The sequence below is a fragment of the Triticum urartu genome, chromosome 6A (assembly GCF_056163025.1).
Source record: "Triticum urartu cultivar PI428250 chromosome 6A, HENAU_Tu73, whole genome shotgun sequence".
Lineage (NCBI taxonomy): Eukaryota > Viridiplantae > Streptophyta > Magnoliopsida > Poales > Poaceae > Triticum > Triticum urartu.
The window spans coordinates 566,457,171-566,529,259 of record NC_141878.1 but is presented as its reverse complement, the minus strand read 5'-3'; positions in this window follow the sequence as shown (position 1 = coordinate 566,529,259).

Sequence of the window (72,089 nt, the reverse complement as noted above, 5' to 3'; positions counted from 1 at the left end):
GAGGCTCTAACGCCAGGAGCAAGCGTGCCCCTGAGGCCGGGCCACAGACCGGGGCTCCTGAGGCGGGTGGCTGAGGGAGCTCCTCCCTTGGTTGCGCCGTGCTCGACAGTGATGGCACCGCCGAGGGTTTGAAGAGCCGCTCCTCGAAGACGCCGGGCTCCTGAGGCAGCCGCCTAGATGCCCTCTTGGCAATGTCATCAGCTTCCTGATTGGTGTCGCGGGGCACGTGTTGCAACTCCAGCCCCCAGAACTGTTTCTCCATTTTGTGAACCTCAGCGAGGTAGGCTTCCATGTGCTCGTCCTTTGGCTCATATATCTTGTTGGAGAAGTTGACGAGGAGCTGCGAATCGCCCTTGATGATGAGGCGCTTTACCCCTAAGGCAATTGCGGCCTTCAAGCCCGCTATTAGGCCTTCGTACTTCGCTATGTTGTTGGAGACCTTTTCTCCGTGCTAGAAGCGGAGTTGTACAACGTAGTAGAGTTTGTCCTGGGTAGGGGATACGAGCACTGCGCCAGCTCCCGCACCGTGTCGGGAGAACGCCCGATCGAAGTACATGACCCAGCCGTCTGGTACTTCACTTCCCGGGGAAAGTGATCGGTCTTCGCCTACCTCGAGACCCGGCGCTTCTGCCCATTCTGCCACGAAGTCCGCAAGTGCGGCTCCCTTGATGACTCTGGTCGTACTGAATTCTAGCTGAAATGCCTGTAGTTCAATGTTCCATTAAGCAACCCTCCCAGCTGAGTTGGGGCTCCTAAGTACTCTTACCAAGGGGTATGCTGAGATGACTTTGATGGGTGGCCTTGGAAGTAGTGGCGTAGCTTGCGTGAGGCCACTAGTAGCGCGAGGAGGAGTTTTTGAGGCATGGGATACCGTGCCCTTGTGTCCCGTAGCACTATGCTGACGAAGTACACGGGATGCTCGACGAGGTTGAGGGTGCTGGCGCAGCTTGCGTCTTCCAGAGGTCGAGGCGTCTCTTGAGACGACGGAGCCCCCAGCGCTTGGTCGCCTGAAGAGGCCTCTCCTGCTCCGGGAGCGTTCTCCTGCTACGGCTGTTCCTTTCCGGCTGTGGTTGCGGCCTTCGCGAGGCCCTCCCGGCTCTGCTTTGCTTCAGTTCGGACGGTCGATGCGCCCTTGGCACAACGCTCCTCCCTGACCGCCACCAGGGCTGCGCTAGCGGAGTAGGGGGTGGCCGCAAGGTAGAGCACTAGGGGCTCCCGAGGACGTGGAGCTACCATCACTGGTGGGCTGGTAAGTTACCTCTTGAGGTCTTGGAATGCCTTGTCGGCCTCTTCGGTCCATTCGAAGGGGCCCTTTTTCTTCATTATCTTGAAGAAGGGCAGCGCTCGTTCCCCCAGCTTGGAGATGAAGCGCCCCAGCGCAGTTACATGCCCGGTGAGCTTCTGCATTTCTCTGAGGGTCCTTGGCGGGCTCATGTCTTCGACTGCCTTGACCTTCTCCAGGTTGACCTCGATGCCCCTGTGGGACACGAGGAAACCCAGGAGCTTGCCCGAGGGGACTCCAAACACGCACTTCTCCGGGTTGAGCCGTAGGTCAACTTCGTTGAGGCTCGCAAAGGTTTCTTCCAGGTCCTGTATCAAGGTTCTTGCCTCACGAGACTTCACCACAATGTCATCGATGTAAGCTTCAGCGTTCCTCCCGAGCTGCCGGCCTAAGGCGATGTGCATCAGCCGTTGAAAGGTCGCGCCTGCGTTGCGCAATCCAAACGGCATGCACGTATAGCAATACACCCCACACGGGGTCAGGAAAGCCGTCTTCTCCACGTCTTCTACCACCATCTTGATCTGGTGATAGCTCGAGAAGGCATGTAGGAAGCACAATAGGTCACACTCTGCGGTGGAGTCGACTATCTGGTCAATGCGGGGGAGCAGAAATGGATCCTGTGGGCAGGCCTTGTTGAGGTTGGTGAAGTCGACGCACATGCGCTCCTTTCCTCCCTTTTTTGGCACAACGACCGAATTAGCCAGCCAATCAGGGTAGCAGACCTCGCGGATAACTCCTGCCGCCTCTAGCTTCCAGGTCTCTTGAACGATGAAAGCATGTTTCTCAGTGGACTGCCGCCTCGCCTTCTGCTTCACGGGGCGCACATTGGGGCACACGTTGAGGTGATGCTCAATCACTTTCCTTGGGACCCCTGCTAACTGGTCAGGTTCCCACGCGAACACCTTCTTGTTCGCACGCAGGAACCTCACCAGGGCCTTCTCCTGCTCGGGCTTGAGGTTGGCCCCTATGGTGAAGGTGGCGCCAGTGGACCTGTCCTCGTCGACTGGTACCTGCTTGGTTTCTGCCTTGTCTTGGGTGAATAGCTGCTTCTTTTTAGCCGGTGCAGCCCCCTTGGGCTCAAGGGCGTCGGTGCTAGTGGGCTGTGCCACCGCGGCCGCCCTGAAAACAAGCTGGAGCACCTGCAGCGCATCCCTTGTGTCTCCTGACACGGTGAGGACGCCGCTGTTCCCAGGCATCTTCATGAGGTTGTACGCCGGGTGAGTTGCTGCCATGAACCGAGCCAAGGCCGGATAGCCAAGGATGGCGTTGTAGGGGAGGCCAATGGGGGCGATGTCGAAGTCGATCAGCTCCGTGCGGAAGTTGTCGTAGGTGTCGAAGGTCACTGGGAGGCGGATCTGTCCCAAGGAGGCGGTGGAACTGGCTCCGACGCCCGAGAAAGGCCTGCTGGGTTGGAGTCGCTCCAGCGGCACGTGGAGGAGGCTGAAGGCCTCCACCGAGAGCACGTTGAGGCCGGCACCACCGTCGATGAGGGTCCTGGTGACGGCCACTTGGCAGATGGTGGGGGTGCACAGCATTGGGAGCGCGCCCGAACCAATGGGGTTGAAGGGGTGATTGAGGGAGTCCTGGATTAGGGGGTGTCCGGATGGGCGGACTATACCTTCAGCCGGACTCTTGGACTATGAAGATACAAGATTAAAGACTTCGTCCCGTGTCCGGAAGGGACTTTCCTTGGCGTGGAAGGCAAGCTTGGCGATACGGATATGTAGATCTCCTACCATTGTAACCGACTCTGTGTAACCCTAACCCTCTCCGGTGTCTATATAAACCGGAGGGTTTTAGTCCGTAGGACAACATACAGAACAACAATCATACCATAGGCTAGCTTCTAGGGTTTAGCCTCTCCGATCTCGTGGTAGATCTACTCTTGTACTACCCATATCATCAATATTAATCAAGCAGGACGTAGGGTTTTACCTCCATCCAGAGGGCCCGAACCTGGGTAAAACTTCGTGTCCCTTGCCTCCTGTTACCATCCGGCCTAGACGCACAGTTCGGGACCCCCTACCCGAGATCCGCCGGTTTTGACACCGACATTGGTGCTTTCATTGAGAGTTCCTCTGTGTCGTCTCCGTTAGGCTTGATGGCTCCTACGATCATTAATAGAGATGCAGTCCAGGATGAGACCTTCCTCCCCGGACAGATCTTCGTCTTCGGCGGCTTCGCACTGCGGGCCAATTCACTTGGCCATCTGGAGCAGATCGAAAGCTATGCCCCTGGCCGTCAGGTCAGATTTGGAAGTTTAAACTACACGACTGACATCCGCGGGGACTTGATCCTCGACGGATTCGAGCCACTGCCGAGCGCGCCGCACTATCACGACGAGCATGATCTAGCTTTGCCGCCAAACAGTGCCTTGGAGGCCGCACCCGCATCGGCTTTGACCCTTAATTCGGAGCCAACTGCACCGATCGAGGATGGGTGGTTGGACGCTGCCTCGGGGGCTGCGATCCCAACGGCGATCGTGCCGAACACCAGCCCTGCACTCCACGAGACTCGTGACTCCAAGTAGCCGGACTCCTCTCCGGACTCCGAACCCTCCGCGCCCCTGCCGATCGAATCCAATTGGGCGCCGATCATGGATTTTACTGCCGCGGACATCTTTCAGCACTCGCCTTTAGGCGATATTCTGAAAACACTAAAGTCTCTCTCTTTATCAGGAGAGCCCTGGCCGGACTACGGTCAGCAAGGTTGGGATACGGACGATGAAGAAATTCAAAGCCCACCCACCACCCACGTTGTAGCCACTGTTGACGATTTAAACGACATGCTCGACTTCGACTTCGAAGACATCGATGGTATGGACGCCGATGCAGGAGACGATGAAGAACCAGCGCCTATTGGGCCCTGGAAAGCCACCTCGTCATACGACATATACATGGTGGACACCCCAAAAGAAGGTGATGGCGATGGAATAGCGGAGGATGACTGACGGTTTCCTGGACTAGGGGGTACTCACCACGTCGTCTCCCGATCTATTAGATTGGGCCGAGGTCCCCCATGGCCGTATACTCATGGGCCAGTTCGGATAGCTGCCGCATACAAGGAAGATTCCACAAGACTTGGCGATCAAGACAAGGACTTCTCCCCACCGGTGTATTCGGCTAGGACTCTTGTTAACCTAGGCCTCTGGTGCATTATATAAACGAGGGCCAGGCTAGTCGATAGATCATATTCATACACAACAATCATACCATAGGCTAGCTTCTAGGGTTTAGCCGCTCTGATCTCGTGGTAGATCTACTTTTGTACTACCCATATCATCAATATTAATCAAGCATGACGTAGAGTTTTACCTCCATCAAGAGGGCCTGAACCTAGGTAAAACTTCATGTCCCTTGCCTCCTGTTACCATCCGGCCTAGACGCACAGTTCGGGACCCTCTACCCGAGATCCGCCAGTTTTGACACCGACAATGACCCCTCCAAGAAACAGCCTAAGTGCCGGCGTCAGCAGCGCCGCTCAAAATCCCGCCAAAGCAAACACGGCGATTCCGGCACGGGAGATAATAATACTCCGGAGAGTGCCGAAGAAAACCCCCTCCAGCAAGATTTAGCACAGGAGGATAGAGAAGCCAGCCCTCATGAGAGAGCGGCAGACAGAGAGGTCGAGGACGATAATTATACGCCTCCCTCCGAAGACAAGGCAAGCCTCGACGACGACGAATTCGTCGTGCCAGAGGATCCCGTCGAGCAAGAGCGTTTTCAATGCAGGCTTATGGCCACGGCAAGAAGCCTCAAGAAAAAACGGCAACAACTTAGAGCTGATCAAGATTTGCTAGTCGACAGATCGACTGAAGTCCTTGCGGCCGAAGAGCATAAACTTGAACGCCCCTCCAAGAGCTACCCAAAGCGTAGGTTGCTACCCTGATTAGAGGAGGAAGCACTTAAACCTACATCACCAGCACTTGATACGGCCGACCGGCCACCTCGTGGCCGCGACAGAGAGGCCTCTCGGCCCTCCACTCAAGCCGCACCCCGTACCAAGGCATGGGAAAATGCGCCTGACCTGCGAGATATGTTGGAGGAGAAGGCAAGGCAAACAAGATCGATCTACGGATCGCGTGGGAGCCCCACGACTCGAGACGGTAACCGTCACGCCGGACACAAATCCGGCAGGGCCGAACACAGTAGACAAAGCTCATTGGAGCTACGTCGTGATATAGCCCAGTACAGAGGCGCCGCACACCCACTATGCTTCACAGACGAAGTAATGGATCACCAAATCCCGGAGGGTTTCAAATCTGTAAACATCGAATCATATGATGGCACAACAGATCCTACGGTATGGATCGAGGATTATCTCCTTCATATCCACATGGCCCGCGGCGATGATCTCCATGCCATCAAATACCTCCCACTCAAGCTTAAAGGACCAGCTCGGCATTGGCTTAACAGCTTGCCAGCAGAATCAATCGGTTGTTTGGAGGACCTGGAAGCCGCATTCCTCGACAATTTCCAGGGCACTTATGTGCGACCACCAGACGCCGATGACCTAAGCCACATAATTCAGCAACCAGAGAAATCGGCCAGGTAATCCTGGACACGGTTCCTAACAAAGAAAAATCAAATAGTCGACTGTCCGGACGCAGAGGCCCTAGCAGCCTTCAAACACAATATCTGCGACGAGTGGCTTGCCCGGCACCTTGGACAGGAAAAGCTGAAATCTATGGCAGCACTCACGACACCCATGACCCGCTTTTGCACGGGAGAAGACAGCTGGCTTTCTCATAGCAACAATATGACCAAGAACCCTGGTAATTCGGATACTAGGGACAGTAGTGGCAGGTCGCGTCGCAACAAGCAGAAGCGCCGCATTAACGGTGACAACGCTGAGGATACGGTAGTTAATGCCGGATTCAGAGGCTATAAATTCGGTCAGCGGAAAAAGTCATTCAAAAGAAATCCTAGGGGCCCGTCTAGTTTGGACCGAATACTCGACCGCTTGTGCCAGATACATGGCACCCCCGAAAAGCCGGCCAATCACACCAACAGGGATTGTTGGGTGTTCAAGCAGGCAGGCAAGTTAAATGCCGAAAATACTGACAAGGGGCTGCATAGCGACGACGACGAAGAGCCCCGGCCACCGAACAATAGTGGACATAAGGGTTTTCCCCCACAAGTGCGGACGGTGAACATGATATACGCAACCCACATCCCCAAGAGGGAGCGGAAGCGCGCGTTAAGGGACGTATACGCGGTAGAGCCAGTCGCCCCAAAGTTCAACCCATGGTCCTCCTGCCCGATCACCTTTGTTCGAAGGGACCATCCCACTAGCACCCGTCATGGCGAATTCGCCGCATTGGTTCTAGACCCAATTATTGACGGATTTCATCTCACTAGAGTCCTTATGGACGGCGGCAGTAGCCTGAACCTGCTTTACCAGGATACAGTGCGGAAAATGGGCATAGATCCCTCGAGGATTAAGCCCACCAAAACGACCTTTAAAGGCGTAATACCAGTTGTAGAGGCCAATTGTACAGGCTCATTCACACTTGAAGTGGTCTTCGGATCTCCGGATAATTTCCGAAGCGAGGAGTTAATCTTTGACATAGTCTCATTCCGCAGTGGCTATCACGCACTGCTCGGGCGAACCGCATTCGCCAAGTTCAATGCGGTACCGCACTACGCATACCTTAAGCTCAAGATGCCAGGCCCTCGAGGAGTAATTACGGTCAATGGAAACACCGAACGCTCCCTCCGAACGGAGGAGCACACGGCGGCCCTGGCAGCGGAAGTACAAAGCAGCCTCTCCAGGCAGTTCTCTAGTCCGGCCATTAAACGTCTGGACACCATCAAGCGCGCCCGGAGTAACCCACAACAAGACCGCCTGGCACGTTCCGAGTAGGCGTAGCAATGTGGCCCCAACCCCAGCCCTCGCAAAAATGCGACACCAGTGCTTCGCGTACATAACTACGCTCTAGAAATACCATGGGTGCAGGGGGAGGGGCACCATCACGGCACGCCTGAAACACGGCTTAAACCGTACCATGGGCTGCCGATTTTTTAATTTTCTCTTACTTTCAGGACTCCATTCTTCGGAAGGCCTGTTTGGCAGTTCAATTGCCGCACAAACGATGCAAGAACCAGGCAAGCAGACAAGCCATGCCGCATTACGGAACTCCCAAGTGGTCTCTATCATGAGCAGTATACCTGTTTCGCATACCATTTCGTAGCCTGCTCCTGGAACGGACATGTTAAATAGTCCAACCTTTTGCTTATCGCATTATTTGTATCGTTCTGCTTTGATCGCAACCCTTTTTAATAAACAATGCATAGCTTTTGTCTATTTTTGCATTACCTTTTTTTACAAATATATGTTCCTTAACGACATGTTGCACCCGTACACTTTGGTACGGCCAAAATATGCCAGGGGCTTTAGTACCCCTCAATATGGTGTGAGAAGTCCGAACACTTTAACAAGTGCGGCACCCCAAACTTATAGCATTATATGCATCGGCTCCGAATCATGTCTTGGGTCAATAGTTGGGTTTGCCCGGCTCCTATGTTTTGGTGCCTTACGTTCCGCTATATCGGCTAAGGTAGCACTAGGAGAACTACTGCGATTGTGCCCCAGTTGAGCTGGGTCGAGCACCTCAGTAGAGAAAGCTAAAACTGACTGTCATGATGAAGCGAGAGCTGGTCGCTGTTCGAGAGGTTTTTCGAGTCCCTAAAGACTTATGCCGCTTAGAGCGAGGAGTCGGCTCTGTCCGGCCAAGGCGTGGATAGTGCCCCGAACTCGGTCTTCCGAATACCAGGGGCTTCGCCGAAATTTAAAATTATAGAATTCTATGACTAAGTGAGAGTGTTCACGCATTATAGTTTGATTGCCTCGTTCGTTGTGCTGAGCGCCTCCCTCGAAGGAACCAAACATGGGAAAAAGAGCGTTCAGGTTTATCCTCGAACACCCCAGCACTAGCGGCACGGGGGCAGAAGCCGACGACTCGCCATCTCTCAGAATTGATAAACAGCCGCATAGAAGGTCTCTACTCCTAATGTCTGAGTTGGTAGGATTGCGTCCACGGTTTACTTTCGTCTGGTTTATTTTCATCTGGTTTATTTTCGTCCGGTTTATTTTCGTCTCACATCCCACCACCATATCTCATCAAGTTGTTTTTTTTACCTTCACAATAAAAACTTTCCTAACCTTTCCAAAGTTTCCTAACTAGACACGTTATAAACGGGAAGGAACTGATAGCACGTTACCAATCAATAAAATTTAGTTTTATGACAATCAATTCCAAATCTTAATTTTCCTAATGCATCGACCTTTGCCTTTTCTAAGTGGTTTTTTGCATAAGGAGAGTTAGCCACGGGTATATCTCTACTCCTAATGAAGGAGTTGTTGTTTGGTTTCGCTTCGCTTCATTACCTTGGCCAACACATTCCCAACAGATTCAAAAATCACAAATCAGAATTCAACCTTTCCATGTACAACACATTCCCCTCGATCTGTTTCCTACGTCGATCGATAAGGACGCCCCAGCCGCCTTCGCGGCCCTCTTCCCCACCGTTGAGATCAGAGACGAGCCGCCGCCGCCGTCGTGGATTTCCAGTGACGCCCCGCAGAGCGGCCCACACCCTCTCCAATCAATGGCATCAATCACGTATCAATCGTGCATCAATCACACATTGAACAGGAGGACCTCGCCTCATCGGTCGTCCGCCATCGGAGCCCATCTCCTTCTCCGTCGTCGTGCTTGTGCATCCGTTGCAGCCGTCACCCGGATCGTGTCTCACGCTGTCGCTGTCTTCCACCATACTGAAGTGGCTGCCGCCAACAGGACACCTCCACCCTGCCCCGCCCCATCTTGCAGCACCCGAATCAGTGCATGCAGACGTACGAGAGACGCAGCCACTCAGGGCATGCAGATGTACTGAACTCTAGACCTGATCGATCAGTGCATGCAGGCGTACTGAAACCGGGACAAGCAAGCCTCTGCTTGCAAGGTAGCAGCAGCACTGGGATATACATACTATACTAATATGCATACAGCAAAGTACTGTGATTTGCCCCAGTAGATTAGTTCCATTTTAGTTTTAGTTATAAACCATTTAGTATAGTACTTGAAGTCGGCCCTCCAGTTAGTACAGAAGTATTTTCTTTATCTGCTGGTGAAGGTAGCTGCTGTCGTTTCCAAACAGACTCAAGGTAATTGCTATTGGGTTCTATCGATTTAGAATTAACATGGCACAGATGTATAGCTAACATTTTTTGGATGGCTACAAGTACATTTTTCCTAATTGTAAACCATGATGTATTTTCTTTCGGTAACTCGAATCACTGACCTACAGCATGATAGCCCATATATTTGTGCGGAAATGTTGGAGATGGCCCGTTTAAAATGATGTTTTAGAAAATTTTTCAGTAAAAATCAGGGTGCCAGCAGCGTGATGTTTGTATAATATTTCAGGAGAAGTGGATCTTTTTGGACAGTTATAGCCTCCAACTTTCTGAATGAGTATCAAAAAGAATGCTATGAGGTAATGCAAGCACTTATATTCAACATATGGGCTACTCTAGGTTGCATGCTAAAATATGATTAGAAGTATCTCTATTTTTCAATCTAAGGCGTCTGAACTTTTTACTACTGTTCTTTTACATCCGAGTAACATTGCTTCCTAATTTCACTTGATTTGCATTGGACGACTCCCAGAGCTAGGAGCTCAACGAGCACAGGGATCTGTTCTGAGCTCCTCCCTGTCTGTTCTCATGTTTATTGTATCAACACATTCATTAAATGGGTGTACTGTAGTTCATATCTTATTTGCAAGTTGTGCAAAGCTGATGCTATTTGATCGTCTCAGTTAGATGAAAAATCAGGCAAGGTCTAAGGAAAGAAGAATTGAGGATCAGGAAGCATAGGAGCAGATTCTCGCGATATGTTACTGCGTCATCTTAGCCGATAACAAATGGAGAAGAAACATAAAAGAAGTGGAGGATGAATATTGGACCAAGAATTTAATGAGGTCATGTGAATCTTTTGTCTTCACTTTGAGGTAAACTTCTACCTACTCCTGAGATCAGTGAATGATGTGTGGATTGAAGAATTAGTTTCTGGCTAATGGAACTACTATCTAGAATCTGAATATAAATTTTTAAAATCAAAACTGGGTTTAAACAATTGAGACTTTGATCTAGCAGTAAAAGCAAAGTTGTAGAGCATATGAAGGAGGTGGAAGTATGTAATACTAAAAGCTGATTTTTTTATGCATGATTAGTTTTAAGAAATACTTTTATGCATGTTATTGATACCTGCATCTCCCTTGATCTTCTTGTAGTAGAAACAAATTAGTTGGTTGGTTACCCTATAATTTAGTGCTAATTACTCTCCACCCATCTCGTCACATTCTATTTGGATTTAGATCAAGGTTCAGATCCTGGCGCATTTTTCTCGGTGAAAACAGATTGCACAATTGCAGATGCAGAGGGGGAGAGAGGAAAACAATTTCATGTCTCAGCAAAGCAGGAGTCATTCATCTCCATGCAGGAGGAGCAACGCGCGTGCAAATGCGAGCCCACAGTAAGCCGCCATTGCCTTTCTCTTAGCCCAATCGCCCTCTCTGCACATATTTTGTATGTGTGTCCTTGCAAACCGATCCATATCCCGCATAAGTGGGATACTTTGCTCAGCTTGCTCCACTATTGAAGTACTTTGTTGTAAACACGTTTCTACATAATAATTGTTAATACCTTAACTTTGACGTGAAGGTTTGCATTATTGTTGTCGGACCTGAATTACATCAAAGACTTCAACAAGGGATGTTTTCCCTTTCACGTGATTGTCTTGCTGCCTTCCTCCTGCCTTTCAGTTCCATGCATGTACGCAGCTCCAAGATCCAGAGGCGTGCGATTGTCATGGCAAACGCGAGTAGCAAGGATGACAAGGCGGAGGAGGGAGGGAGAGTGTTCAACCCATCCAGGTTGCGACCAACCAATCTCCGTTAATATCATTCATGTTGGTGCTGCCACTCTCCACGGAGGTGCCGGTCGGCCGGCACATACGTCAATACGTCATCTATCTCAGATTCTCAGTCACAGCTATGATAATTGGAATATATTCATCTCCAGCTACAGGCCCATATTTTTTTGGTTCATGGAAAGAATTTTATAATTTTATCCTGTAGTTTCATGCTCCACATTTTGATAAAATTGACAAATGTCAGATTTGATTCGTTATTAGGTTCATGAATGCCAGGCGCTGCTCTTTTTTGTGAGGACTGTGGTCAGCAGCGCTGCTTACCACGTTGATGATTGTAGAAGCAACACCCAAAAGGAGTGACATCACAAAGACAGAGGACGCCATCGAGCTGAGGTGAGCCATTGCCAATTTGCCATGATACACAAGAATGGAAGTGATTTGTTTCTAATTCTGGCACAAAAACTAATAGAAGTCATGTATTATGGTTTTTAATGCTTGTGTATTTTTCTGTGATCTTTAGAAGAATTGTACCCTGAGAAAATTTGAGAAATCAATTGTATGTAACTTTGGAAATTAAGTATGTTGGTAGCATTCTGATGTTTAATATACTAGGTGACACCCCGCACGTTGATGATTGTATGTAACTTTGGAAATTAAGTAGTGGGGGTGGGCCTTTTCTCATGCATGTTATGTGATGATGCGGCATGCTTGCATGTTGAGAGAAATAGTTAGAGGGGGTAGCTATTTAAATATAGAAGATACCAGGGATCATACAACATGTGAAAAGTCATTAATAGCAACATATTTAGTATGACCTTGTTAAAGTGATGGTCTACATGACAGCTTTCAATAAAGCACTAAGCCTCAATTGAACTGACAATATCTTGAGAAAGAGAAAGGTTATATGCTACAAAGGTTGTTTGAATTGTCGATTTGTTGGATAAACAAACTATGGTATATACATCCTTGGTGAACTTAGTTATGTATATGTACATTTGTGAGTGTTGAATAATGTCGCCATGTTGTGGATTTGGTGTTGACTTGCCTAATTTCTGTAGTATTATATGGTTCATGTAGGCAAATATTTAAGGTAAGGGCGATGGCTCTATTATATTGGAGTGTAAATTATTTGAGTAATGTATATTTATATATCTGTTTCCCCTGCTCCTCTTGTAGCAACACGAGCCACATTGAAGCCTGTGGCCAAGAAAGTTCTTATCAAGTCCGCCGCTCGCCTTGAGCAGCGCACGAAGAACGCTACCGACTTCGATGAGCATAGATGTCATTAGAGGATGCTGTCGGTGGCTCTGCCCTCAAGATCTGTAGGAAGGTCATCAACAAGCTCACCTCTATGCTCAACCATTGCCTCAAGGTGAGAAACCCGATTCATACGACATCTATGTCATTTAATTTGTACTCATGGGTTCTATATCACCTCAGCTGATTTCAGTGCCTTGAGCTTTTCTTGCATTTTTGAATGGTGTAACATCTGCGGGATGATATCAACAAGTTCAACGTCAAAAATGAGCTCAACATTGTAGAGCGTTTACTACATCATGGTCATATACAAGTATTAGATGGCATCATATGTAACTACAACCTTCCTCTTTAGCATGTCTTTTATTTTGCGGGTATCATGTCTTTTATTTGGCAGGTAGCATTTATGTTGAAGACGATTCTTTAATCCTTTCTGAGGTGAAATACAAGCATGTAGCCTACCTCCCTTAATTATTGTATGATGGAGTTTTTGTTGATACAAAGCAATATTCATGTGAGGCCTCACTAATGTAAACTAAAGAAAAACTATTTAGTAGGCATATTTCATTTCTTAATGGGCGAGTATTTTACAAGTCACGATGCTTAGTTTATGTCTGACCATACTGTGAACACATAATAGCATTGAGTAGCGGGGTGAGGTGGTGGGCGCAGTCGCAGGCGCATGGCAGAGAGAGGCAGAGATGGGATTGGATGTGATGGCTGATAATGCTGATGCAGTTGCTGTCCATTTTGAGATGAAGAAGCGTTGTTAATGTCATTTTATAAAATATAGAAAATTTGGATATATCAGTTAAAATAAAAAATAGGGTGATGCTGAGTACAAAAAAATTTAGCGGGGAATCTTTATGGAGTCCTCTATTCTTCTTGTATCCCCCAACTCTACCCATGCAACACGCTGGACATCCATGTCTATCCCCTCTGGCGGCTACAAGGAGTAAGAGAGAGTGAGATGAAGGGTGAGCGGAGGAAGGGAGAGATGGAGATATATAGAGAGAGGAAGAGCGGACAGAGGGGAGGTTTACATGACATTGTTGTTGAGTTACTCAAATATATATATGCATTATAGCCCGTAGCAACGCACGGGCGTTCTACTAGTAATATTTTAAATTCAAACAACATTTCTTAGCGCATATGAACAAGTTTTCAGCACACAGGATAAAACGAGCGAGTTTTACTCAAAAATTACATCTCTGGAACATTCATCCGCCATAAGGCAGGCACCCTTCAGAACATCCTTATAATAATTCTCGGGCTTGCGATGCTCCTTCCCCAGCAGTGGCCCGTCCTTCACAAGCTTCTCAGCATCCAGCTTGCCCCAGTGCACCTTAACACGGGCAAGGGCCCTACGGGCGCCTTCAATGCAGACGGAGCGCTTGATGACTTCGAGCCTTGGACAGGCCCCCATCAGCTGCCGCACCAGCCCGAAATAGCTCCCAGGCAGAGCCTCTCCAGGCGACAACCGAACTATGAGGCCCTTCATGGCCTGTTCGGCCGCCTTGTGGAGCTTGACTAGTTGCTTCAGCTGGTCGCTCAGGGGCACGGGGTGTCCGGCCTCAGCATACTGAGACCAGAACACCTTCTCTGTCGAGCTGCCTTCCTTGGCTCGATAGAATGCGGCGGCATCGGACACGCTACGGGGAAGATCTGCGAATGCTCCTGGAGAGCTCCGGATTCGGGTAAGTAACAAGTAACTTACATTTACGTGTTTGCTTTGCATAAAGAATGCCTTACCCGCCGCTATCTTTTTCACCTCATCCAACTCCTGGAGGGTCTTCTGGGATTCGGCCTTGGCAGACTTGGCATTTTCAATAGCCACCGCGAGCTCGGACGCTCGTGTCTTTGAGTCAAGCTCCAAACTCTCATGTTTTTCCATGAGAGCCTGGAGCTCCTGCCGCACCTTGCCAACCTCGGCCTCATACTTCTCCCGCTCGGTGCGCTCCGTGGCCGCCCTCTTCTCGACCTCGAGCAGCGCTTGCTTAAGGGTCGCCACCTCAGACGTGGCCCCTACAATAGCCACGATAATCCTGTCATTTTTTGCAATTGCACCTTTTTTATATATATATATTTAAACAAGGTATTTCTTACCTTCCTTGTCCTCGAGCTGCTTCTTGGCACGCCCAAGCTCTTGCTCGGACTGCTCGAGGTTCTGCTTTAGCGTGTCCACTTCCGCAGTCAGTGCGGCGGACGCCAGCAGAGAAGCCTGCATACGCATATTGACTCCTTTTCGTTAGACTCCTGCGAATTTTATTTGATCCTCTATTCGGCTTTTCTTCCCGAACGCCAAACAGAGCATCAGGGGCTACTGTCTATGCGGTAATATTATTTACACATTCTTTACTTACCTCAAAGCCTGTTAAAAGGCTAGTACAAGCTTCAGTCAGTCCGCTCTTGGCGGACTGAACCTTCTGGACCACCGCACTCATAATGGTGCGGTGCTCCTCGTCGATGGAGGTGCCTTTGAGCGCCTCCAACAGACTGTCCGGCGCCTCCGATTGGACGGGGGTCACCGGCACGGAGGGCTTGCTCCTCTTGGAAGGAGGTCGCCCGCCGGACTCTGGAACCTTTGAAGGTTCCGGAGCGGTGTCCGGCCTAGAGCCGGACTTGGAGCCCTGGGGGGTCTTATCCCCTTTACTCCTGGAGTCCGGGAGGTCGCCTTGCGGCGCCTCCAGGACCACCTCCTCCCGACTTGGAACCTGTTGGGACAACACTTCGGCGTCGTCCGTAGGGCGGGGGGAGGAAGCCGTCAGAAGCGAATTCACATCCGACGAGTCCAGTGAACCGCTCGACGACGCGTCGAGCCGGTCTTTGGGTGGGCTGCATAATCATATTCGACATAAGGGAAAGCTGTGCAATAAAGGAATACTATGAATTACTCTGGTATCCAGATACTTACGATTTCGCCAGGGGCTTGGCCCTGAGCGGCCACTCCTCTCCGCCGCCGTCGGCGTCGGTGGAGTAGTCTGGAGGAAGGGTTTTCCCCTTCTTGGACCCTTCGGCCTCCTCAGTGAGGGCGGCCTTCCTTTTCTTCTCTCCCCCCGCTGGAGGGGGAGAGGTCTCTTCTTCCTCCTCCTCGTCTTCACGGGAGGACTGCGCCTTGGAGCCGTCGGATGATGAACCCGACACCTCCTGGCACCGGGCACTTTTTCGAGTCCCCGTGGCCCTCTTCTTGGCCTTCTTCTCCGGCACCACATAGGGTGCCAGAACCAGCAGCTTCGCCAAGCGGGCATCGACTGGGTCTTCGGGCAAAGGAGCCGGACAGTCGATCTGTCCGGACTTCGCCTGCCAAACCTGTCAAAGGTAAGGGAGCTTAGATCCCGCATAGAGTTAAACTATGAAAAACTAATACCCCATAAAAGGCACAAACAACTTACCGCGCTGGCGTGACGCTGCACGCTGAATCCGCGATCCTCGATTGCAGATGCGGGAGCCTCGGCGCCCTTGAAAAGCATCTTCCAGACGTCTTCATATGTCGTGTCGAAGAGCCTGTTCAGAGTTTGGTGCTGCGCCGGGTTGAACTCCCACAGATTGAAGGCCCATTGTTGACACGGGAGGATCCGGCGGATGAGCATGACCTGGACTACGTTAACAAGCTCGAGTTGCTTGTCCAGTAGGGTTTGGATGCATGTTTGCAGTCCAGTCACCTCTCCTTTGCTGCCCCATGACAGGCCCGTCTCTTTCCAGGACGTGAGCCGCGTTGGAGTCCGGACCGAAACGCGGAGGCTGCGACCCACTCAGGGTCGCGCGGCTCGGTGATGTAAAACCACCCCGATTGCCACCCCTTCAGGTTCTCCACAAAGGAGCCCTCGAGCCATAAGACGTTGGGCATCTTGCCCACCATGGCGCCTCCGCACTCCGCCTGGTTGTCACGCACCACCTTCGGCTTGACATTGAAAGTCTTGAACATAGGCCGAAATGGGGGCGGATGCAGAGGAAAGCCTTGCACACGACGATAAACGCCGAGATGTTGAGGATGAAATTCGGGGCCAGATCATGGAAATCCAGGGCGTAGTAGAACATGAGTCCCCGGACGAATGGGTGGATAGGAAAGCCCAGTCTGCGGAGGAAGTGGGGAAGGAACACTACCCTCTCATGGGGCCTTGGGGTGGGGAGGAGCTGCCCCTCTTCGGGAAGCCGGTGCGCGATGTCGTTAGACAAGTATCCGGCCTTCCTCAGTTTTTTGATGTGTCCCTCCGTGACGGAGGAGACCATCCACTTGCCTCCCGCTCCGGACATGGCTGGAGAAGGTTGAGGTGGGGAGTGCGGACTTGGGCACTGGAGCTCGAGTGCGCGAAAATGGATAGGCAAAGGAGGAAGAAGGCGTAGGTGAAAAGGTGGATCCTTATCCCCTTATATGGGTGGACGCAACTACGTGTCCCCACCAGCCTGGTAAAACTCGCTTATCCCCAAGCGCCGTAATCAATGGCGCGGTTGGGTTACCCACGCTCGTATTGATGAGAATCCCGGAATAAGGGGACACGATCTCTGCTTCGATGAGACGTGCCAAGGAAACCACCTCGCATGACACGCTGAGGTGGGATAGTAAAACGATTCGAATAAAGGCTTGGCCGTGGTGCGTCACACTACGGAATACGTCAACAGATTAGATTTGTGTAAATATTATTCTCTCTATGGCAACATGTGGAAACTTATTTTGCAGAGCCAGACACTATCTTTGTGTTCAAAATCTTCTATGAAGTAATTGGAGGAGGAACCCGCCTTGCAATGCCGAAGACAATCTGCGCGCCGGACTCGTCGTCATTGAAGCCTGATTTAGGGGCTACTGAGGGAGTCCTGGATTAGGGGGTGTCCGGATGGGCGGACTATACCTTCAGCCGGACTCCTGGACTATGAAGATACAAGATTGAAGACTTTGTCCCGTGTCCGGAAGGGACTTTCCTTGGCGTGGAAGGCAAGCTTGGCGATACGGATATGCAGATCTCCTACCATTGTAACCGACTCTGTGTAACCCTAACCCTCTCTGGTGTCTATATAAACCGGAGGGTTTTAGTCCATAGGACAACATACAGAACAATAATCATACCATAGGCTAGCTTCTAGGGTTTAGCCTCTCCGATCTCGTGGTAGATCTACTCTTGTACTACCCATATCATCAATATTAATCAAGCAGGACATAGGGTTTTACTTCCATCCAGAGGGCCCGAACCTGGGTAAAACTTCGTGTCCCTTGCCTCCTGTTACCATCCGGCCTAGACGCACAGTTCGGGACCCCCTACCCGAGATCCGCCGGTTTTGCACCGACAGTGATCCTCCGAGTCGAAGGTTAGATCGGCCTCAGGCGCCACCCAGCCCGGCGGGGCTTCTCGGCGCTTGGAGGCGGTGCTGATCCGGCAGGTAAACGCCTTGACGTGATGGCTCGAGGGCGGTGCCTGGGAGCCACCCAGGAGAGCTGCGACGACAGGCGGCGCTGGTGCGGCAAAACGGGCGAGGAAGAGGTCGCGCAGCTCCTCCCAGGAGGTGACAGAAGCCATCGGCAGGTGGAGGAGCCACGCGTGCGGGACGCCGGTGAGGGCCATGGGTAACCAGTTGGCCATCACCCGGTCGTCGCCCCCGGCTCTGAGGACAGCCTCCTCGTATGCCAGCAGGAAAATCATCGGGTTTGTCGCGCCGTTGTAGCATAGCGGCATCTCGGGCTTGAACTTGTGCGGCCACTGCACCTGTCGCTAGGTGGGGGCCAAGGCCCGGAGCCCCCTGGCCCCAATGCCAACATTCGTTGCTGGAGCGGGCGGCACGTCGTCCGCCATGAGGGCCGTCTGCCTCTACTCTGTGGTGGCTAGCTCTATTTATGGAGGCCCTGGGCCTCTCCCCAAATAATGAGCGGGAAGGGCGCCAACAATTGGCCATTTTGAAGGGGAACATCTAGTACAAGTTATCCTGACCAAAGGTGGTCTTCAGCTGCCAAAACCACTGGTGATGACGCCGTCTTGGGCTCCACGGTGACTTCCGTCCTGCCGCTCTGTTGCTCTTGGTCTCGTTGCATCGGAATGGTAACCTTTGCCCGATGCCTTGGCCTGTGCTTGCCCCCTTTGCACCAAAGAGGAAACAAGGACACTGCGAGGCCGGCGCCCGCCTAGCGCCCGCCTGGTCTCGATCGTCATGGCTTGCGTCACGGGCTCCTCGCGAGGTACCCCTGCCTTGATCTCTCTGCCTCCTCGCGAGCCTGCCTGATGAGGCTGCCTCTGAGGAAGCTTCCGGTCATCCGCCCCACGAGGCTTGGCCCCTCGCGAGGGTCTTGAGCTTGAGCTGATGAAGATGGGCCGCGCTGGGCCCCCACTTGAGCCACGCCGCAGGCAGGCAAGTCTGGGGACCCCCTTTCCCAGAACGCCGACAATTGCTCCTGCAGCGAGTCATGCACCTAGCAGTGCTTCCAGGACATAATTCTTCTGTGCAGCAATGAGGATAATCCTCAAGTTACAGACCCAGTCCATGTAGTTGCTACCATCATCTTTCAACTTAGCTTTCTCCAGGAACGCATTAAAATTCAAAGGAACAGTAGCACGGGCCATTGATCTACAACAACATAGACATGCAAAATACTATCAAGTACTAAGTTCATGATAAATTAAAGTTCAATTAGTCATATTACTTAAGAACTCCCACTTAGACAGACATCCCTCTAGTCATGTAAGTGATCACGTGATCCATATCAACTAAACCATGTCCGATCATCACGTGAGATGGAGTAGTTTTCAATGGTGAACACCACTATGTTGATCATATCTACTATATGATTCACGCTCGACCTTTCGGTCTCGGTGTTCCAAGGCCATATCTGCATATGCTAGGCTCGTCAAGTTTAACCTGAGTATTCCGCGTGTGCAAATCTGGCTTGCACCCGTTGTATGTGAACGTAGAGCTTATCACACCCGATCATCATGTGGTGTCTCGACACGAAGAACTGTAGCAACGGTGCATACTCAAGGAGAACACTTATACCTTGAAATTTAGTGAGAGATCATCTTATAATGCTACCGTCGTACTAAGAAAAATAAGATGCATAAAGGATAAACATCACATGCAATCAAAATATGTGACATGATATGGCCATCATCATCTTGTGCCTTTGATCTCCATCTCCAAAGTACCATCATGATCTCCATCGTCATCGGCATGACACCATGATATCCATCATCTTGATCTCTATCAACGTGTCGTCACATGGTCATCTCGCCAACTATTGCTTTTGCAACTATTTCTATCGCATAGCGATAAAGTAAAGCAATTATATGGCGCTTGCATCTTATGCAATAAAGAGACAACCATAAGGCTCCTTCCAGTTGCCGATAACTTTTACAAAACATGATCATCTCATACAAAAATTTATATTCATCACGTCTTGACCATATCACATCACAGCAAGCCCTGCAAAAACAAGTTAAAACGTCCTCTACTTTGTTGTTGCAAGTTTTACGTGGCTGCTACGGGCTTCTAGCAAGAACCGTTCTTACCTACGCATCAAAACCACAACGATTTTTCATCAAGTGTGCTGTTTTAACCTTCAACAAGGACCGGGCGTAGTCAAACTTGATTCAACTAATGTTCGAGAAACAGACACCCACTAGCCACCTGTGTGCAAAGCACGTCGGTAGAACAGGTCTCATGAACGCGGTCATGTAATGTCGGTCTAGGCTGCTTCATCCAACAATGCCGCCGAATCAAAGTAAGACATTGCTGGTAAGCAGTATGACTATTGTCGCCCACAACTCATTGTGTTCTACTCGTGCATAAAACATCTACGCATAGACCTGGCTCGGATGCCACTGTTGGGGAACATAGTATTTCAAAAAAAAACTACGATCATGCAAGATCTATCTAGGAGAAGCATAGCAACGAGCGGGGAGAGTGTGTCCACTGATGTCTACTATGCAACCTTCTTCTTGTAGACATTGTTGGGCCTCCAAGTGCAGAGGTTTGTAGGACAGTAGCAAATTTCCCTCAAGTGGATGACCTAAGGTTTATCAATCCGTGGGAGGCGTAGGATGAAGATGGTCTCTCTCAAACAACCCTGCAACCAAATAGCAAAGAGTCTCTTATGTCCCCAACACACCCAATACAATGGTAAATTGTATAGGTACACTAATTCGGCGAAGAGATGGTGATACAAGTGCAATATGGATGGTAGATATAGGTTTTGGTAATCAGAAAATATAAAAACAGCAAGGTAACAAGCGATAAAAGTGAGTGTAAACGGTATTGCAATGCTAGGAAACAAGGTCTAGGGTTCATACTTTCACTAGTGCAAGTTCTCTCAACAATAATAAGATAATTGGATCATATAACTATCCCTCAACATGCAACAAAGAGTCACTCCAAAGTCACTAATAGCGGAGAACAAACGAAGAGATTATGCTAGGGGTACGAAACCACCTCAAAGTTATTCTTTCTGATCGATCTATTCAAGAGTCTATAGTAAAATAACACATAGCTATTCTTTTCGTTTGATCTATCATAGAGTTCGTACTAGAATAACACCTTAAGACACAAATCAACCAAAACCCTAATGTCACCTAGATACTCCAATGTCACCTCAAGTATCCGTGGGTATTATTATACGATATGCATCACACAATCTCAGATTCATCTATTCAACCAACACAAAGAACTTTAAAGAGTGCCCCAAAGTTTCTACCGGAGAGTCAAGACGAAAACGTGTGCCAACCCCTATGCATAAGTTCACGTGGTCACGGAACCCGCAAGTTGATCACCAAAACATACATCAAGTAGATCACGTGATATCCCATTGTCACCACAGATAAGCACATGCAAGACATACATCAAGTGTTCTCAAATCCTTAAAGACTCAATCTGATAAGATAACTTCAAAGGGAAAACTCAATCCATTACAAGAGAGTAGAGGGGGGAGAAACATCATAAGATCCAACTATAATAGCAAAGTTCACGATACATCAAGATCGTGCCAAATCAAGAACACGAGAGAGAGAGAGAGAGATCAAACACATAGCTACTGGTACATACCCTCAGCCCTGATGGTGAACTACTCCCTCCTCGTCATGGAGAGCACCGGGATGATGAAGATGGCCACCGGTGAGGGATCCCCCCTCCGGTAGGGCGCCGGAACAGGGCCCCAATTGGTTTTTGGTGGCTACAGAGGCTTGCGGCGGCGGAACACCCGATCTATTGTGCTCTCTGTTGTTTTTAGGGTATATGGACATATATAGGCGAAAGAAGTCGGTCAGAGGAGCCATGAGGGGCCCACAAGGGTGGGGGGGCGCGCCCAGGGGGTAGGACGCGCCTCCCTACCTCGTGGCTTCCTCGAAGCTTCCTTGACGTCTACTCCAAGTCTCATGGATTGCTTCCATTCCAAAAATAACTCTCCCGAAGGTTTCATTCCTTTTGATATTCCTTTTCTTCGAAACACTGAAATAGGCAAGAAAACAACAGTTTGGGCTGGGCCTCCAGTTAATGGGTTAGTCCCAAAAATAATATAAAAGTGTATAATAAAGCCCTTTAAACATCCAAAACATAATATATAATAGCATGAATACTTCATACATTATAGATACGTTGGGGACGTATCAGCATCCCCAAGCTTAATTCCTGCTCGTCCTCGAGTAGGTAAATGATAAAAGAAATAATTTATGAAGTGTGAATGCTAGCAGGTGCACAAGTTTGATCAATGATAATTTCAATCACTTTTTCTAGCATCATTATATGTCATAACAGTAGCTCATATCATAAAGCTTCTCATGATCAAGTAACAAGCTATGCACATGTTAAAGTATAGATCATAAACTTTCTTGAAAACTAACAAACATTTCTCAGTCATCAAACAATTTCAATTCATCTTATTTTCAGAAGGGTCTATGTAAGAGCTTTGATTTAGCAAATCCCACATACTCAACTATCATATAGTCTTCCATGATTGCTACCACTCAAAGCATATTTTTAGAACAAATAGCATCCATCGAAGACAGAGAAAGGTAGGGGCTTAATGTTTCACCTCCCAACTTATTTATCATATAGATAATTGTCAACAATAATAATTCATGATCAAATATATTTGAATGGCCATATATACTTAGATCTTTCCATCACATGATGCTTGCCAACTAAAGAGTAGGTTGGAATGAGAAGGAATACTACTGACTCTTGCATAAAAGTAAAAGATAGGCCCTTCACAGAGGGAAGCAGGGATTTGCAGAGGTGCCAGAGCTCGAAGCAAAAACAGAGATGAAAATAATTTTGAGAGGTATGCTTTCATTGTCAACATAATGACAAATAGTCCCCAATATCTTCCATACTAGATACATTATTGGCGGTTCCCAAACAGAAAGGTAAAGATTTTACTCCCCCTCCACCAACAATCACACTCCACGGCTTGTCCGAAACAACGGGTGCCGTCCAACTTCCAACAATCCTGGGGGAGTTTGTTTAAATTATTTGCGAATTTGTTTTTGATCCTTTGATCATAGGACTGGGCATCCCAGTTACCAGCCATTTTCTCGTGAATGATGAGCGGAGTCCACTCATCGTGAGAATAACCCACCTAGCATGGAAGATACTGACAGCCCCTAATCGCTACATGAGCGATTCGGGCATACAAAACAGATTATTATTTGAAGGTTTAGAGTTTGGCACATGCAAATTTACTTGGAACGGCAGGTAAATACCGCATATAGGTAGATATGGTGGACACTCATGGAAGAAACTTGGTTCAAGTAATTTGGATGCACAAGCATTATTCCCGCTTAGTACAGATATTTTGGCTAGCAAACGATTCTAAATAGCAAGCACCACATGTTAGAGGATCCATAACACTATAACTTCTATACAAATATACCCAAGCATAACTCATTATGTTGTCTTCCTTGTCCAACTTCAACTAATTTGCTCAGGTTTGAAAATAATTAATGGGGCTCACAATCATAGAAGATGTCCAAGATAGTATATTTATATGTGAAATCTCTCTTCCTTCAATATTCTTTCATGAATTGTTCAAGTGACCAATACAATGTTTGCTAACCTTCAAAGAAAAAATTACCACCTCTACCTCTTATATGTGAAGGCATTACTCCCCATGGGAAAGGCATATGAAACATATATAATTTCATATTTATGACATTCAAATCATTCAACCATTTACTCATAGGATATAAGTGAAACACACGAGTAAATGACAAACTACTCCAAAAAGATATAAGTGAAGATCAATGAGTAGTTAAATAATTATGTAGCTATATGAAGACTCTCTAACATTTAAGAATTTCAGATCTTGCGATATTATTCAAACAGCAAGCAAAACAAAATAAAACAAAATTTCAAGGATAGTACTCATCATGTGAAGAAGCAAAAACTTAGGCTCAACCGATACTAACCGATAATTGTTGAAGAAGACAGGTGAGATGCCTACCGGGGCATCCCCAAGCTTAGATGCTTGAGACTTCTTGAAATATTATCTTGGGGTGCCTTGGGCATCCCCAAGCTTGAGCTTTTGTGTCTCCTTAATTCCTCTCATATCATGGTTTCCTAAATCTTGAAAACTTCATCCACACCAAACTCAACAAGAACTCGTGAGATAAGTTAGTATAAACCAATGCAAAAACTTATCATTTTCTACTGTAACAAATCACTAAAATTATTATTCAACATTGCATACTAAATGCCTCTACATATTTAATACTCCTATCCTCAAATAGAATCATTAAACAAGCCAACATATGCAAACAATGCAAACATAACAGCAATCTGCCAAAACAGTACAGTTTGTAAAGGATGCAAGATTCATCATACTTCCCTAACTCCAAACATTATGAAATTCTACCACAATTTAGAAAAAAATTCGGAGCTCAATATGCAAAAAGTTTGAACATTTTATCATATTCTGGCTTTTCTAGGGAATTTTTGCAACAACGATAAACTTTTTGTTTTGAAACAGCAACATGTATACTTGCAAAATAAGCATGGTAAAGGCTATCCTTGACATTTTTATTGAAAATAGAGATGCACATTATAAATAACAGAAAGAAAATACTAACAAAATAAAATGACGCTCCAAGCAAAACACATGTAAAGTTACCGATGAATGAAGACGAAAGAGGGGATGCCATCCGGGGCATCCCCAAGCTTGGCTTTTGGTTGTCATTAAATATTACCTTGGGGTGCCTTGGGCATTGATAAACCACAAGTATAGGGGATCGCAATAGTTTTCAAGGGTAGAGTATTCAACCCAAATTTATTGATTCGACACAAGGGGAGCCAAAGAATATTCTCAAGTATTAGCAGTTGAGTTGTCAATTCAACCACACCTGGATAACTTAGTATCTGTAGCAAAGTATTTAGTAGCAAAGAAGTATGATAGTGGTAACGGTAACAAAAGTAACGGTAGCAAAAGTAATATTTTTGCTATTTTGTAGTGATTGTAACAGTAGCAACGGAAAAGTAAATAAGCGAGGAACAATATATGAAAAGCTCGTAGGCATTGGATCGGTGATGGATAATTATGCCGGATGCGGTTCATCATGTAACAATCATAACATAGGGTGACACAGAACTAGCTCCAATTCATCAATGTAATGTAGGCATGTATTCCGAATATAGTCATACGTGCTTATGGAAAAGAACTTGCATGACATCCTTTGTCCTACCCTCCCGTGGCAGCGGGGTCCTAATGGAAACTAAGGGATATTAAGGCCTCCTTTTAATAGAGTACTGATAACCCACAAGTATAGGGGATCGCAACAGCTTTCGAGGGTAGAGTATTCAACCCAAATTTATTGATTCGACACAAGGGGAGCCAAAGAATATTCTCAAGTATTAGCAGTTGAGTTCTCAATTCAACCACACCTGGATAACTTAGTATCTGCAGCAAAGTGTTTAGTAGCAAAGTAATATGATAGTGGTGGTAACGGTAACAAAAGAGTAAAGAAAGCAAAGTAATATTTTTGGTATTTTGTAGTGATTGTGACAGTAGCAACAGAAAAGTAAATAAGCGTAAACCAGTATATGGAAAGCTCGTAGGCATTGGATCGGAGATGGATAATTATGTCGGATGCGGTTCATCATGTAACAGTCATAACCTAGGGTGACACAGAACTAGCTCCAATTCATCAATGTAATGTAGGCATGTATTCCGAATATAGCCATCGTGCTTATGGAAAAGAACTTGCATGACATCTTTGGTCCTACCCTCCCGTGGCAGCGGGGTCCTAATGGAAACTAAGGCATATTAAGGCCTCCTTTTAATAGAGAACCGGAACAAAGCATTAGCACTTAGTGAATACATGAAATCCTCAAACTATGGTCATCACTGGGAGTGGTCCCGATTATTGTCACTTCGGGGTTGCCGGATCATAACACATAGTAGGTGACTATAGACTTGCAATATAGGATCAAGAACACTCATATATTGATGAAAACATAATAGGTTCAGATCTGAAATCATGGCACCCGGGCCCTAGTGACAAGCATTAAGCATAGCAAAGTCATAGCAACATCAATCTCAGAACATAATGGATACTAGGGATCAAACCCTAACAATACTAACTCGATTACATGATAGATCTCATCCAACCCATCACCGTCCAGCAAGCCTACGATGGAATTACTCACGCACGACGGTGAGCATCATGAGATTGGTGATGGAGGATGGTTGATGATGACGACGGCGACAAATTCAAAACAAGGGCAAAAGTGTTTGGAAAAGGAGATACGTCGGAGATGTATCAACTCCCCCCAGCTTAAACCTTTGCTTGTCCTCAAGCAATTCAGTTGACAGACTGAAAGTGGTAAAGAAAAACTTTTACAAACTCTGTTTGCTCTTGTTGTTGTAAATATGTCAAGCCAGCATTCAAGTTTTCAGCAAAGATTATAACTAACCACATTTGCAATAATTCTCAGGTCTCAAATTTACTCATATCAATAGCATAATCAACTAGCGAGCCATAATAATAAATCTCGGATGACAACACTTTCTCAAAACAATCATAATATGATATAACAAGATGGTATCTCGCTAGCCCTTTCTAAGACCGCAAAACATAAATGCAGAGCACCTTTAAAGATCAAGGACTGACTAGACATTGTAATTCATGGTAAAAGAGATCCAATCATAGTCACACCCAATATTAATTAATAGTGATGAATGCAAATGACAGCTGTGCTCTCCAGCTAGTGCTCTTTAATAAGAGGGTGATGACTCAACATAAAAGTAAATAGATAGGCCCTTCGCAGAGGGAAGCAGGGATTTGTAGAGGTGCCAGAGCTCGGTTTTGAAACAGAGGTGAATAATATTTTGAGCGGTATACTTTCATTGTCAACATAACAACCAAGCGATGGCGATATCTTCAATGCTACACACATTATAGGTGGTTCCCAAACAGAATGGTAAAGTTTATACTCCCCCTCCACCAACAAGCATCAATCCATGGCTTGCTCGAAACAACGAGTACCTCCAACTAACAACAGTCCCAGGGGAAAGTTTTGTTTGCAATTATTTTGATTTTGTTTGCATAAAGCATGGGACTGGGCATCCCGGTGACTAGCCTTTTTTCTCGTGAATGAGGAGCGGAGTCCACTCCTCTTGAGAATAACCCGCCTAACATGGAAGATAAGGGCAGCACTGTTGATACATGAGCTATTCGAGCATACAAAACAAAATGTTTATTTGAAGGTTTAGAATTTGGCACATACAAATTTACTTGGAACGGTAGGTAGATACCGTATATAGGAAGGTATGGTGGACTCATCTGGAATAACTTTGGGGTTTAAGGGATTGGATGCACAAGCAGTATTCCCGCTTAGTACAAGTGAAGGCTAGCAAAAGACTGGGAAGCGACCAACTAGAGAGCGACAACAGCCATGTACATGCATTAAAATTAATAAACATTGGATGCAAGCATGAGTAGGATATAATCCACCATGAACATAAATATCGTGAAGGCTATGTTGATTTGTTTCAACTACATGCGTGAACATGTGCCAAGTCAAGTCACTTAAATCATTCAGAGGAGGATACCACCCTATCATACCACATCATAACCATCTTAATAGCATGTTGGCAGGCAAGGTAAACCACTATAACTCATAGCTAATCAAGCATGGCACAAGCAACTATGATCTCTAATTGTCATTGCAAACATGTTTATTCATAACAAGCTGAATCAAGAACGATGAACTCATCATGTTTACAAAAACAAAAGAGGTTGAGTTCATACCAGCTTCTCTCATCTCAGTCAGTCCATCATATATCATCACAATTGCCTTTCACTTGCATGACCAAACGATGTGAATAATAATAAGAGTGCACATGCATTGGACTAAGCTGGAATCTGCGAGCATTCAATAAATAGGAGAAGACAAGGCAATATGTGCTCTTGGTTAAATCAACAATAATGCATATAAGAGCCACTTCAACAATTTAATCATGGTCTTCTCCTATCGACCCCCAAAGAAAAGAAAAGAAATAAAAACTATTTACACAGGAAAGCTCCCAACAAGCAAAAGAAGAAGGGGGAAATATTTTTGGGTTTTCTTTTTAATTATTACAACTACAGCAAGAAAGGTAAACTACTACTATTTTTTTTTTGTTTTTCTTAAGGTTTAACAAACACACAAGGAGAAAGCAGGAAAAAGAAAGTAATCTAGCTTGGATATTACAGTGAAAGAGTAGGAGCACCGACATCTAGCAATGAGTGTGTGTGAACATAAATGTAATGTCGGTGAGAAATACGTACTCCCCCAAGCTTAGGCTTTTGTCCTAAGTTGGTTTATTGCCAGGGATAGCCTGGCGGATACCCGTAGGTGTACCTGGGGTCGTACTGCGACGAAGAATAGTTGGGGTCGTACTGTGATGAAGAAGACTCTGACTGCCATTGGCTGACAGCCATCTCCGGATCCCAAGAATAAACAGACTGTCGTGGAGGCTCCTCTTGTGGTTTCGGTTCTGGGGCTGGTGCAGGATTCCGGTAAGCTTGGACGGCAGCCCACGTAACGAGATAAGGTCCTACAAAATTAAACAAGGAAGGAGCAGGCAAGGTAATAGTTTTAGGGTGATGTTTATGAAAGAATAATTTGTATTTGAGCTCTCCTTCCCTGCCATTAACAATAAAATCATGCGCTAGCATACTCTTATAGTCTAGATAAGCACTAGGCAGCAATTTTTCTTCTTTCTCATGAAGCCTAATAGCTATGTTAAAATGTGCAGCGAGGCGTGAAGCATAAATGCCTGCAAAGATGGGACCCTTAGTACGGTTCATACTTAACCGTCTAGCAATAATTCCGCCCATGCTAACAGTGTTATCGCGGTATAAACCATGGAACAAAATAACAATATCAGGAACACTAAGGTTTCCACAGTTCCCGCGACCAATCAAGCAACGACTAGCAAATATGGCAAAGTAGCGCAAAACAGGAAAATGTATGCTAGTGATTCTTGCATCAGAAACCTTCCTGGTTTCTCCCACAGTGATGGTGTTAATAAATGCTTACACATCTTTACGGTGTGGTTCCTCTAAGGTACCCTCAGGTTGTATGTTGCAAACTTTGCAAAATTCAGCTAATGGCATCTTTTTAACAACGTCATATAAATGAAACTCTACTGAAGGAGGTGATTCCTTTGGGAAAAAGTAGAAGTTTTGCACAAAAGTATTGGTGAGTAAGAGATACTGATGACGTTGGTCGCGGATGAAGTCGGTGAGGCCAGCATTTTTAATCAAAGAATAGAAATCCTCATAAATCCCGGCCTGTCTCAAGAAATTATCGGAAGGCCATTCACACGGCCGGACCTCCACGGTACGAGGCAAATTATATTTGGGCCTGTGTGCTTCTTCATTTTGTTTCTCCTTCGATCTTCGGCTCGATGAGCCCCTCAAAAGTCTCTTCATTATTTTCTGAAATGTTCTGAAATTTTTAGTAACTTCAAACAAAAGTGAATCAAGGTCAACAAAATTGATAGCAACTACTCCTACAAGTGCCTAGAGCCTATATCAAGCATTAGAACTACTTGGAACCATATAAATTTGACATGCAAGCTCAAGAACATGGTCACCTATGCATCACAAATTTACAAAAGAATAAAGCACTAGAACAAAAACTAATTGGACCAATGGAGGAGTCACATACCAAGGAACAATCTCCCCAAGCAGTTTTGCGAGAGGTGCTTTGAGCAAGGAGATCGAAAATCACAGCAAAGTGAGCTAGAACTCGTGCTTGAGTTGAATATTCGTGTTTGTGTGAGGAAGAAGAAGAGGATAGGTGCAGGAATAAGTGGCGGAGGGCCACCGTGGGCCCACGAGGCAGGGGGGCGCGCCTAGGGGGGTAGGGCGTGCCCTCCACCCTCGTGGCTAGGTGGCAGCTCCCCTCATGGTGATTTTTGCACCATAAATCCTCAAATATTCCCGAAAAAATCATATTAAATTGGCTTGTCATTCTGAGGACTTTTATTTTCGGGATATTTTTATATTTCACGGATAAGTCAGGAAACAGACAGAAAATACTATTTTTACTTTATTTCAACTAAATTACAGAAAGTATAAAGAGGGTACAGAGGGTTGTGCTTCTAGTTTCATCCATCTCATGCTCATCAAAAGGAATCCACTAACAAGGTTGATCAGGTCTTGTTAACAAACTCATTCCGATTAACATGGAACCGGAGAAATTTCGAATAACACTATGTTACCTCAACGGGGATATGCACATCCCCAATAATAAGAATATCATATTTCTTCTTGATATTAGGAAGAGGAAATTCAAAACCTCCAAATATAATTGATGGAATTTTTCCAATAGAGTTGATACTATGAACTTGAGGTTGTTTTCTCAGAAAGTGTACCGTATGCTCATTACCATTAACATGAAAAGTGACATTGCCTTTGTTGCAATCAATAACAGCCCCTGCAGTATTAAGAAAAGGTCTTCCAAGAATAATAGACATACTATCGTCCTCGGGAATATCAAGAATAACAAAGTCCGTTAAAATAGTAACGTTTGCAACCACAACAGGCACATCCTCACAAATACCGACAGGTATAGCAATTGATTTATCAGCCATTTGCAAAGATATTTTAGTAGGTGTCAACTTATTCAAGTCAACTGATACGTCTCCAACGTATCTATAATTTTTGATTGCTCCATGCTATATTATCTACTGTTTTGGACTATATTGGGCTTTATTTTCCACTTTTATATTATTTTTGGGACTAACCTATTAACCAGAGGCCCATCCCAGAATTGCTGTTTTTTTTGCCTATTTTAGTGTTTCGAAGAAACGGAATATCAAACGGAGTCCAAATGGAATAAAATCTTCGGGAACGTGATTTTCTCACCGAACGTGATCCAGGAGACTTGGACCCTGCTCCAAGGAACAAAAGAGGCGGTCACGAGGGTGGGGGGCGCCCCCCCAGGGTGCGCCCCCTGCCTCGTGGGCCCCTCGTTGCTCCTCCGACATACTTCTTCCTCCTATATATACACACGTACCCCCAAACGATCAGAAGAGGAGCCAAAAACCTAATTCCACCGCCGCAACTTTCTGTATCCACGAGATCCCATCTTGGGGCCTGTTCCGGAGCTCCGTCGGAAGAGGGCCATCATCACGGAGGGTTTCTATGTCATCCTAGCCTCTCCGATGAAGTGTGCGTAGTTTACCTCAGACCTTCGGGTCCATAGTTAGTAGCTAGATGGCTTCTTCTCTCTCTTTGAATCTCAATACAAAGTTCTCCCCCTCTCTTGTGGAGATCTATTCTATGTAATCTTCTTTTTGCGGTGTGTTTGTTGAGACCGATGAATTGTGGGTTTATGATCAAGTCTATCTATGAATAATATATGAATCTTCTCTGAATTCTTTTATGTATGATTGGTTATCTTTGCAAGTCTCTTCGAATTATCCGTTTGGTTGGGCCAACTAGATTGGTAGTTCTTGCCATGGGAGAAGTGCTTAGCTTTGGGTTCGATCTTGCGGTGTCCTTTCCCAGTGACAGAAGGGGTAGCAAGGCACGTATTGCATCGTTGCCATCGAGGATAACAAGATGGGGTTTATTTCATATTGCATGAATTTATCTCTCTACATCATGTCATCTTGCTTAAGGCGTTACTCTGATTTTAACTTAATACTCTAGATGCATGCTGGATAGCGGTCGATGAGTGGAGTAATAGTAGTAGATGCAGAATCGTTTCGGTCTACTTGTCACGGACGTGATGCCTATATACATGATCATGCCTAGATATTCTCATAACTATGCTCAATTCTGTCAATTGCTCAACAGTAATTTGTTCACCCACCGTAGAATACTTATGCTCTTGAGAGAAGCCACTAGTGAAATCTATGGCCCCCGGGTCTATTCCCATCATATCAATTTCCATTACTTTAATCTTGCATTGCTTTTTTACTTTGCCTTTACTCTTTACTTTGCATCTTTATACCAAAAATACCAAAAATATTATATCTATCAGATCTCACTCTCGTAAGTGACCGTGAATGGCTTGACAACCCCTAATCGCGTTGGTTGCGAGTAGCTATCGCTTTGTGCAGGTATGAGGGACTTGAGCGTGGGCTCCTACTGGATTGATACCTTGGTTCTCAAAAACTGAGGGAAATACTTATGCTACTCTGCTGCATCATCCCTTCCTCTTTGGGGAAAACCAACGCAAGCTCAAGATGTAGCAAGAAGGATTTCTGGCGCCGTTGCCGGGGAGTCTACGCAAAAAGTCAACATACCAAGTACCCATCACAATCCCTATCTCTCGCATTACATTATTTGCCATTTGCCTCTCGTTTTCCTCACCCCCAATTCACCCTTGCCGTTTTATTCACCCTCTCTCTCTATCCTCCCTCTCTATTTGCCTCTTTTTGCCCGTTTGCTTTTGTTTACTCGTGTGTTAGATTGCTTGCTTGTCGCGATGGCTCAAGATACTACTAAATTGTGTGACTTCACCAATACCAACAATAATGATTTCCTTAGCACTCCGATTGCTCCTCTTACCGATGCTGAATCTTGTGAAATTAATACTGCTTTGTTGAATCTTGTTATGAAAGATCAATTCGCCGCCTTCCTAGTGAAGATGCCGCTACTCATCTGAATAGCTTTGTTGATTTATGTGATATGCAAATGAAAAAATATGTCAATAATGATGTCGTTAAATTTAAGCTATTTCCTTTTTCGCTTAGAGATCGTGCTAAATCTTGGTTTTCGTCTTTGCCTAAGAATAGTATTGATTCATGGAACAAGTGCAAAGATGCTTTTATCTCTAAGTATTTTCCTCCCGCTAAGATCATCTCTCTTAGAAATGATATTATGAACTTTAAACAACTTGATCATGAACATGTTGCACAATCTTGGTAGAGAATGAAATTAATGATACGTAATTGCCCTACTCATGGTTTGAATTTGTGGATGATTATACAAAATTTTTATGCCGGATTGAATTTTGCTTCTAGAAATCTTTTAGATTCGGCCGCGGGAGGCACTTTTATTGAAATCACTTTAGGAGATGCTACTAAAATCCTAGATAATATTATGGTTAATTATTCTCAATGGCATACTGAAAGATCTTCTAATGAAAAAGTGCATGCGATAGAAGAAATTAATGTGTTGAGTGGAAAGATGGATGAACTTATGAAATTATTTGCTACTAAGAGTGTTTCTTCTGATCCTAATGATATGCCTTTGTCTACTTTGATTGAGAATAACAATGAATCTATGGATGTGAATTTTGCTGGTAGGATTAATTTTGGTAACAACGCTTATAGAGGGAATTTTAATCCTAGGCCATATCCTAGTAATCCTTCTAATAATTATGGGAATTACTACAACAACTCTTATGGAAATTATAATAAGATGCCCTCTTAATTTGAGAATAGTGTTAAAGAGTTTATGAATTCACACAAGAATTTTAATGCTTTGCTTGAGGAGAAATTGCTTAAAGTTGATGATTTGGCTAGAAATGTTGATAGAATTTCTCTTGAGGTTGATTCTTTAAAGCTTAGATCTATTCCTCCTAAGCATGATATCAATGAGTCTCTCAAATCCATGAGAATTTCCATTGATGAGCGCAAGGAAAGAACCGCTAGGATGCGTGCCTCCAAAGATGCCTTTATTAAAGCGTGTTCTTCCAATTCCTATGAAAATCAAGATGAAGATCTAAAAGTTATTGATGTGTCCCCTATTAAATCTTTATTTCGCAATATGAATCTTTATGAAACTGAATATGATCTTCCTTTACCTAGAAGGCGTTCTAAAAATTCGGAGTGTTTAGATCTTAATGATGAAATTGACGAAAGTGAGATTGAAAGAAATAAAAATCTAGATGTTGCTAAACCCACTATATTGGATTTCAAGGAATTTAATTATGAAAGTTTCTCTTTAATTGATTGTATTTCCTTGTTGCAATCCATGCTAAATTCTCCACATGCTTATAGTCAAAATAAAGCCTTCACCGAACATATTGTTGATGCCTTGATGCAATCTTATGAAGAAAAACTTGAGTTGAAAGTTTCTATTCCTATAAAACTCTATGATGAGTGGGAAACAACTATTAAAATTAAAATTAAATATCATGAGTTTTATGCTTTGTGTGATTTGGGTGCTAGTGTCTCTACTATTCCCAAGACTTTGTGTGATTTACTAGATTTCCGTAATTTTGATGATTGCTCTCTAAACTTGCATCTTGCGGATTCCACTATTAAGAAAACTATGGGAAGGATTAATGATGTTCTTATTGTTGCAAATAGGAATTATGAGCCCGTAGATTTCATTGTTCTTGACATAGATTGCAATCCTTCTTGCCCTATTATTCTTGGTAGACCTTTCCTTAGAACGGTTGGTGCGATTATTGATATGAAGGAAGGGAATATTAGATTTCAATTTCCATTAAAAAAGGGCATGGAACACTTTCCAAGAAAGAAAATAAAATTACCATATGAAACTATCATGAGAGCCACTTATGGATTGCCTACCAAAGATGGCAATACCTAGATCTATCCTCGCTTTTATGCCTAGCTAGGGGCGTTAAATGATGGCGCTTGTTGGGAAGCAACCCAATTTTATTTTTATTCCTTGCTTTTTGCTCCTGATTAGTAATAAATAAATTATTTAGCCTCTGTTTTGGTTGTGTTTTTTGTGTTAGTTAGTGTTTGTGCCAAGTAGAACCGTTGGGAAGACTTGGGGAAAGTCTTGTTGAACTTGCTGTAAAATCAGAAACTTTAGCGCTCACGAGAACTGCTCTCATTTTTATTTGAAGAGTGCTATTTAGTTAATTCTTTTTGCAGATGATAAATATATAAATTCCCCACTTCCAGCAATTTATTTTAGAATTTTTGGGGTTCCAGATCTTGTGCTAGCTACAGATTACTACAGACTGTTCTGTTTTTGACAGATTCTGTTTTCCGTGTGTTGTTTGCTTATTTTGATGAATCTATGGCTAGTAAAATAGTTTATAATCCATAGAGAAGTGGGAATACAGTAGGTTTAACACAAATATAAATAAAGAATGAGTTCATTACAGTACCTTGAAGTGGTCTTTTGTTTTCTTTCGCTAATGGAGCTCACGAGTTTTCTATTTTGAGTTTTGTGTTGTGAAGTTTTCAAGTTTTGGGTGAATTCTTTTGATGGATCATGGAACAAGGAGTGGCAAGAGCCTAATCTTGGGGATGCCCATGGCACCCCCAAGATAATCCAAGGGCACCAAAAATTCAAAGCTTGGGGATGCCCCGGAAGGCATCCCCTCTTTCGTCCACTTCCATCGGTAATTTACTTGGAGCTATATTTTTATTCACCAACATGATATGTGTTTTGCTTGGAGCGTCTTGTATTATTTGTGGCTTTGTGTCTTAGTATGCCACAATCATCCTTGCTGTACACACCTTTTTAGAGAGCCATACATGAATTAAAATTTGATAGAATACTTTATGTGTTGCACTTATATCTTTTGAGCTAAGTAGTTTTGCTCTATGTGCTTCACTTATATATTTTGAGCTAGATACTTTTGCTCTATGTGCTTCACTTAGATCTTTTAGAGCACGGTGGTGGATTTGTTTTAAATAAACTATTGATCTATCATGCTTCACTTAAATTATTTTGAGAGTCTCTTAATAGCATGGTAATTTTCTTAATAATAATATGCTTGGTATTCAAGATTTGTGAAACTTTCTTTTGAGTGTGTTGAATACTAAGAAAAGATTGAAGCATGATAATTGTTTTGAGATATGGAGGTGATAATACTAAAGTCATGCTAGTTGAGTAGTTGTGAATTTAAAGAATACTTGTGTTAAGGTTTGTGATTCCCGTAGCATGCATGTATGGTGAACCGTTATGTAACGAAGTCGGAGCATGATTTATTTATTGATTGTCTTCCTTATGGGTGGCGGTCGGGGACAAGCGATGGTCTTTTCCTACCAATCTATCCCCCTAGGAGCATGCGCGTAATACTTTGCTTTGATAACTTCTAGATTTTTGCAATAAGTATATGAGTTCTTTATGACTAATGTTGAGTCCATGGATTATACACACTCTCACCCTTCCACCTTTGCTAGCCTCTCTAATACCGCGCACCTTTCGCCGGTATCATACACCTACCATATACCTTCCTTAAAACAGCCACCATACCTACCTATTATGGCATTTCCATAGCCATTCCGAGATATATTGCCATGCAACTTTCCACCACCTAGTTCATCATGACACATTCATCATTGTCATATTGCTTAGCATGATCATGTAGTTGACATAGTATTTGTGGCAAAGCCACCGTTCATAATTTCTTCATACTTGTCACTCTTGATTCATTGCATATCCCGGTACACCGCCGGAGGCATCCATATAGAGTCATACTTTGTTTTAGAATCGAGTTGTAATCATTGAGTTGTAAATAAATAAAAGTGTGATGATCATCATTCAATAGAGCATTGTCCCAAAAAAAGAGAAAGGCCAAAGAAAAAAAAAGAAGGCCCCAAAAAAAGAAAATAAATAAAAAGGGGCAATGCTACTATCCTTTTTCCACACTTGTGCTTCAAAGTAGCACCATGATATAGCGAGTCTCATATATTGTGCTTCAAAGTAGCACCATGTTCTTCATATAGAGAGTCTCATATGTTGTCACTTCCATATAATAGTGGGAATTTTACATTATAGAACTTGGCTTGTATATTCCAATAATGGGCTTCCTCAAATTGCCCTAGGTCTTCGTGAGCAAGCAAGTTGGATGCACACTCACTAGTTTCTTTTGTTGAGCTTTCATACATTTATAGCTCTAGTGCATCCGTTGCATGGCAATCCCTACTCACTCACATTGATATCTATTGATGGGCATCTCCATAGCCCGTTGATACGCCTAGTTGACGTGAGACCATCTCCTCCTTTTTTGTCTTCTCCACAACCACCATTCTATTCCACCTATAGTGCTATATCCATGGCTCACGCTCATGTATTGCGTGAAGATTGAAAAAGTTTTGAAAAAGTTAGAGTATGAAACAATTGCTTGGCTTGTCATCGGGGTTGTGCATGATTTAAATACTTTGTGTGGTGAAGATGGAGCATAGCCAGACTATATGATTTTGTAGGGATAACTTTCTTTGACCATGTTATTTTGAGAAGACATAATTGCTTTGTTAGTATGCTTGAAGTATTATTATTTTTGTGTCAATATAAACTTTTGTCTTGAATCTTTCTAATATGAATATTCATACCACAATTAAGAATATTTACATTGAAATTATGCCAAGTAGCACTCCGCATCAAAAATTCTCTTTTTATCATTTACCTACTCGAGGACGAGCAGGAATTAAGCTTGGGGATGCCTGATACGTCTCCAACGTATCTATAATTTTTGATTGCTCCATGCTATATTATCTACTATTTTGGGCTATATTGGGCTTTATTTTCCACTTTTATATTATTTTTGGGACTAACCTATTAACCGGAGGCCCAGCCCAGAATTGCTGTTTTTTTGCCTATTTCAGTGTTTCGAAGAAACGGAATATCAAACGGAGTCCAAACGGAATAAAATCTTCGGGAACGTGATTTTCTCACCGAACATGATCCAGGAGACTTGGACCCTGCTCCAAGGAACAAAAGAGGCGGTCACGAGGATGGGGGGCGCGCCCCCTGTCTCGTGGGCCCCTCGTTGCTCCTCCGGCGTACTTCTTCCTCCAATATATACACACGTACCCCCAAACGATCAGAAGCGGAGCCACAAATCTAATTACACCGCCGCAACTTTTTGTATCCACGAGATCCCATCTTGGGGCCTGTTCCAGAGCTCCGCCGGAAGAGGGCCGTCATCACGGAGGGCTTCTACGTCATCCTAGCCTCTCCGATGAAGTGTGAGTAGTTTACCTCAAACCTTTGGGTCCATAGTTAGTAGCTAGATGGCTTCTTCTCTCTCTTTGAATCTCAATACAAAGTTCTCCCCCTCTCTTGTGGAGATCTATTCTATGTAATCTTCTTTTTGCGGTGTGTTTGTTGAGACCGATGAATTGTGGGTTTATGATCAAGTCTATCTATGAATAATATTTGAATCTTCTTTGAATTGTTTTATGTATGATTGTTATCTTTGCAAGTCTCTTCGAATTATCCGTTTGGTTTGGCTAACTAGATTGGTAGTTCTTGCCATGGGAGAAGTGCTTAGCTTTGGGTTCGATCTTCAGTGTCCTGACCCAGTGACAGAAGGGGCAGCAAGGCACGTATTGTATCGTTGCCATCGAGGATAACAAGATGGGGTTTATTTCATATTGCATGAATTTATCTCTCTACATCATGTCGTCTTGATTAAGGCGTTACTCTGTTTTTAACTTAATACTCTAGATGCATGCTGGATAGCGGTCGATGAGTGGAGTAATAATAGTAGATGCAGAATCGTTTCGATCTACTTGTCACGGACGTGATGCCTATATACATGATCATGCCTAGATATTCTCATAACTATGCTCAATTCTGTCAATTGCTCAACAGTAATTTGTTCACCCACCGTAGAATACTTATGCTCTTGAGAGAAGCCACTAGTGAAACCTATGGCCCCCTGGGTCTATTCTCATCATATCAATTTGCATTACTTTAATCTTGCTTTGCTTTTTTACTTTGCCTTTACTTTTTTACTTTGCATCTTTATACCAAAAATACCGAAAATATTATATCTATCAGATCTCACTCTCGTAAGTGACCGTGAAGGGCTTGACAACCCCTAATCACGTTGGTTGCGAGTAGCTATCGCTTTGTGCAGGTACGAGGGACTTGAGCGTGGGCTCCTACTGGATTGATACCTTTGTTCTCAAAAACTGAGGGAAATACTTACGCTACTCTGCTGCATCATCCCTTCCTCTTCGGGGAAAACCAACGCAAGCTCAAGACGTAGCATCAAGTCTACGATATAAAGAAAGAGGCATAACACTAACACCGGCTCCAAGATCACATAAATCAGTTTTAACATAATTTCTTTTAATGGAGCATGGTATAGTGGGTACTCCTGGGTCTCCGAGTTTCTTTGGTATTCCACCCTTAAAAGTATAATTAGCAAGCATGGTGGAAATTTAACTTTCGGTATCTTTCTTTTATTAGTAATGATATCCTTCATATACTTAGCATAAGGATTAGTTTTGAGCATATCAGTCAATCGCATACGCAAAAAGATAGGTCTAATCATTTCAGTAAAGCGCTCAAAATCCTCATCATCCTTTTTCTTGGATGGTTTGGGAGGAAAAGGCATGGGTTTCTGAACCCAAGGTTCTCTTTCTTTACCATGTTTCCTAGCAACAAAGTCTCTCTTATCATAACATTGATTCTTTGATTGTGGGTTATCAATATCAACAGCAGGTTCAACTTCTACACCATTATCATTACTAGGTTGAGCATCGTCAGGAAAATCATCATTATTATTTTCACTAGGTTCATGTTCATTACCAGATTGTGTTTCAGCATCAGACATAGTTATATCATTTGGATTCTCAGGTGGTTCAGCAATAGGTTCACTAGAAGTTTGCAAAGTCCTATCATTTTTCTTTTTCTTCCTTTTAGAAGAACTAGGTGCATCAGTATTATTTCTCTGAGAATCTTGCTCTATTCTCTTAGGGTAGCCTTTAGGATACAAAGTTTCCCGAGTGATTCTACCAGTTCTAGTAGCCAATCTAACATCATAATCATTTTTCTTACTATTCATTTCATCGAGTAATTCTTTTTGAGCCTTAAGTACTTGTTCTACTTGAGTGGTAACCATAGAAGCATGTTTGCTAACAAGTTTAAGTTCACCTCTAATATTAGCCATATAATCACCCAACTGTTTAATCATATAAGCATCTTGTTTTAATTGTCTACCAAAATAAGCATTGAAGTCTTCTTGCTTAAATATAAAATTATCAAACTCATCCAAGCACTGACTAGCAATTTTAGTAGGGGGGATTTCAGCTTTGTCATATCTATACCGAGAATTTACCTTTACTACCTGTGTTGGGTTATTGGGATCAGGAGGTTCTTTAATAAATAAAGGATTAAGATCATATGTTTCTTCAACAGGCGGTAAATTAAGACCATGTATTTCTTCAATAGGAGGTAAATTCTTAACATCTTCAGCTTTAATACCTTTTCCTTCATAGATTTATTTGCCTCTTGCATATCTTCGGGATTGAGAAATAGAACACCTCTCTTCTTCGAAGTTGGTTTAGGAATAGGCTCATTAATTGGAGCAGGAGCTGGCTCAGGAGGTGCCCAATTATTTTCATTTGTCAACATATTATTCGATAGAATTTCAGCCTCATTCGGCGTTCTTTCCCTGAAAAGAGAACCAGCACAACTATCCAGGTAATCTCTGGAAGCCTCGGTTAGTCCATTATAAAATATATCAAGTATTTCATGTTTCTTAAGAGGATGATCAGGCAAAGCATTAAGTAACTTGAGAAGCCTCACCCAAGCTTGTGGGAGACTCTCTTCTTTAATTTGCACAAAGTTGTATATTTCCTTTAAAGCAGCTTGTTTCTTATGAGCAAGGAAATATTTAGCAGAGAAGTAATAAATCATATCCTGGGGACTACGCACACAACCAAGATCAAGAGAATTAAACCATATCTTAGCATCACCCATTAATGAGAACAGAAATATTTTGAGGATATAAAAGTAGCGAGATCTCTCATCATTAGTGAACAGGGTGGCTATATCATTTAATTTAGTAAGATGTGCCACAACAGTTTTAGATTCATAACCATGGAAAGGATCAGATTCAACCAAAGTAATTATATCAGGATCAACAGAGAATTCATAATCCTTATCGGGAACACAAATAGGTGAAGTAGCAAAAGCAGGGCCAGGCCTCATTTTATGTCTAAGTGATTCTTTGTTCCATTTAGCTATTAACCTTCTAAGCTCATCGTTATCATTGCAAGCTAAAATAGGAGCAGAAGCCTCTTTATCAAAAATATAACCTTCAGGAATAACATGCCTATCCTCATCATCATTTTCATCAATATTATCAGATTCAATAATTTCTTTCTCTCTAGCCCTAGCAATTTGTTCATCAAGAAATTCAATAAGGGGTACAGTAGTATCAAGCATAGAAGTAGTTTCATCATAAGTATCATGCATAGCAGAAGTGGCATCATCAATAACGTGCGACATATCAGAACGAATAGCAGAAGCAGGTGTAGGTGTCGCAAATTTACTCATAACAGAAGGTGAATCAAGTGCGGAGCTAGATGGCAGTTCCTTACCTCCCCTCGTAGTTGAGGAATAGATCTTGGTTTTTGGATCTCTCAAGTTCTTCATAGTGTCCAACAGATATAAATCCCAAGTGACTCAAAGAATAGAGCTATGCTCCCCGGCAACGGCGCCAGAAAAAGGTCTTGATAACCCACAAGTATAGAGGATCGCAACAGCTTTCGAGGGTAGAGTATTCAACCCAAATTTATTGATTCCACACAAGGGGAGCCAAAGAATATTCTCAAGTATTAGCAGTTGAGTTGTCAATTCAACCACACCTGGATAACTTAGTATGTGCAGCAAAGTGTTTAGTAGCAAAGTAATATGATAGTGGTGGTAAAGGTAACAAAAGAGTAAAGAAAGCAAAGTAATATTTTTGGTATTTTGTAGTGATTGTAACAGCAGCAACAGAAAAGTAAATAAGCGTAAACCAGTATATGGATATCTCATAGGCATTTGGATCGGTGATGGATAATTATGCCGGATGCGGTTCATCATGTAACAGTCATAACCTAGGGTGACACAGAACTAGCTCCAATTCATCAATGTAATGTAGGCAGGTATTCTGAATATAGTCATACATGCTTATGGAAAAGAACTTCGATGACATCTTTTGTCCTACCCTCCCGTGGCAGCGGGGTCCTAATGGAAACTAAGGGATATTAAGGCCTCCTTTTAATAGAGAACCGGAACAAAGCATTAGCACATTGTGAATACATGAAATCCTCAAACTATGGTCATCACCGGGAGTGGTCCCGATTATTGTCACTTCGGGGTTGCCGGATCATAACACATAGTAGGTGACTATAGACTTGCAAGATAGGATCAAGAACACTCATATATTGATGAAAACATAATAGGTTCAGATCTGAAATCATGGCACTCGGGCCCTAGTGACAAGCATTAAGCATAGCAAAGTCATAGCAACATCAATCTCAGAACATCATGGATACTAGGGATCAAACCCTAACAACGCTAACTCAATTACATGATAGATCTCATCCAACCCATCACCGTCCAGCAAGCCTACGATGGAATTACTCACGCACGGCGGTGAGCATCATGAAATTGGTGATGGAGGATGGTTGATGATGACGACGGTGACGAGTCCCCCTCTCTAGAGCCCCGAACGGACTCCAGATCAGCCCTCCCGAGAGGTTTTAGGGCTTGGCGGCGGCTCCGTATTGTAAAACGCGATGATTTATTCTCCTCTATTTTTTCTCCCTGAAAGCAAATATATAGAGCCGGAGTTGGCGTCAGAAGGTCTCCAGGGGGCCCACGAGGTAGGGGGGCGTGCCCTAGGGGGGGCACCCCCCACACCCTCGTGGACAGGGTGTGGGTCCCCTGGTCTTCATCTTTGGCGATGATTTTTTATTATTTTTTATAAGATGTTCCGTGGAGTTTCAGGTCATTCCGAGAACTTTTGTTTTCTGCACATAAAACAACATCATGGCAATTCTGCTGAAAACAGCGTCAGTCCGGGTTAGTTCCATTCAAATCATGCAAGTTAGAGTCCAAAACAAGGGAAAAAGTGTTTGGAAAAGTAGATAACTCAGAGACGTATCAAGTACCGGAACAAAGCATTAGCACATAGTGAATATATGAACTCCTCAAACTATGGTCATCACCGGGAGTGGTCCCGATTATTGTCACTTCGGGGATGCCGGATCATAACACATAGTAGGTGAATATAGACTTGCAAGATAGGATCAAGAACTCACATAAATTGATGAAAACATAATAGGTTCAGATTTGCTATCATGGCACTCGGGCCCTAGTGACAAGCATTAAGCATAGCCAAGTCATAGCAACATCAATCTCAGAACATAGTGGATACTAGGGATCAAACCCTAACAAAACTAACTCTATTACATGATAGATCTCATCCAACCCATCACCGTCCAACAAGCCTACAATGAAGTTACTCACGCACAACGGTGAGCATCATGAAATTGGTGATTTAGGATGGTTGATGATGACGATGGCGACAAATCCCCCTCTCTAGAGCCCCGAACGGACTCCAGATCAGCCCTCCCGAGAGGTTTTAGGGCTTGGCGGCGGCTCCATATCGTAAAACGCGATGAATTCTTCTCTCTGGTTTTTTCTCCCCAAAAGCAAATATATAGAGTTGGAGTTGAGGTCGGAGGAGCTCCAGGGGGCCCATGAGGTAGGGGGGCGCGCCTTAGGGGGGCGCCCCCCACCCTCGTGGCTAGGGTGTGGGCCCCCTGGTCTTCATCTTTTGCAAGGATTTTTTATTATTTCCAAATAGACGTTCCGTGAAGTTTTACAAACTCTGTTTGGTCTTGTTGTTGTAAATATGTAAAGCCAGCATTCAAGTTTTCAGCAAAGATTATGACTAACCACATTCACAATAACTCTTAGGTCTCATGTTTACTCATATCAATGGCATAATCAACTAGCGAGCCATAATAATAAATCTCGGATGACAACACTTCCTCAAAACAATCATAATATGATATAACAAGATGGTATCTCGCTAGCCCTTTGTGAGACCACAAAACATAAATGCAGAGCACCTTTAAAGATCAAGGACTGACTAAACATTGTAATTCATGGTAAAAGAGATCCAGTCATAGTCATACCCAATATAAATTAATAGTAATGAATGCAAATGACATCTGCACTCTCCAGCTAGTGCTTTATAATAAGAGGGTGATGACTCAACATAAAAGTAAATAGATAGGCCCTTCGCAGAGGGAAGCAGGGATTTGTAGAGGTCCCAGAGCTCGATTTTGAAATAGAGATAAATAATATTTTGAGCGGCATACTTTCATTGTCAACATAACAACCAAGAGATGGCGATATATTCCATGCTACACACATTATAGGTGGTTCCCAAACAGAATGGTAAAGTTTATACTCCCCCTCCACCAACAAGCATCAATCCATGACTTGCTCGAAACAACGAGTGTCTCCAACTAGCAACAGTCCCAGGGGGAGTTTTGTTTGCAATTATTTTGATTTAATTTGCATAAAGCATGGGACTGGGCATCCTGGTGACCAGCCATTTTCTCGTGAATGAGGAGCGGAGTCCACTCCTCTTGAGAATAACCCGCCTAGCATGGAAGACAAGGGCAACCCTAGTTGATACATGAGCTATTTGAGCATACAAAACAGAATGTTTATTTGAGGGTTTAGAGTTTCGCACATACAAATTTACTTGGAACGGCAGGTAGATACCGTATATAGGAAGGTATAGTGGACTCATATGGAATAACTTTGGGGTTTAAGGGATTGGATGTACAAGCAGTATTCCCACTTAGCACAAGTGAAGGCTAGCAAAAGACTGGGAAGCGACCAACTAGAGAGCGACAACAGTCATGAACATGCATTAAAATTAATGAACATTGAGTACAAGCATGAGTAGGATATAATCCACCATGAACATAAATATCATGAAGGCTATGTTGATTTGTTTTCAACTACATGTGTGAACATGTGCCAAGTCAAGTCACTTAAATCATTCACAGGAGGATACCACCCTAATATACCACATCAAAACCATTTTAATAGCATGTTGGCATGCAAGGTAAACCATTATAACTTATAGCTAATCAAGCGTGGCACGTGCAACTATGATCTCTAATTGTCATTGCAAACATGTTTATTCATAATAAGCTGAATCAGGAACGATGAACTCATCATATTTACAAAACAAGAGAGGTCGAGTTCATACCAGCTTTTCTCATCTCAGTCAGTCCATCATATGTCGTCATAATTGCCTTTCACTTGCACGACCAAACGAAGTGAATAATAATAAGAGTGCACGTGCATTGGACTAAGCTGGAATCTGCGAGCATTCAATAAACAGGAGAAGACAAGGCAATATGGGCTCTTGGTTAAATAAACAATAATGCATATAATAGCCACTTCAACAATTTAATCATGGTCTTCTCCTATTGACCCCCAAAGAAAAGAAAAGAAATAAAAGCTATTTACACGGGAAAGCTCCCAACAAGAAAAAGAAGAACGGGAAATCTTTTTGGGTTTTCTTTTTAATTATTACTACTACAGCAAGAAAAGTAAACTAGCTAGAAGCTATTACTAATTTTTTTGGTTTTTCTTAAGGTTTATTAAACACACAAGAAGAAAGCAAGAAAAAGAAAATAAACTAGCATGTATATTACAGTGAAAGAGTATGAGCACCGACATCTAGCAATGAGTGTGTGAACTTGAATGTAATGTCGGTGGGAAATACGTACTCCCCCAAGCTTAGGCTTTTGGCCTAAGTTGGTTTATTGCCACGGCTGGCCTGGCAGATACCCGTAGGTGTAGTCGGGGTCGTACTGAGATGAAGAAGACTGTGACAGTCATTGGCTGGCAGTCATCTCCAGATCCCAAAAGTAATCAGACTGCCGTGGAGGCTCAAATTGTGGTTCCGGCTCTGGGGCTGGTGTAGGGTTCCGGTAAGCGTAAATGGCCGCCCACGGAACGAGATACGGACCTTCAGATAAATTAAACAAGGAAGGAGTAGGCAAGGTAATAGTCTTAGGGTGATGTTTATCAAAGAACAATTTTATTTAAGCTCCCCTTCCTTATTCTTAACAATAAAGTCATGCGCTAACATACTCTTATAATCTAAATAAGCATTGGGCAACAATTTTTCTTCTTTCTCATAAAGCCTAATAGGTATGTTATAATGTGCAGCAAGGCGTGAAGCATAAATACCTCCAAAGATGGGGCCCTTTGTACGGTTCAGACTTAACCGTTTAGCAATAATACCGCCCATATTAACAGTGTTATCGGAAAACAAACCATGGAACAAAATGATAATATCAGGAACACTAAGGTTTCCACAGTTTCCGCGACCAATCAAGCAGCGACTAGCAAATATGGCAAAGTAGCATAAAACAGGAAAATGTATGCTAGTGATTCTTGCATCGGAAACCTTCCTAGTTTCCCCCACAGTAATTGTGTCAATAAACCCGTCCACATCTTTATGATGTGATTCGTCTAAGGTACCCTCGAAGGGTATTTTGCAGACCTTGAAAAATTCATCTAGTGGCATCTTCTTAACAACATCATATAAATGAAACTCTACTAAAGGAGGTGATTCCTTAGGAAAATAGTAGAAGTTTTGCACAAAAGTATTAGTGAGTAAGAGATACTGATGACGTTGGTCGCGGAGGAAGTCGGTGAGGCCAGCATTCTCAGCCAATGAATAGAAATCATCATAAATCCCAGCTTCTCTCAAGAAATCATCGGAAGGCCATTCACACGGCCGGACCTCCGCGGTGCGAGGCAAATTATATTTGGGCCTATGTTCTTGTTCATTTTTCTTTTCCTTCGAACTTCGGCTCGATGAGCCCCTCAAAAATCTCTTCATTATTTTCTAAAATATTCCGAAATTTTTAGTAACTTCAAACTAAAGTGAACCAACCTCAATAAAATTGATAGCAACTACTCCTACAAGTGCCTAGAGACTATATCATGCATTAGAACTACTTGGAACCATATAAATTTGACATGCAAGCTCAAGAACATGGTCACCTAGGCAACACAAATTTGCAATGAATAAAGCACTAGAACAAAAACTAATTGGACCAATGGAGGAGTCACATACGAAGGAACAATCCCCCCAAGCAGTTTTGTGAGAGGTGCTTTGAGCAAGGAGATCGAAAATCGCAGCAAAATGAGCTAGAACTCGTGCTTGAGCTGGACATTGGTGTTTCTGGGAGAAAGAAGGAGTGTATGGGTGCAGGAATAAGTGGAGAAGGGCCACTGTGGGCCCATGAGGCAGGGGGCGCGCCCTCCACCCTCGTGGCCAGGTGCTTTCCCCTCCTGCTGTGTTCTCAGTGCCAGATATTCTCAAATATTCCAGAAAAAAATCATATTCCATTTTCAAGGCAGTTGGAGAACTTTTATTTTTGGGGTATTTTTATATTGCACAGATAAATCAGAAAACAGACAGAAAAATACTATTTTACTTTATTTCAACTAAATAACAGAAAGTAGAGAGAGGGTAGAGAAGGTTGTGCCTTCTAGTTTCATCCATCTCATGCTCATCAAAAGGAATCCACTAACAAGGTTGATCAAGCCTTGTTAACAAACTCATTCCGAATAACATGAAACCGGAGAAATTTCGAATAACACTATGTTACCTCAATGGGGATATGCACATCCCCAATAATAAGAATATCATATTTCTTCTTGACAGCAGGAAGAGGAAATTCAAAATCTTCAAAAATAATCGATGGAATTTTTCCAATAGAATTTTTCGGATTTCGGGTTCCGGCAGACCCTTGAGGTTCGAACACTGGGTTGCGCGTGGAGATCTCTCCCCTACCGATCTATGTCCGATCTTCTCGTGCGAACTAAGATGAAAATGATGAGCAACACAAGAGACACGAGGTTTATACTGGTTCGGGCCACCGTTGTGATGTAATACCCTACTCCAGTGTGTGGTGTGGTGGAGTGCCTCTGGGGCCAATGATGGACAGTACAAGGGAAGAACAACCTCGCGAGGGGTGTTCTTTAGCTGGTGCAGTGTGTTCTACTTAGTCTCTACTGGGTTCTCTCTCTCTCTCTCTCTCTCTCTCTCTCTCCTCTTCCTTCTCTGTTCTCGCCTCGCCTCCTCTTGTGGAGGCTAGCTCTATATATAGAGGCCCTGGGCCTCTCCCCGAATAATTGAGCGGGAAGGGCACCAACATTTGGCCATTTTGAAGGGGAACATCTAGTACAAGTTATCCTGACCAAAGGTGGTCTTCGGCTGCCAAAAGCACTGGTGATGATGCCGTCTTGGGCTCCACGGTGACCTCCGGCCGGCCGTCCGGCTGGTCTTGGTCTCGTTGCACCGGAATGGTAACCTTTGCCTGATACCTTGGCCTGTGCTTTTCCCCCTTTGCACCAAAGGGGAAACAAGGACCCTGCCTGGCGCCCGCCTGGCCTTGATCGTCATGGCTTGCGTCATGGGATCCTCGTGAGGTACTCTTGCATTGATCTCTCCGCCTCCTCGCGAGCCTGCCTGATGAGGCCGCTCTTGAGGAAGCTTCCTGTCGTCTGCCCCGCGAGGCTTGGCCCCTCGCGAGGGTCTTGAGCTTGGGCTGATGAAGATGGGCCGCGCTGGGCCCCCACCTGAGCCACGCCGCAGGCCGCAGGCAGGCAAGTCTGGGGACCCCCGTTCGCAGAACGCCGACAGAATTGATACTATGAACTTGAGGTTGTTTCCTCGGAAAGTGTATCGTATGCTCATTGCCATTAACATGAAAAGTGACATTGCCTTTGTTGCAATCAATAACAGCCCCTGCAGTATTCAAAAAGGGTCTTCCAAGAATAATAGACATACTATCGTCCTCGGGAATATCAAGAATAACAAAGTCCGTTAAAATAGTAACGTTTGCAACCACAACAGGCACATCCTCACAAATACCGACAGGTATAGCAGTTGATTTATCAACCATTTGCAAAGATATTTCAGTAGGTGTCAACTTATTCAAATCAAGTCTATGATATAAAGAGAGAGACATAACACTAACACCGACTCCAAGATCACATAAAGTAGTTTTAACATAGTTTCTTTTAATGGAGCATGGTATAGTAGGTACTCCTGGATCTCCAAGTTTCTTTGGTATTCCACCCTTAAAAGTATAATTAGCAAGCATGGTGGAAATTTCAGTTTCTGGTATCTTCCTTCTATTAGTGACAATATCTTTCATATACTTAGCATAAGGATTCATTTTGAGTATATCAGTTAATCGCATACGCAAAAAGATAGGTCTAATCATTTCAGCAAAGCGCTCAAAATCATCATCATCCTTTTTCTTGGATGGTTTCGGAGGAAAAGGCATGGGTTTCTAAACCCAAGGTTCCCTTTCTTTACCATGTTTCATAGCAACAAAGTATCTCTTATCATAACATTGATTCTTTGATTGTGGGTTATCAAGATCAACAACAAGTTCAATTTCTACATCATTGTCATTACTAGGTTGAGCATCATCATGAACATCATCATTAACATTTGCATTAGGTTCATGTTCATTACCAGATTGTGTTTCAGATTCATAAATAGAGATATCATTTGGATTCTCAGGTGGTTCAGCAATAGGTTCACTAGAAGCATGAAAAGTCCTATCATTTTTCTTTTTCTTCTTTTTAGAAGGACTAGGTGCATCAATATTATTTCTCTGAGAATCTTGCTCAATTCTCTTAGGGTGGCCTTCAGGATACAAAGGTTCCTGAGTCATTCTACCAGTTCTAGTAGCCACTCTAACATCACAATCATTTTTCTTACTATTCATTTCATTGAGCAAATCATTTTGAGCCTTAAGTACTTGTTCTACTTGAGTGGTAACCATAGAAGCATGTTTAGTAATAAGTTTAAGTTCACCTATAACATTAGCCATATAATCACCCAAGTGTTCAAGCGTATCGGAATTGTATTTCAATTGTCTACCAAAATAAGCATTGAAGTTTTCTTGTTTAACAATAAAATTATCAAACTCTTCTAAGCATTGTCTAGCAGACTTATAGTGAGGAATATCACCTTCATCAAATGTATAGAGAGAATTTACCTTTACTACCTATGTCGGGTTATCAAGACCATGAGTTTCTTCAATAGGTAATGGATTAAGATGATATGTTTCTTCAACAGGCGGTAGATTAAGACCATGTATTTCTTCAATAGGAGGTAAATTCTTAACATCTTCAGCTTTTATACCTTTTTCTTCCATAGATTTCTTTGCCTCTTGCATATCTTCAGGACGGAGAAACAGAACACCTCTCTTCTTTGGAGTTGGTTTAGGAATAGGCTCAGGAATTGGCTTAGGGGCTGGCTCAGGAAGTGTCCAATTATTTTCATTTGTCAACATATTATTCAATAGAATTTCAGCTTCATCCGGTGTTCTTTCCCTGAAAACAGAACCAGCACAACTATCCAGGTAATCTCTAGAAGCATCGGTTAGTCCATTATAAAAGATATCAAGTATTTCATTTTTCTTGAGAGGATGATTAGGAAAAGCATTAAGTAACTTGATAAGCCTCCCCCAAGCTTGTGGGAGACTCTCTTCTTCAATTTGCACAAAGTTGTATATTTCCCTCAAAGTAGCTTGTTTCTTATGAGCAGGGAAATATTTAGCAGAGAAGTAATAAATCATATCCTGGGGACTACGCACACAACCAGGATCAAGAGAATTAAACCATACCTTAGCATCACCCTTTAATGAGAACGGAAATATTTTAAGGATATAAAAGTAGCAAGATCTATCATCATTAGTGAACATGGTGGCTATATCATTTAATTTAGTAAGATGTGCCACAACAGTTTCAGATTCATAGCCATGAAAAGGATCAGATTCAACCAAAGTAATTATATCAGGATCAACAGAGAATTCATAATCCATATCGGTAACACAGATAGGCGAAGTTGCAAAAGCAGGGTCAGGTTTCATTCTATCATTAAGATATTGCTGCTTCCATTTAGCTAATAACCTCTTGAGTTCATATCTATCTTTGCAAGCTAAAATAGCTAAAGAAGCTTCTTTATCAAAAACATAACCCTCAGGAATAACAGGCAAGTCTTCATCATCACTTTCATCAATATAATCAGTTTCAATAATTTCTTTCTCTCTAGCCCTAGCAATTTGTTCATCAAGAAATTCACTAAGGGCACAGTAGTATCAAGGATAGAAGTAGTTTCATCATAAGTATCATGCATAGCAGAAGTGGCATCATCAATAACATGCGACATATCAGAACGAATAGCAGAAGCAAGTTTAGGTGTCGCAAGCTTACTCAAAACAGAAGGTGAATCAAGTGCAGAGCTAGATGGCAGTTCCTTACCTCCCCTCATAGTTGAGGGATAAATTGTTGTCTTAGCGTCTTTCAAGTTCTTCATAGTGACCAACAGATATAAATCCCAAGTGACTCAAAGAATAGAGCTATGCTCCCCAGCAACGGCGCCAGAAAATAGTGTTGATAACACACAAGTATAGGGGATCACGATAGTTTTCGAGGGTAGAGAATTCAACCCAAATTTATTGATTCAACACATGGGGAGCCAAAGAATATTCTCAAGTATTAGCAGTTGAGTTGTCAATTCAACAACACCTGGATAACTTAGTATCTGTAACAAAGTATTTAGTAGCAAAGTAGTATGATAGTAGTGGTAACGGTAACAAAAGTAACAGTAGCAAAAGTAATATTTTTGGTGTTTTGTAGTGATTGTAACAGTAGCAACGGAAAAGTCAATAAGCGAGGAACAATTTATGAAAAGCTCATAGGCATTGGATCGGTGATGGAGAATTATGCCGGATGCGGTTCATCATGTAGCTATCATAACATAGGGTGACACAGAACTAGCTCCAATTCATCAATGTAATGTAGGCATGTATTCCGAATATAGTCATACGTGCTTAAGGAAAATAACTTGCATGGCATCTTTTGTCCTACCCTCCCATGGCAGCAGGGTCCTAATGTAAACTAAGGGATATTAATGCCTCCTTTTAATAGAGTACCGGAACAAAGCATTAGCACATAGTGAATACATGAACTCCTCAAACTATGGTCATCACCGGGAGTGTTCCCGATTATTGTCACTTCGGGCTTACCGGATCATAACACATAGTAGGTGACTATAGACTTGCAAGATAGGATCAAGCACTCACATATATTCTTGAAAACATAATAGGTTCAGATCTGAAATCATGGCACTCGGGCCCTAGTGACAAGCATTAAGCATAGCAAAGTCATAACAACATCAATCTCAGAATATAGTGGATACTAGGGATCAAACCCTAACAAAACTAACTCGATTACATGATAGATCTCATCCAACCCATCACCGTCCAGAAAGCCTACGATGGAATTACTCACGCACATCGGTGAACATCATGAAATTTGTGATGGAGGATGGTTGATGATGATGATGGCGACGAATCCGCCTCTCCGGAGCCCTGAACGGATTCCAGATGAGCCCTCCCGAGAGGTTTTAGGGCTTGGCGGCGGCTCCGTATCATAAAATGCGATGAATTCTTCTCTCTGGTTTTTTCTCCCCGAAAGCAAATATATAGAGTTGGATTTGAGGTCGGATGAGCTCCAGGGGGGCCACGAGGTAGGGGGCGCGCCCTAGGGGGTGTGCCCCCACCCTCATGGCTAGGGTGTGGCCCCCCTGGTCTTCATATTTTGCAAGGGTTTTTTATTATTTCCAAATAGACGTTCCGTGAAGTTTCAGGTCATTCTGAGAACTTTTGTTTCTGCACATAAATAACACCATGGAAAGTCTGCTGAAAACAACGTCAGCCCGGGTTAGTTCCATTCAAATCATGCAAGTTAGAGTCTAAAACAAGGGCAAAAGTGTTTGGAAAAGTAGATACGACGAAGATGTATCAGGCATCCCGAAGCTTAGGCTCTTGCCACTCCCTATTCCATAGTCCATCGAATCTTTACCCAAAACTTGAATACTTCACAACACAAAACTTAACAGAAAACTCATAAGCTCCATTAGTATAAGAAAATAAATCACCACTTAGGTACTGTTGTGAAATAATTATAAATTCATATTGGTGTAATATCTACTGCATTCCAACTTATATATGGTTCATACCCTCTGATACTACTCATAGATTCATCAAAATAAGCAAACAACACATAAAAAACAGAATCTGTCAAAAACAGAACAGTCTGTAGTAATCTGTATCAAATGTATACTTCTGGAACTCCAAAAATTCTACCAAATTAGGAAGTCCTAAGCAATTTTTTATTAATCTTCTGCAAAAAGAATCAACTGAAAATCACGTTCCTGTGATTTATGAAAACTAATCTGGTGCGCGCAAAAGTTTCTGTTTTTCAGCAAGATCAAATTAACTATCGCCGTAGGTTATCCTAAAGGTCTTACTTGGCACTTCATTGAAACAAAAGCTATAAAACATGATTACTACAGTAGAATAATCATGTGAACACAAAAATAGTAAAGGTATATATTGGGTTGTCTCCCAACAAGCGCTTTTCTTTATTGCCTTTTTAGCTAGGCATGATGATGACAATGATGCTCACATAAAAGATAAGAATTGAAACATAACGGGAGCATCATGAAGAATATGACTAGCACATTTAAGCCTAACCCACTTCCTATGCATAGGGATTTTATGATCAAACAACTTATGGGAACAAGAATCAACTAGCATAGGAAGGTAAAACAAGCATAGCTTCAAGATTTTCAACACATAGAGAGGAAACTTGATATTATTGCACTTCCTACAAGCATATGTTCCTCCCTCATAGTAATTTTCAGTAGCATCATGAATGAATTCAACAATATAACTATCACATAAAGTATTATTTTCATGATGCACAAGCATAGAAATTTTACTACTCTCCACATAAGCAAAATTCTTCTCATTCAGAATAGTGGGAGCAAACTCAAAAAAATAACTATCATGTGAAGCATAATCCAATTGAAAATGAAAATCATGATGACAAGTTTCATGGTTATGTTTATTCTTTATGGCATATGTGTCATCACAATAATCATCATAAATAGGAGGCCTGCTTGCATCGTAATAAATTTGCTCATCAAAACTTGGCGGAGAAAAATATCATCTTCATCAAACATAGCATCCCCAAGCTTGTGGCTTTGCATATCATTAGGATCATGGATATTCAAAGAATTCACACTAACATCATTGTAATCATGCTCATCATTCAAATATTTAGTTCCAAACATTTTAATGCATTATTCCTCTAGCAATTGAGCACAATTATCGGAATCCTTATTTTTACGGAAGACATTAAAAGATGAAGCATATGAGGCACCCTCAATTCCATTTTTTTGTAATTTTCTTTTATAGACTAAACTAGTGATAAAACAAGAAACTAAAAGATTCGATTGCAAGATCAAAAGATATACCTTCAAGCACTCACCTCCCCGGCAACAGCGCCAGAAAAGAGCTTGATGTCTACTACGCAACCTTCTTCTTGTAGATGTTGTTGGGCCTCCAAGTGCAGAGGTTTGTAGGACAGTAGCAAATTTACCTCAAGTGGATGACCTAAGGTTTATCAATCCGTGGGAGGCGTAGGATGAAGATGGTCTCTCTCAAACAACCCTGCAACCAAATACCAAAGAGTCTCTTGTGTCCCCAACACACCCAATACAATGGTAAATTGTATAGGTGCACTAGTTCGGCGAAGAGATGGTGATACAAGTGCAATATGGATGGTAGATATAGGTTTTTGTAATCTGAAAATATAAAAACAGCTAGGTAACAAGAGATAAAAGTGAGTGTAAACGGTATTGCAATGCTAGGAAACAAGGCCTAGGGTTCATACTTTCACTAGTGCAAGTTCTCTCAACAATAATAACATAATTGGATCATATAACTATCCCTCAACATGCAACAAAGAGTCACTCCAAAGTCACTAATAGCAGAGAACAAACGAAGAGATCATGGTAGGGTATGAAACCACCTCAAAGTTATCCTTTCTGATCGATCTATTCAAGAGTCTGTAGTAAAATAACACGTAGCTATTCTTCCCGTTCGATCTATCATAGAGTTAGTACTAGAATAACACCTTAAGACACAAATCAATCAAAACCCTAATGTCACATAGATACTCCAATGTCACCTCAAGTATCTGTGGGTATGATTATACGATATGCATCACACAATCTTAGATTCATCTATTCAACCAACACAAAGAACTCAAAGAGTGCCCAAAGTTTCTACCGGAGAGTCAAGACGAAAACGTGTGCCAACCCCTATGCATAAGTTCACAAGGTCACGGAACCCGCAAGTTGATCACCAAAACATACATCAAGTAGATCACGTGATATCCCATTGTCACCACAGATAAGCACATGCAAGACATACATAAAGTGTTCTCAAATCCTTAAAGACTCAATCCGATAAGATAACTTCAAAGGGAAACTCAATCCATTACAAGAGAGTAGAGGGGGAGAAACATCATAAGATCCAACTATAATAGCAAAGCTCGCGATACATCAAGATCGTGCCAAATGAAGAACACGAGAGAGAGAGAGAGATCAAACACATAGCTACTGGTACATACCCTCAGCCCCGAGGGTGCTCCCTCCTCCTCATGGCGAGCGTCGGGATGATGAAGATGGCCACCGGTGAGGGATCCCCCTTCCGGCAGGGTGCCGGAACAGGGTCCCGATTGGTTTTTGGTGGCTACAGAGGCTTGCGTCGGCGGAACTCCCGATCTATTGTGCTCTCTGATGTTTTAGGGTATATGGACATATATGGGCGAAAGAAGTCGGTCAGGGGAGCCACGAGGGGCCCACGGGGGTGGTGGGCACGCCCAGGGGTGTAGGGCACGCCTCCCTGCCTCGTGGCTTCCTTGAAGCTTCCCTGACGTGTAGCGACCCGACCTGAATGGATGATGTCTCTGTGCTTAAGTGTCATCCCTGGATCGGTATGCTGACACACACAGTACTCGAGGATTTATAACAGAGGAAAATCACATGTAAAAGTAACGTAAATACTATTACCTCAATCCAAATAGCGGAAGTAACAAGGTTGTGGATTCCCATCAACACCAACGACAAACTTGAGTGTAGAAATTGTAACCCTAACGTATCACTTACTCATCGTAAGATTCCCGCAACATGAGAAGTTGCAGCCACAAAGGGTCAGTACATTGAATGTACTGGCAAATTCACACCATAGAGAAAAATGATGAACAATGGCTCTACATGCATATTTGGCTAGTGGAAAAGCTCTATGGTTATATGGTTTTTGCGAAAAGCCAATTTTTCCCTACTGCAAAGCAATAAATTTTATTTAACTAACATGGTGGTTGTTCAACATTGAGAGTGTAGACACCCTCTCAATCCCAATTAAACATCATCATTAAAACCCAACAAAATTAATTAAAGTCACATGATGAGATTCACATGATAATCCTAGTACTAGATACTCAAAACGTCCATAACCGGGGACACAGCTAATCATGATTAGTTTATACACTCTGCAGAGGTTTGTGCACTTTTCCCCACAAGACTCGATCGCCTCCGTTTGATTTCTCGCACTACATGGTGTTTGAGAAACAGATGACCGAGACATGGTCTTTCGGAAGCGCTAGCACCTTACAATCGGGTAGACCATTACGCCTACTTACCCCTACATCTGCTAGTCTACCACTATAAGAGTTCGCACGACTTAGTCAACTACGCTAGAGCCCATAGTAGCTTGTGGCTACACATGGAAGTTCCTAGTATGAATAATCTCATGATCCCTTTGAGCCTGGGTGACGGTCTATAAAAAACAGGCAATCATTGGAATACCCAGGTGCCTAAACAGGTAATCACTGGAATACCCAGGTGCCTCAATCCACCCAGATGTGTATTTAAGTTGCCACCTTAAGTAAACCATTAATTTACAATCTCACATCTGTCATGGATTTCACTCACCCAAACCACGTCTACGAGCATAGCATAGCAATATAAGCAATACGTAGAAGTAACTCCCAAGGGTTTGATAATAAATAGGTGAATAGGTACTACCTCAACTACTACCCAACCCACAATTTAATTTAGATCCTAACCATGCAATTGTTTGAGGATTGATCTAATGCAATAAAAACTGGGTAGTAAGAGGTATGATCAAAGTGTGAACTTGCCTGCAATGTTGATGAAGATGATTCGCACTCACAACTCTTGATAGTTCTACTTGTCTCACTCTGGTCAATCTATCGTAAGCAAGCAATAGTAACCACACATAAGCAATCACTCAAAAGATCAGAAAGAACGAAGAAGACGATTCGGAAAACATCAAAACCAAACAAATAACTCTTGCAACATCAAACAATTTCTAACAGTAAAATTATGTGAATTTGGCCTTATCAGAAAGTTTAGGTCAAGAGCTTCGATTTGCAAAAAGAATCAACTCAAACGGAGCTACGAAACTCAAGTTATGATCAAACGAAGTTTGAATTCAAATCTGGTCTAATTCAAATTTTAAACTTTCAAAAACATGTTTGAGTTGGATTACTAGATAGAGGAGATCATAACGAAGACGTGGGCGTTGGTTTTGTTGGATTGGATAAATGGGTAAAAAGATGTGGTCGTTTGAAACAGAAGGACTAATCTGTAAGAAAGATAATTACATCTAGGTCCCTGGCCGAAACTAAAACAAAAAAATAAAAATCTATCTAACGAACATTCACTGTAGAAGCTTATAAAACAAAAACTGTCCGCTGTAAACACTAAAACAACGGACGTTCACTAAAATAAAATGTTTGGAAAAAAACGAACAGATCTAATCCTAACCGTAGATCTCGGATTGGACGGACGAGGGGGAGAGGCGGCGGTTACCGCGTGTGGAGGTCGCCGGCGACGGGGAAGACGGCGGCGGCGGCTCGGATGTCGACGGGGCGGCGGCTCCGGTGGGTCTCCAGCAGCGGCGAGGGCGTCAAGGCGCTCGACACGGCGCGGCGGTGAGGATGGAGTTGGCGGCGTCGGTCGGGAGTGGCGGGATGGAGCGGGGCGACGGCGTGGATCGCCGGCGGTGACGGCTAACTCCGGCGAGAGTGTGGCGCAGCTGCGAGGCCCGGGGGCTTCGGTTTTTCAGGGAAACGGGGCCAGGGTGCTCCGTTTATATAGGAGGGGAGGAGGAGAAGACTTGGAGGAGGGGCGAGGCGAGGCGGTGGAGAAGTCCGGCGAGGACACGGCAGCTGCGGCGGTGGCGTGCTGGAGTTGGTCTCCGACCGAGGGTCGGGGACGACCGGGAGGTGGGTTGCTGGGCCGCGGCCTGCTGCGGCGTGCGCGCGGGGCGAGTGGCTTGGCTGGGCTGGCTCGGCCTCTAGCTGGGCCGGCCTGGCTCGGTCGGCTTCAGCCTAAATTTTTTTAAAACATTTTTCTAAACACACACAAACAAAAAGTAATAAAACAAAAGAAATAAAAATTCTATATAGGCATATAATATACCAATTTTTTTAGAAAAATATTGTCTACAGCGTGAACATTTTCCTAGCATTAAATAAAATTCACACAAATTTAGATAATTCAAAGAGTGCTACTGGTCTAATAAAATCCAACAAAAATCATTTAAAAAAAATACCCAAATGAATTCAAATTTATTTCTCTCCAATTTTCTATTGTAGGGAATCATGTTACCCTATTTTCCATGTATTTTATTTTTGGAGAAAAATAATTTGAATAAAACCCAAATAACTCCAAATTAAAAATAATTTCCAAAAGGACTTTGAATTTGATCCTTTGAAACTGCCAACTCATATTTCATATGTTTTGAAGAAGTCATTTTATCTTCGCTCGTGAAAATCATTGAGTTGCATAAAGTTTCAGAATTGGAAATATTTCCAAATAAAATTCAAATCTTTTCAAAACCCTTTTTCATTTGAATAAATGGAAGAAGTCATGTCATCTTCTCTCCAGGGTTTTGTGGTGACAAGAATTTGAATTCACGGAGATCATAAAAGCAAAATGAAAGTTTGGGAAAGTCCTTTTATTCCCTCTCATTTAACTTTCAAAAAGTTTCGAATTTCACTCAACTTCACACAATGAATCAAACATTCAATCAAATTAATCTATTTATTATAACATTCCAAAATTTAGAATTTTGGGATGTTACATGACGTCTACTCGAAGTCTCCTGGATTGCTTTCGTTCCAAAAGTAACTCTCCCGAAGGTTTCATTCCGTTTGGACTCCGTTTGATATTCCTTCTCTTCGAAACACTGAAATAGGCAAGAAAACAGCAGTTTGGGCTGGGCCTCTGGTTAATAGGTTAGTCCCAAAAATAATATAAATGTGTATAATAAAGCCCTTTAAACATCCAAAACAGAATATATAATAGCATGAATACTTCATAAATTATAGATACATGACGTATCATCCACGTACCCTCGTTGACCAAAAGCGGAAGCGTTTAGTAACACGGTTGATGTAGTCGAACTTCTTCACGATCCAACCGATCCAAGTATGGAACGTACGGCACCTTCGTGTTCAGCACATGTTTAGTTCGATGACGTCCCTTGAGCTCTTGATCCATTTGAGGACGAAGGAGAGTTCCGTTAGCACGACGGCGTGGCCACGGTGATGATGAAGTTACCGGCGCAAGGCTTCGCCTAAGCACTACGAAGATATGATCGAGGTGTTTAACTATGGAGGAGGGCACTGTCGGAGTAATGGGCCACGGGTAGGCCAACCCGAGTCCCATAACCTTTCCAGACATCGGGGCAGGCTGCGCCCCTCAAGACCCCAGGGCGAAGAGCCGCCTCCTGAGGAGTCGACGGCAGGGCGGCCGACTGCCCGCTCACGGCCGAGTCCCAGGGACGACTTCCAGAGAAGCCGGCTTTGGGGAGTCGGCCGGCGACTCCAACAAACCCATGACCTCATCGAAGGGGACGGGGCAGGGGCGTGGCTACAGTGAAGCTCACTCCCGCCCCTTACCAAGGGCAGGCATGGCCACAGCACGCCGTACTCTAGAAGACCTCCGTGCGGCGTGGCACTGTTGCCCTGCCGGCCCTGACATCAGCACCACAATACCGAGTCGTGCGCCCACGACAGCTTGTCTGAACGGCCCGGAAGTAGCAGGTCGCACCAGTCAGTGAGACCCTAGGAGACGGCGAGAGGACCGCCAGTCGGATCCGTCAGGAGTCGGCCCGGGGAGTCGGCCGAGCCCTCCCCTGGGCCCCATGCACCATTAATCAAGATGTGATGGGGAGTGGCAATAGTGATCGCCCGCCAGGCGGCGGGACTGTTGCCACGACCCCATGACCAAGCCCGCGTCATCAGAAGCACGACTACAGTAATCAGCAGCCGGCAAGACCCGCCCGCGGCGGACGCGGCATGTCGGCTCTGTACCAGACCAGTCGGCGGGCCCCAGCAGTCGGCAGAGAAATCGGAGGCCAGAGGCACTGAGGGCTGGGCCCGCGCCCAGTCGAATTACCATTGTACCCCTGGGGGTAGGCCTATATAAACCCCCAGGGCACCCATGCAAAGGGTTGGAACCCGGTAGCTCTAGACCATACCAGATAGAAGGAGAGAGCTAGCCTTGCCCTCTCCTACCTCTAAGAAACAACTCAAGGAGCAACCGTGTAAACACTTGGCCATAGTGACCATGCGGAGACCCCGCAGAGCAGCAGTAGGGGTATTATCTCCTCGGAGAGCCCTGAAGCTGGGTAAGATTCGCCGGCGTGCATGTCTTCGCCTCATCCCGTTTCCAAGCACCGGCGATGTTCTACTCGCCCCCACCATGATAAGCCATACGTTGGCATATGTCGCACCAAACCCCCGACATTTGGCGCCCACCGTGGGGCCTGGTGCACCGCCATCCGGAGATCTGTTCTGGATGGGAACCCTTTTCCTCCCTGGCGAGCGCAGCCAGCCAGGCACACCAGACGAAGCTTGCATCGACGCGCTGCGCGGCGTTGAGATCGCCTGCGCAGCCAGCTCCTTGGCCGAACTTGTCAGCGAGGTCTGCCTCCGACGAACCTGCGTCCGACGCAGGCACGGGCGGCCCCGAGAACCTCCTCGCGGGCCTCCTCGATCAACTCCACGTTTCCGGCGGGCCTGCCGTAGACTTGGAGTCCATAGGCTCCACCGACCCGATGCTGGTCGACTCCGACACCGCGTCGCTCGACGCGTTCCCCACCAACGTGGTGGTCTACGACGAACCTCTCCCCCACGAAGAGAGCGATGAAAGCACCGTCACTGAGGTGCTAGTCATCAGTCATGACGAGTTCCCTGGCGGAGGAGCGCCCGACTCACTCGGTGCGGCGCTGCAAGACCTAACTGCGCCCATTCCGGAAGATGCTGACACAGAGACGTTAGAAGCGCGCCGCCTTCAGCTCATTGAAGGCGCGAAGAAGCTGGCCAGCATGAGACGCTTGTCAGAAGCTTACCAGCGGGAGATGGATCGCGCCGTTGGCGGCTCATCGGCCCCGACAGGGCCCAGCCGCCTTGGCGCGGTCCAGCAGCGCGGCGTAGCCATCGCCAGCCTATTTGGGGCTAGCCGCCCCGTGTACGCTACACCAGCGGAGAACATCCGAGCCGCCCAGGCAGCGGCATATGAGCTGGACAATTTCGAGGGCGAAGAACGCCGCCTCATGATGGAGCGAGTCCAGCGGCTCCTCAACGCGGCCGCCGCGCAGAACGAGGCCGGCTGCCGCACAGAGGCGCCGCAGCGGCCAAACGACGACCCGCACCGAGATCAAGGCGCGATGTCTCGGACACCGACTGGCGGCGCCCGAGGAAGAAAGGACAAGGAGCCGGCTGTCAGCCACAGTCGGACTCGCATTACCATAGAGCGCGACCGAGATGGCCGCCCGAGAGCAGTGGAACAACGGGATGACTGTCCGCCTCCCCCTCCCTGTAAGGAGAGGCGAGTCTCCTCGCCGCCTGTTGACCATCCGACTCTCGGTGACCGCCTTGACCGCCGAGAGGGAGTTGGAGAGAATGACGCCCTCCACTGGATCGACCGACTTCACCGGCCCCTGGCGCTGGAAGAAGAAGACGAGCTGGGTCCGCCTTGTTTCGGGCCCCGCATTCGGGACGAGCCCTTTCCCAAAGGGTTCACGCTCCCAAGAGACACGCCCAAGTATATCGGCTCCGTGAAGCCGGAAGACTGGCTAGTCGACTACTCCACGGCTGTCAGCATAGCAAACAGCAACAAGCGTGTCGCCATAAAGTACGTTCCGCTCATGCTCCAGGGCACGGCCCGGACATGGCTGAACAGCCTAAAGCCCCGCAGCATCAGCAGCTGGGTCGACTTCAACGAAGCGTTCGTCCGCAACTTCACCAGCACGTACAAGCGTCCTCCCAAGCCTCGTCAGCTCTCCTTGTGCGTGCAAGGTCCTGACGAGTCGACTCGCGACTACCTCACGCGTTGGGCTGAGCTCCGGAACTCCTGCGAGGGTGTGCACGAGGTGCAGGCTATCGAGTACTTCACAGCCAGGTGCCGAGAAGGCACCCTCCTCAGGCACAAGCTCCTCTGCGATGAGCCAGAAACCCTCGACGAGCTGCTGATCATAGCGGACAAGTATGCCACGGCCGACTCCTCCATGAAGGTGGAAATTCAAATCAGCACAACTAGCAAAGTGGCTCCTCAAGCTCCAAGAACTCCGGCGACAGATGCCAGCCGGCGACAACAGCAGGGCGACAACAAGCGCAAGGCCCCGCAGCTGGCTTCCAGCAGCCGGCAGGTCGCGACCGTTGAAGCCCAGCAGCCAGAAGAGCAGCCTCCGCCCAAGCGACAGAAAGGCGGCAAGCCTAAGTGGTTGCCGGCCTTCTCCTATGAGCAGACCCTGGATGGACCTTGCAAATTCCACAGTGGCGCAAAGCCGTCGAATCACACCACCCGGAAGTGCCACTGGCTCACCAGGATTGCCAAGGGAGACGGCCTCTTGCCACCCCCGCCTGCTGGGCAGCCGCCTCCGCCCCAGCAGCCGGCAGTCAGGCCAGTCGGCGCAGTACAAGACGAATACCCTGAAGAACACGGAGCCTACGTGGTGTTCACCAGTATGGCCGATGATCGACGCAGCAGGCGGCTGCAGCGACAAGAGGTGAACGCAGTAGCCTCAGAGACGCCAGAGTTCATGCACTGGTCTGAGAAGCCCATCAGCTGGAGCAGGGCTGACCACCCAGAAGTGATGCCGAGTCCGGGCTCCTACGCCTTGGTCCTGGACGCCACCTTTGCTGTGGAAAAACGGGCCGCGCGTTTCTCGCGAGTTCTGATAGACGGGGGCAGCAGCATCAATATCCTGTATAAGGATACCATGGAGAAGTTAGGAATCAAGCAAAGACAGCTTCAGAGCAGCCGGACAGTGTTCCACGGCATTGTACCTGGGCTTTCCCGCTCGCCGATCGACAAGATCCTGATGGACGTCCTCTTTGGGGACAAAGATCACTTCCGAAGAGAGTCTGTTTGGTTTGAGGTGGTGGACCTTGAGAGCCCATACCATGCGCTACTAGGCCGACCCGCCTTGGCCAAGTTCATGGCGGTCCCCCACTACGCTTACCTCAAGATGAAGATGGCCAGTTCCAGGGGAATTCTGACTGTGGCAGGCGACTACCGGAAGTCGTCTGCTTGCGCAGCTGAGAGCAGTCAGCTGGCCGAGTCCCTGGTAATCACGGCTGAGAAGCGGCTCCTTGAGCAAGTTGTGGCGATGGCCGGCAAGCAGCCTGAGGTATCGCCCAGCCCGAAAGAGTCGGAGGCTGAGGGTTCGTTCAAGCCGGCCAAAGAGACAAAGAAGATACCCTTGGATCCGGAGCACCCAGAGAGGTACGCCGCCGTAGGTGCAAACCTCGACAGCAAATAGGAAGGCGAGCTCGTCGATTTCCTTCATGAGAATCGGGACATCTTCGCATGGTCCCCCAAGGACATGCCAGGTGTACCGACGGATTTCGCCGAGCACAAGTTACATGTCCGATCTGATGCAAAGCTGGTCAGGCAGCCCCTGCGCCGCTTATCAGAAGAGAAGAGAAGAGTTGTCGGAGAAGAGATAGCCCGACTCCTAGCAGCCGGCTTCATTATGGAAGTTTTCTTTCCGGAGTGGCTGGCAAATCTAGTCCTGGTACTAAAGAAGAACAAGCAGTGGCGAATGTGTATTGACTACACGAGCCTCAACAAGGCCTGCCCCAAGGACCCATTTGCTCTACCAAGAATCGATCAGGTGATAGACTCCACAGCCGGATGCGAGCTGTTCAGTTTCTTGGATGAATACTCAGGATATCACCAGATCAAGTTGAGCCCGGCTGACAGATTGAAGACCGCCTTCATCACGCCGTTTGGAGCATTCTTCTACCTCACCATGACGTTCGGCTTGAGGAATGCCGGCGCCACCTTTCAGCGTTTTATGTAGAAGTGTCTCCTCAAGCAGCTCGGCAGGAACGCCCATGTCTACGTGGACGACATAGTGGTGAAAACGAAAAAGTGTGGAACACTGCTGGAAGACCTCAAGGAGACCTTTGAGAACCTGCGCCGGTTCCAGATCAAGCTCAACCCTGAGAAGTGTGTCTTCGGAGTACCAGCCGGCCAGCTGCTAGGTTTCTTGGTCTCTGAACGCGGCATAGAATGCAACCCAGTAAAAATCAAGGCCATCGAGAGAATGGAGGTACCCAGCCGACTGCTGGATGTGCAGAAGTTCACCGGCTGCTTAGCGTCCATCAGCCAATTCATCAGTCGGCTGGGCGAGAAAGCTCTCCCCTTATACCAACTCATGAAGAAGACCACTTTTTTCGAGTGGAACCATAAGGCGGACGAAGCTTTTCACCAGTTGAAGAAGATGTTGACTACTCCGCCTGTCCTGGCGGCTCCGACTCCCAAGGAACCTATGCTTCGGTACATCGCCGCCACCAGCCGGGTAGTCAGCACAGTCATTGTAGTGGAGCGCAAGGAGGAAGGCAAGGCGCTGCCTGTCCAGAGACCAGTATATTACCTGAGCGAGGTACTGTCGACCTCTAAGCAAAACTACCGCCACTACCAGAAGATGTGCTATGGCGTACACTTTGCTGCCAAGAAATTGAAGCCTTACTTTCAAGAGCATCCAATCACGGTGGTCTGCACGGCCCCACTTGCCGAGATCATCGGTAGCTGAGATGCTTCTGGTCGAGTGGCCAAGTGGGCCATAGAGCTGGCTCCTTACACCATCTACTACCAGCCCCTCACCGCTATCAAATCACAAGCACTGGCCGACTTCCTCGTCGACTGGGCCGAGACCCAGTACCTGCCTCCAGCACCTGATTCCACCCATTGGCGGATGCATTTTGACGGCTCCAAGATGCGCACTGGCTTGGGAGCCGACGTCGTCCTCACTTCTCCCAAAGGCGACAAGCTCAAGTATGCGCTGCAAATCCACTTTGCCGCCTCCAATAACGTCGCCGAGTACGAGGCGCTCATTCACGGGCTCCGGCTTGCCAAAGAGCTTGGCATCCGCCGGATCTTGTGTTATGGTGACTCGGACTTAGTGGTCTAGCAATCATCCGGCGACTGGGACGCGAAAGATGCAAACATGGCGAGCTACCATTTCCTCGTGCAGCAACTCAGCGGGTATTTCGAAGGATGCGAGTTCCTTCATGTACCAAGGAATGACAACGACCAAGCAGATGCATTGGCATGAATCGGCTCTACCCGCCAAGAAATACCATCCGGTGTCGCCCTTCAACGCCTTCTCAAGCCGTCCGTCAAGCCCTCGCCAGAATCAGACTCCATCTTCGTACCAGCTCCTCCCGAAGACGTCGGATCCGACTCCAGAGCCCCGGCAGGCGGCACGAGGATCTCGACAGATGACTCCAGAGCCGCCACAGTCGAGGCTAGCCTAGGGACTGCGGAACCCGTCCTGGGGACTGCGGTGGCAGACTCGAAGATTCCATAACTCGACCCAAGGACCGCGCCAGTCGGCCTGGGGACTTCATCAACCCAGCAAGCGGCTGTTGACTCCAACCCGCCGCCTCCCAGCCCAGCCGCCCTTGTCCAAGTCGCAGTTTTGGTAGTCGAAGAAATAGCAGCACCCTCATGGGCCTAGCCCATCCTTAAATTCCTGGTGAACAAAGAGCTACCAACTGATGAGACCTCAGCTCGGCAAGTACAACGCCGAGCGGCAGCCTATACCATAGTCAACAGAGAGCTGGTCAGGCACAGCGTCACTGGTGTCTACCAGTGCTGCGTAGAGCCAGAGCAAGGCCAAGCGATTCTCAAAGACATCCATCAAGGAGAATGCGGCCACCATGCGGCTTCAAGAGCACTCGTCGCCAAAGCCTTTCGGCACGGTTTCTTCTGGCCGACTGCCTTGGAAAAGGCCAAGGAGTTGGTCCAAAAATGCAAAGGATGCCAAAAGTTTAGCTCCAAGCCGCACCAGCCGGCTTCTACGCTCAAGACCATCCCCATTGCCTGGCCTTTCGCAGTTTGGGGTCTAGACATGGTGGGACCATTCAAGACAGCACGAGGTGGTTTAACTCACCTATTTGTCGCAGTGAACAAGTTCACCAAGTGGATAGAAGCGAAGCCAATTAAGAAACTGAATGGTCCGACTGCCATGACTTTCATCACCGATATCACAATTCGGTACGGCATACCACACAACATCATCACCGACAACGGCACAAATTTTGCCAAAGGCGCCTTGGCCCGTTTCTGCGCAACACAGGGCATCCGACTGGACCTAGCGTCCGTCGCCCACCCGCAGTCAAACGGCCAAGTGGAGCAAGCAAACGGCCTCATCCTGTCCGGCATCAAGCCTCGGTTGATCGAGCCTCTGGAGCGCTCGGCTGGCTGTTGGCTCGATGAGCTGCCAGCCGTCCTCTGGAGTCTGCGCATGACTCCAAACAAGTCAACCAGCTTCACGCCCTTCTTCCTCGTCTATGGTGCCGAAGCCGTCATCCCAACGGACATAGAGTTGGACTCCCCACGAGTCACCATGTACACCGAGGAGGAAGCAGAAGAAGCACGACAAGACGGCGTCGATCTGCTGGAAGAGGGCCGGCTGTTGGCACTCAGCCGGTCCAGCATCTACCAGCAGAGCCTGCGCTGGTACCACAACAGGAAGGTTAGGCCAAGATCTTTCCAAGAAGGCGACCTTGTGCTCCGGCTGATCCAGCGAACAGCCGGCCAGCACAAGCTGTCGGCGCCTTGGGAAGGCCCTTTCATCATCAGCAAAGTACTGGGCAACGATTCCTACTACCTGATCGACGCTCAGAAGCCCCGAACACGCAAGAGGGAAGACTCCGGCAAGGAGACAGAGCGGCCATGGAATGCAAATCTCCTCCGAAGGTTTTACAGCTGATGCAGTATGTACCACGCTACCTTTTGTATTAAAGAACCAAGACTTCGGACCCCCCAAGGCGAGCTCGGGGACTGCCCTCTTTTGTTTGTATGATAAAAATTATGACTGCAAGTATGTTACTCCTTTTTATGCCGTTTGGCACCGGGCTCGACAAATCGGCCTGGGGACTTGCCGCCTTGCACTATGAAATGCTTCCTACAGTCGAACAAGTAGTGTGTAAACGCCCAAACCGTCTCCTGTCAGAAGCCGCAGCTCGCAGAGTGACTGTACGGTGGGCAGCAGTAAGGTAGAATGGGCATTCGCATGAATAATGGCTAAGGACTCAAAGCATAAAACATAGCTCAAGACGACTTCCAGCCTTTCTCGCAAACCGACTCCCGGATAGTCGAACTGCCGCTTCCTATCCAACTTGCTCAAAAAAAATCTTGAAATTGGCTAAGTACTTGCTTTCCCAAAGTAGCCTAGCACTTGATCCAGCAACAGTCTGCAGAGCGGCTATCCGATTGGCAAGGCAAGCAACTAAGAGAAAGCGGCAAAGGAAAAAAGCCAAAAGAACAATGAGCAAGAAAAGATATATATATATATATATATATATATATATATTTACATAACATAGGCCCTTGGCCGAATTGTCAAGTAGAGGTTCAAAATACACCCCGCGGGTGGAATTGTGCGAATTAACAAGTTCTTCAAAGACTACTGAAGCAGATAAAATAAAAGATACAACGGCAGCTTAGGAGGCAGCAGACGGATTCGGAGGGTCGGAGGAGGCGCCAGCGTCAGGCGTCGGGGCAGCCGGCTGGCTAGTCTCGGCTCGATCACCTCCGGCGGCAGTCGACTCGGTCGCACGCGGCTCATTGCTGGAGGCGCGGTCGGGCTGAGGCTGGCCGTCTGCTCCGTCTTCTGGTGCCTCCGCCTCGCCTCCATCCTCCGCCTCGTCCTCCTCCTCGATGATGGAGCCAATCACCTCCGCCGAGTCTTCGCCGTAGTCTGGGTTCATCCCAAACCACTCCGGCGGTACCTCCTTGCCGTCTTCAGACCACTCGGGGACGAAGATGCTGGTGTCGGTGTACTCGGCGATCTCCGCAGCACGTTTGACGAGGGCATCTTCCACAGCCGCCAGCTCCGGCTGGGCCTCCGACAGAAGCGTGGCCAACCGGTCTAGATCCAGCCCCGGGTACCACGCCTTGACGAACTCCAAGGCCCGGCGCGCTCCAGCCCGGGCCGAAGAGCCCTTCCAGGCCTCAAGACGACCAGCTGCGACCTCCAGCCAGTTGGCTGTCAGGCTGGGGGTGCGCGGAGCCTGCATATCCGGCCAAAGGGCGGCAATCGCCTGGGCACCAACGCGCTGAAGTCGGCGCAGCATCCGGTGAGCCGGCCGGAGGTGAGCCTCGATGCTCAAGATGTGCTCGTCAAGAGTTCGGGGGGCATCGGCGGCGATCTCTGCGCCCTCCGCCCTCCGACTTTCACGGTCAGCCTCGATGGCTTGGATGGCGGCCTGCGACTGCCCAGGGAAGAAGTCTGCAAAGACGCGATGAAATGAGGAAGCTAGTCAAAAACCAGGAGTCGGCACGATTTAAATCGGCAGCTCGAAGAAAGAAAATAAAGAGACTCACCATCAACGATGTCTTCAATCTCGTGGAAGCTCGAGGACAGCAGCGCCTCCTTGTCAGACCAGGAGGAGAGCTCGCTCGCGAACTTGGCCAAGAGGGCGGTTTCCGTCTCCTCCGCCTCCCTCTGCGACTTCACAAGCAGCTCCTTCTGCTCTGCCAACTGAGTGGCCAGCAGATCGAGCTCTGTGGCGAGCCTGCTGCACTCCTCCCCTTTGGCGCGCAGGGCGGAGTTGGCTTCGCTCAACTGCTGTTGAAGAGCAGCGTTGGCTCCTGAAGAAAAGGAAGAAAGATAACAGTCGTTAATAAAGTAGGTCGCCGGGGAGATTCAGCCCGACTGCTCAGCAGTCGGCCCGAATCTCGGGGACTACAGCCTGCGGGTGCGCTAGCGCGCCCCCGCAGAGAAGAAAAAAGGACTTACTCCGGCTCTCCGCCAAGTCGGCGGTCCGCTTGCCCAGCTCTTCAACGTTACGGTTGAAGGCAGTGACGCGGAGGTTATGGTAATCCTGCGATAAGCATTTCAGACAAAGTTAGTACCCAGAAGTTCATCAATTGGAGTTCCGGGCGGCCTGCTCAGCAGCCGGCCCGAAACTCGGGGACTACACCCAGTGGGTGCGCTGGCGCGCCCCCACAGGGAGGAACAAGAAAACAAAGACCAAAGGAAAAAAAACATACCCGGACGGCTTCCCGCGATGCTAGGAACGCCTTGGTGCAACTTTGGAGAGCGTCATGCCCAGCACGGAGCTTCGCCTGGACGTCCAGGAGCGCCCGGTTCAGCGGCCCTGTGCCGCCTCCTCGCACCCACCCAATAGGTGCGGCGCTCGTCGCTTCGGCGTCTGGGGCCGCCGAGCTGGCGGTGCCGGCTTCTAGGGGGCGGGGTGCCGAAGTCGCTTTCTCCAGATGACAGCGCGTTGGCGAGCCGATTTGGAGGAGTAGCCTCGCCACGGCCTCGTCTTCGGTCGGCGGCACTGGAGGGTCTGCTGGCTGCTCGCCTTGCGCGCCTTCGGACGGCGGCGGAGGCGGCGGCGGAACGTTCGCGTCCGGAGTAGAGGGGTCGCCGCCTTCCCTCTCCTCAACGGGGTTCTCCCCACCGTCTTCTCCAGTTGGCCCCGTGAACTCCGGAGGCGGCGGCGCAGAGTTCAACGGGGTGACGAGCACTGCCGACTGGCGGCGTGCGGCTTCCTCAGCCCGCTGCTTCGCCGCCGCGGCGGCTTCGGCCTCCGCTAGTTTTTTCTTAGCGGAGGCCTCCGCCCTGTCGGCCTCCGCCTTCTCCAGGTGGAGGGCCTCTTCTTCGTTGCGCTTCTCCTGCGCATTCTGCTCCGTCGCCTCCCGGAGGTCAGCAGCGGGGTAAATCCGCCGAGTGGTGGCAGACGTCTCCGCTGACCCCATGACGAAGGCGGCGGCGACCCGCTCAAGAGAGAGGGGAGCCCTCAAGCAAGAGGGGCAAGTAGAGACTCAGACAAATCACGAAGAAAGAATAAAACTTTGAAGACAGAATACTTACGCGGAGACCAATGGAGGCTTCTTCACTTCCTTACGGAAGCGGATGGCCTTCGCGACTGCCTCGTCCCACCGGGTCGCCGCAGCCGAGCCCTTGGGCTTCTTCGGCCGACTGCCGAACAAGGTCGGCACGGCCCTGCGGTTCTTCCCGCCGCCTGGAGCGCCCGACACGGCAGAAGAGCCCGCACCAGGCTGGCTGGCTCCTGGCCGATGGTGAGGGGCGACTTCTCCCTCGGCGTTGTCTTCAGGCCAGTCGGCGATGGTAGCCGAAGGCCTGAAGTCGCCTGCTGTCCCTCCTCCTCCCTAGGCGTCGTCTTCCAGAGCCGCCGCCCCCAGATCGGGGTCATCGACGTCGCTCTCCGCCCGGTCGGAGGAACTCACGGGCCGGCCCCGAGGTGCCGGCTGGTGGGTGAAGAAGGGGATTCTAACCAAAGCCGACTGGCCAAAACAAAACTCGGCAAGAAGAAGACAATCTAAAGAAAGAAAAGAAAGGTGACTCACCACGGGCGGGGGGTTAGCGCGGGAGTATGGCTCCTTGCCGAATCGCCAGTCCTCCAGGAGCCTGCTGTCCGAGAGGTAGTTCACCATGAAGGCCACCTCTTCGTGAGGCATGTCCTTGGTGCACATCCGACTCGGGTTGCGGTGCCCGCTCATCTGGCATATCATGTGAGGGCGGCCTTGGAGTGGGAGAACTCGGCGCGAAACGAAGGCGGCCAGCAGGTCCGGACCAGTCAGACCCTCTGACTGCGTCAGCACTCGGAGTCGCGTGATGGCGCCGGCTCCCGCAGGCGTCAGCGACCTGGCCCGGTACGACCAGTTGGGCAGTCTCCCAGCCGGCAGGCCGGCTTCGAAAGCCGGCAGGTTGACCCAGTCGCCCCTCATGGCGATGTTCCTGACGTAGAAGTAGGATCTCTGCCACATCTTCACCGACTTTATCAGTGAGATGGAGGGGAAGGGATTGTCGGCCCCCGACCTTCGCACGACGATGAAGGCGCCACACTGAGCCGGCACACCCGCGGCCTGGGTGCCGAGCTTGGAGAAGAAGAACTCCCCCCAGAGCTCGAGGGTGGGGAGGACTCCGAGGAAGCCTTCGCACAGGGCCACGAAGGCGGACAGCAGCACCACTGCGTTGGGGGTGAGGTGGTGCGGCTGGAGACCGTAGAACTCCAGGAAGGAACGGAAAAAACTGCTCGTCGGCAGCCCCAGCCCGCGCAGGTAGTGCGAGCGGAAGATGACCCGCCCGCCCTCCTGCGGTGTGGGGGAAATCTCCCCCTCTGGGGCAAGACACACCTGCACGCGATCCTCGCCGGGAAGCCAACGGGTCCGGCGGAGGAACTCAAAGTGGTCTTCATGAACTTCGGAACCATCCTAGGTGCCGGAGCTCACTGGGGGAGGCACGGCAGCGGAGGAAGAACTCATCGCGAGCTGTCGCCGCAGCGTTCGCCGGAGCTTGGGCGTGCGGCGGAGCGAAGAAGAGAAGAGGAAGGAGGAGAGCGAGGAGCAGCAAGGAGGAAGAGAACGAGGAGTAGTGGGAAGGAGGGGCGCGCGTGCCCCCCTCTTCCCCCTACTTATAGCCCCGTGGGCTGCGAAGCCGAGGGGGCGGACGTGAGGATTTACTGCGCCCACAACCCCACGACCCCCACGATCCACGTAAAGTTACTGCGCGCAGTAACTCCACGGGAATCCCAACCGTCCACCGGGCCCGCAATGGATCCGCTCGGGCGCCGAGGCGCGGTAGTGGCGGGCCCCGCCTATGGGCCTGTCCCGTCGCGCGCGTAGGCTGGCAGGACGGCCTGGCCACGTGCCCTCGCGTGACAGGCCAAGAACGGGCGACGTCCTGGAGGCTTAGCTAGCACGCCACTTAAAAACCTACCGCGACGTTCGAAATACTGAGCAAGTCGGAATTGAGTGAGTCCGAGTTGAGCAAGTCCGACTCCTTCTAGACGGCCCGACAGAAGTCAATCAAAGACCATGTGTTGAGCACCCGGAAAGAGAAACTGCTGAGGCTTCTCGGTCAATCGTCCGCGGTGCCTCACCAGCTTCGGGGACTACTGTCGGAGTAATGGGCCACGGGTAGGCCAATCCGAGTCCCATAACCTTTCAAGACATCGGGGCAGG